Here is a 70,710-nt window from a genome sequence, read left to right as displayed (position 1 = left end):
TGGCAGCACAGAGATGCATTCATTGTTTACAAGTCGTCGAGTCTGGCCAGGCCGATGACTCCTGCCTTCATGAACCGAGTAAGAACCACCGGTGCGGAGATGCACGTTTAAAAATTGAAATGTAAATCTGCTCCCTCAGGATGAAGGTTTCCCTCGTGACAAGCAAAGCGAGAGCGTTTTCAGATGGGCTCCTCATGCCGTCAGCGGTTGTTTGTGATATGCACAGGACCGTGATCAGTCCTACAGCGGCACTGTCGACGAGACGAAGAGGAGCGGGGCACATCAACAGTGAGAGAATGGCGACTCCGTGCACACCACAGAGGAAGCCGCTGGATGCACTTTGAAATCATCTCGATTGAAAACCCAATTCTTTAAAACTGCGTTTAGCTTGTTGTCTTTGGTTGGCTACGTACGGTGCGAAAGAAGTTCAACATACATGTGCGTGTGTATGAAAGGTGAGGCTGACGTGAATATTAAAGTTCCATGGTAATCCAGTGTCCTATTTTTTACTTCTGAGTTACAAAGGTGACCTGGTGATTCTACCAAGCCATTCAAAACAATCCAATGTCTGAAAACAAGCATCAGACCTCACTCTACTTGTTTTTCTAGATGTGCAAACACTGTCGGTCTATTTTAATACAAAACACGCACTTCCAGAAACTTGATTTAACCAATTCAACGTCTTGCTGTGGAAGTTGTGGAGAGAGCGCGAGAGAGAGACAGCCTCGCGCCGTCTCAACGGTCCCACCACACGGTGGGCTGCTACGTACGGTGCGAAAGAAGTCCAACATACAACATCGACATACGAGCTGGAGGAGTTGTAGAGGAGGGGGGGGCGTGGTGGGTGGGTGGAGGGAGAAAGTCCTTCGAGCCCTGCTCACGAGTCAGCTGGGAGCGCAGAGAAGGTGCCGAAAAGGGACTTTCCAGACTCTGTGGGTGTACAGTAAAGCTTTTTTTACGACAAAAACTACTTTGAGCATCCGCGATTTCCTGCTCAAGCGAGAATCCAGGCGGTGCCTCATCTCCTGTTTACAGCCTTGAGCATGCGGTGGAAGTTCGGCATTACCATGGCAGGGCGAGTATGGATAAATCACAGCATTTTAATATAATACATTAGTGTGTATTAAGAACAATACACGGTATCAATAATATACATTACCCTCGTATACATTATTATATAGTTACAACATTCCCCTTCTCCGCTGCCTGTGGACTGGGCGTCTGCCTCGCGTTCGGTTTAGAAACTAAATAATATGCGTGCCTCCTTTGCCTGGGATGTGGTCACATTCAGCAAATATAAACACACGTCGACTTTATACTCCATCGAAACTAGAGTAGTTGCGTCTGTGTGTACGTTGAACTTCTTTCGCACGGTACGTAGCCGACCGTGCGAATCGGAGGGGCAGGACAACAACAAACTCAACACAAAGCAGTTCTGCGACAAGCTTGAACCAGCTGCAGCTGGCCCTGAAAATAGGGTCACAATAAGGGGCAGATTTCAGAACGCTGTGCAACCATAGCTTGGCACAAACATCATACGCAATACCGCCATTACCAAATTGTCAACGATGGAAGAGCGTTGAATAAATTAAGTTACACCATTAACCCACATTCTTCACCAACCTGCATGCCTTTGTATGGACGGGCAAGGTGCCTGTGTGTTAGAGAGCAAACTATTCCAATTATAGTACCACAAATTAGAGTTCAGCAGAGGAATTTGCTACGGTTATATTCATGCTAAATTAGCAAAAAATGCTTTTCAATAACTAACTTGAATAATGCATTCAGTTTTCTTTACCAGACAAATATTTCCCATTTTGGTTGGACAAATCTGTAGTTTACAGCCTTGAGCCATGCTAACAGAAAGCTGTGAAATCTTCACTCTCACTGGGCCTAGAGCTGGCAGCTCACAATCAGAAGGTATGACTGTGGCAGCGGGTAGCGAGTTAATAATCGGGCTGGAGCATCGGGGTTGATAAAATAGGTACCATGTTTTGGAGAAAACTCGCAGCCACGATAACAATACGGAAATTCCACCGCTGGCTCAGGGCTGCGAGTGGTAAGTGCATTTCAAGGGAATTAAAATGATGCGAGAAGAGATCAAACTATTTTTTTTACATTTCTATACGACTACAGCACTCCTCTGCACAAGACGTGAAACAGACCGGCCCGCACCCCATTTTTGAAAGCGGGACACAATGATGGAAACTTTTCAAATTTCATTCCCGTTGACCACTGAACAGAAAATGGATAATGGAGACAAAACACGCGTGCAAAAGTGTGCCCGTGAGGACGTGCGAGAGAATCGAGGCCGAGCAAGAGGTCCATCTCAATCAAATCACCAACCACCAAATTCCTTTTTACAAAAAAAACAAGTCGAGCAGCAGCATGTGATCATCACGCATAGGGGGGGGGGGGATCAGCCACGTCACATCGTGCCTCTGCGTGCGCCTGCTTATGCAACTCGCACAAGCCACCGCTCGCATTACTTCCTCTTGCAACTAAAAAAGGCAGAAGTGGGTTTTTATCTTCCACGAAATACAAATGAGATCGACCGATAACGTTACAAATAGCAAGAGTCTAATATAGCAAGCGTCTAACACAGCAAGAGTGATTGGAGAACCCAACGACCTGGTTCTTAATCAGAATGTTTTGAACGATGGCAACACGGGCGTGCTGATATAACGCTGGGGATACCAGCGTGCAGCTTCGGCTTATGTCACACACAGCCAAGTGTCGTTTTCCTGTCTCGTTGCCGGGCCTGCCCCTGACAACGCAGGCAAGCAATGGTCGACATTTTTCACGAAGCGGAATTGCTGAACCCGACACCCGCAGGAACATTCTGCACACAACGTGAAAATCGCCGTGCGAGTCACCCGAGGTTGGCGCATTGTGAACCGGTGACTTTCAGGCGCTAAATAAGGTCAACATTATTTTTGCCCTTATCGGACAGGCGGCGTTCACCCGACCCTCTCCTTTCGAGACGTTATCACGCACCGCCGTGCAGGGGGCCAAGCGTGGAACGACACCGCACGTGGCAGAGCAGGTTGGGGGTTGCGTGGTGCCCACGTCGCCGGCGAGCCGGAGACGTTACGCTCCTCACGCTGGCGAGCCCGCACACAAGCGCGGCGGTGCGCGATGGTCCATCGCGGCGAACTACGATATGCGCCGCGATGGAGGCATCGTCCCCCGCTGGGTCAGGCCCGAGAAAGCTGCGCAAAAAAATTTGCGCCGGATCGAACGAGGCTGCCCGTCACCAAAGCGCTTCGTGTCTGCTGGGGTCACAGCAAGGAAGCGTTTCAGATACACCCAGCAGGGCCTGCACGCACGACTGGTTCGCTCACCTCTGGAAAGCAGAACGTGGGCCTGTCGCCAGTGCTGTACGAGCCGATGCCGATGGCGTAACAAGCAAAGTTAACATCGTCAACTGTCCTGCAGCTGTGTCCTCCTTCCTCTTTCACATTTCATATCGCTCCAGTAAAAACGGGGTGAATGTTCCCGACAAACGCATGGCTTCATCTTGAATATACTTTTTATATATTAAATCACAAGTTCGCCGTCAAACAGAAAACTATTGTAGATTCGAATGTTCGTGTAATATGTAAAGTTATTGCAGCTGGATTAATCGCCGAACAAAACTCTTTATAATATTTCTACACATTACTTTCAAAGCCAGTCGTTAAATACCTATTGTGTTTGAATGTTTTGATGGAGACCTCTGAGCATGTATACAGCAATAAGCAAGATAGATACGACCATGAAATAGCACGCATCATTTATACGATAGAGATGTCTGGACGAACACGGGATTGAGGACAAGTCTGTACACAACATATGTAAGTGTACGATTTATAAAGTAACAGTTGCCTACAACTGTTACTTTAAAGCTTTACTTTCAAGCTACACATTTACTACCATGCCCTTGGATCAACATCCAAAAGGAGGGAGTTCACCCACACAGCTATAAACTGCAGTCAGAGAGCCCTGTGGTTCACCCCGAGTGTACACCGAAAGATACAACCGGCAAGCCAACACTAATCGTGCCTAAGATACTACTCCAGTCGTTGGTGTTGGACTTTACCCGACAGCCGTACAGGCGGGCGAACGCAGTGGTGCATGCGGAAGAATACATCGGGAGACGCGTGGGAAGATTCAGTGGCAAACCCATCAGTAGCATCACGCATCATGTGATCAGAGCTCCAACCGAAGGGCTTCAGATGGGTTTGGCAGTAGCCCAGTTCTGTACGCACAAGGCAAATGATAAGGCAATCATCTCTATTGTACGGTGTATCTAAAACATTCTCTAGTCCAGTACACACTTCCCCCAGCACATTAAGCAGCCCCCCCTCCTCCTAAACCTCCTAACTTTCGTTGTTCTCAGAAGCCTCAACCTCTTCTCCATTTGGTCATCCTCCTCCACCTTGCCCTCGCCTCCTCCCTCCCCTCCCCCGAACCCTCAGTACCTCCCCACTCCTTAGCCCTTGCGCGGCCCTGCCATCTAAATGATTAGATTTTTGTCGCCGTTTTTTAAACTGAGTTAAGCGCCTTCAGTGAAGTATACAATAAATAAAAATAAAACCTCTGGGACAAAGTGGCATGGTCATCTTGCAAAGCACTGTAGATTAATTTAGTAATTGTGATTATAGGGCATTTTTATTGCTTTTCTTTACCAGCTTGTAAATAACAAGCACTGCGAGATCAAAATGGGATCTGAAATTCCCCCCCACGCATCGCGGAAACTAACAAGTGGGCAACTTCTCTATTATTATTCATTTATAAACCTCCTAGGAATAAAATATTTCTACGAAAATGACGTCAACACGTACATCAGTTCCCATACTCAATAATAATAACTTACAACTCTTTGTCAACCCACTACTGAATGAATGAAGCCCTCTGCCCCGTTGGTTTTACCATACTTCCCCATGCTGGTCAGTGTGCATGAGTGAAGGGGTGGGGGGGGGCGCCTGCGAGCGGTGCAAGACATCACCGATGTTAGCCGTGGCTGAAGACTCGCTCAGCTATGTACCGTGCAAAAGAAGTTCAACATATTCACATACCTTGGGTGGCCGGGTACAATAGCGCAGTAAGAGAACCACTGCGCCACTATTCTCCCCCCAAACCCTACCATGTACTTGTGCCCCCTATATTCATTAAAAAAAACACAACTTGTTATTACAGTAATCGATTCTCACTTGACGACCGCACCATCAGAGCCGGTAAATGACCAAGCCACGTGACAGAGAAAGTGGAGAGGTGGATCAAGTGGGAAGGTTTTTGCTGCGTTGCGCTGCAGCCAAACAGGTAGCGAGGTCGCAGGGTTATAAGCCAAGGTAGGGCGGCCCAGAGTAAACACATGAAATGCTGAAAGTGATTGTCGTCTGGCTTGCTTACCTCTTATTGGAAAGCAAGATTGGCGGCATTGCACAGCACCGTGTATGTAATTCTGACATGGAATTCAGATGCACTGCATTGTCAGAACTGTGGTAAATTGATGAAATTCACTTTTTCTCTTCTTGGTTCTTTCGGTAAAGTCACGTAGAAGAGAAATAATAAAATAATAAAAAATTTAACATAATAAAATAATTCTCACGACGTTTCGGCCACAACGCAAGCAGCCGTCCTCAGGTGAAGAACAGGTCTGTCGAGAAGACAGTCTGAAATTAACTTTATAAACTAAACTATTATCCATTTAGTAGACACTGTATTTCAGCAAATATTTATTTGGTAAATTGGATAAGAGGCGACTTGTACAACTGCCAAAGCTGATTACCCACGTGGCCTTACAGTAAAGCGAGCAGTGTTCACAAATGTGGAACCTGCCATCGTTATTCATCAATGGACATGACCAATCCACTGCTGGGCAAAGTCTCCCCTCAAGCACCCGCCGTCGCTCGCGGGTCTTGTGGTGCCACAACCCATCCTGCAACTCGGCACGTGGCCCGCTCGAAGGTTGTTCGAGGGTTCGGGGAGCTACGCGGTGGGGGGAGGGTGATGCTCAACTTACAAAGTCTCACAATTGCCTCCTTCCCTCGGTTGCCAAATTCTCACCTCGTTTAACAACAACAACAACGCCGAAAGTTGCACACGTTAATAATTGGTTCATCGTTAGATCCTGTCAATCTGTAATTTAGTTTACGTCAATTATGGCTTGGACATTAAAATGTAAAAAGTAATTTTAAACAGAGGGACGATTTCGTATGCACAACAGGACTGTTGGTGTTTCATTGGTGATGATAACTAATATCAATACCCGCCATTCGCCACTAAGTCACATCACCACGGTGCCTGTGCCAGGCTAGGTGCATTTTGAAGCCACGTGAAGTGTCAAAGGCTCACTGACAGGTCTCGGGACAGACCCAAGTGCCATGGGTTGGCTGACTGAGCTGACCGGTAGATGCACACCAGCTGTACCCCCTACGGAGCCAACTTGCTCCATTTTATCCGCCCAGCGCTCCGCTCGTTGTTGTGAGCATCGCTCCTCTGCTCTCCATTCTTGTTGGAGGGCGACTGCCTCCAACTGCCCAGTAGCTTCCTTCACAAGCCTCAACCACAGAGGTCAATCTCGACACCATGTTGGTACCAGCCATTGGCAAGTCCATTCAGCACCACATTCTCCTGTACCGCATCAGTCCATCTCTTCTCGAGCCCGTGCCGCACCCATTTTGCCCCCTCTATCTGGCCAAACAGAAGCTGCTTGGGCGTGCGGTGACTGGGCTTTTCCTGCTACACGACCCAGGCAAGGTAGGCTTGCCTGATGGAGCTCACCGATGTGCCCGGATCGTTCAAGAATCTGTGAGCTCCTCACAACCAAGCAAGGTTAACTGCAGGATGGATCGTAGTAGGTAGGTCAGCCTGAATGGTTAAAATCGGTGCCGATGTTCCTCCGAAGAGTCCGTGTGTCTCACAAGCGTAGAGAAGAGAGAGCATGACGGTGGCCAAGAAGACCCGGAGCTTCGCATGCAGCGAAAGGCCAGGTAGTTGTTATTGAACAGTTGGGGGTGAAACGACGCAGAGATGGTGGGCAGTCCTCGACGTGGGTGGAGTAATCAACGCGCACAGCGCACGGGAAGTGAACCGACGCAGACTAGTGTACTTGTTGTAAGAACAGGTTTCACCCTGTCTGCAATAAAACATCAGGTGTTAAGATGCCACAACACCAAACGGACACCTTTTGCAAGCATCGATGTCTGCACGAACCACACGTAATTGTGGTGAACATGCAAACACACGCATGCTCTGGTAGTTTATGATGCACCGTCTTTGATTGGTCCACACCAGAGACAACTTTCTTGACAGCCTCGTCTCAGTGTTAGGCCAGAGGACGCCAAAAGGCGAGCAGCCCAAAGACAACGCGCTATCAGGAGATGGCGAGCTGGGGTGAGCAGCCACATCCGAGACTAGCAGAGCATGCGGTGTGTTTGCGTGTTCACCACAAGTTTGTGCGATTCATGCAGACACGATTCCTCTTATATATTGATATAGTGGCAATGGAATGGTAGTAGTATATTATTATATTATAGAGTAAATGTTTCGTTGAGCACAGCGTGACCACGGCAGGGATGGATGTCCGCGTGACTTTCTTTACGATTCCGGGATCCACCGACATCACATGATTAATCGATTCCGAGATTCGCCACGAATGCAACCGATTCACAAACTCACGCTGCGGTCAATGCGTGGAATCGTTTGGGCGGAGGAATCGACCGTTTTCGATTCAAGCTAAGTTTATTTTCTTTCTAGATTTGAAGCTTTCGTGACTGCAAGGATTCATATTCTTAGGTTTTTTAAGTAAAGTCACGTAGGTAAAAAATTAAAATCAATAAAAGCAAAATAAAATAAAAATCACGACGTTTCGGAGGCAAGACGGAAGCTTGTGTTGCCTCCGAAACGTCGTGATTTTTATTTTATTTTGCTTTTATTGATTTTATTTCTTTTCTGGATAAAATGTCTCGGGCTGCCCGCAGCACAGACGAGGAACCACAGCACAGATGGGAACCACAGCACAGATGGGAACCACAGCACAGATGGGAACCACAGCACAGACGGGAACCACAGCACAGACGGGAACCACAGCACAGACGGGAACCACAGCACAGACGGGAACCACAGCACAGATGGGAACCACAGCACAGATGGGAACCACAGCACAGACGGGAACCACAGCACAGATGGGAACCACAGCACAGACGGGAACCACAGCACAGACGGGAACCACAGCACAGACGGGAACCACAGCACAGATGGGAACCACAGCACAGATGGGAACCACAGCACAGACGGGAACCACAGCACAGATGGGAACCACAGCACAGACGGGAACCACAGCACAGATGGTAACCACAGCACAGATGGTAACCACAGCACAGATAGGAACCACAGCACAGACGGGAACCACAGCACAGACGGGGACCAACAGCACAGACGGGAACTACAGCACAGACGAGGAACCACAGCACAGACGGGAACCACAGCACAGATGGGGAACCACAGCACAGACGGGAACCACATCACAGACGGGAACCACAGCACAGACGGGAACCACAGCACAGACGGGAACCACAGCACAAACGTGGAACCACAGCACAGACGGGAACCACATCACAGACGGGAACCACAGCACAGACGGGAATCACAGCACAGACGGGGAACCACAGCACAGACGGGAACCACAACACAGACGGGAACCACATCACAGACAGGGAACCACAGCACAGATGGGGAACCACAGCACAGACGGGAACCACAGCACAAACGTGGAACCACAGCACAGACGGGAACCACAGCACAGACGGGGAACCACATCACAGACGGGAACCACAGCACAGACGGGGAACCACAGCACAGACGGGGAACCACAGCACAGACGGGAACCACATCACAGACAGGGAACCACAGCACAGATGGGAACCACATCACAGACAGGGAACCACAGCACAGATGGGAACCACATCACAGACAGGGAACCACAGCACAGACGGGAACCACAGCACAGACGGGAACCACAGCACAGACGGGAACCACATCACAGACCGGGAACCACAGCACAGACGGGAACCACAGCACAGAAGGGAACCACATCACAGACAGGGAACCACAGCACAGACGGGAACCACATCACAGACAGGGAACCACAGCACAGACGGGAACCACAGCACAGACAGCCACGGGCGGTGCAAATGACGGTGCAGACTACACAGGGCAGTACATAAAATACAAAGATCCCCCGTGTAGCCTTAGCAGACTGTAGGGGCAAGTGCTGTTAGCGAGCACCTATGAAGGCCCACACGGTACACGAGGGGGTGGGTGGCCAGCACCACGCACGGCCGCCTTTGTCTCCCCAGTGGCGATATTTTTACACACCGCACCAGGTACTCATTTTGAGGCCGAGTCGACCTAGGGGATGCCCAGGACCGGTTCAGATAATCGTCACCACCGATGTTGACCGTGAGCAGAAACCGAACTCGGGTGGCCGGGTTCGTAGCACAGCGCACGAACCCCCACAGACACACAAAGCCGAACAGACCCGACCCGCGTGTGACATCGTGAGTCTTGGCCGCGTCGCGTTACACTCCACAATGGGGGGGGGGGGGTCACGAAACGTCGGTCAACAAGTTCCGAGCCTCCCCCACGGCGACTATCGCACGCGACAGGCCCGGCCGGGTGAGGAAGGAGCACGCCGTGTCGCCCCTTACCTTGGAGGCGTGAGGGGGGGACAGTTTTTCCAAGGCTCGAAACCACCACGGCCGCTTTCACTTCGCCTGCTCGCCTGAAGCAGCCAGCCGGCCTTCTGTGTTGATGATATATACACGGTGACCCCGCCCCCCCCACCTCCAGTGACATCATTTTGCGAAATTCGTGAACATGACGTCATGTAGCCAATCGCGCAGGTGGTGTCGCGGGTGACGTCACGCGATGGCGGGGATGTTCAAGATAATTAATACAAATAAATAATAAAAATAATAGAAATGTAATATTTATTGTATTTCTATTATTATTTTATTATTTTTAAACATAAATAATAAAATTAATAGAAATAATCATAGAAATAAAATAATTATGTTATTTATATTACTAGTTTTATTATTTGTATTATTTATTTTTACCTACGTGACTTTACCGAAAAAACCTAAGAGTATGAATCCTTGCAGTCACGAAAGCTTCACATCTAGAATGTTTAAGATGCCAGTTGCATTCCTATTCTTTGGGTCTTTCGGTAAAGTCACGTAGATAGAATGGAGGGGGTCACGTAGATAGGTTCAATTAAAATAATAAAAACAACCTTAAAAACTACGGCGTTTCGATCGCAACGCGATCGGTCGTCATCAGGTTTCACCTCGTGTTCTTGTGCAGGGCAATTGGTACGGCCGTTTCAATACGGGCAAAAACTATTATTTTTGTCTATTTGTTTGTGTTTCTCCCTTGTGATGGGACGTTGTAGGATGGACGTTGAGATGTGTAAGGGGCACGGGGTGGTCAATAAGGTCTGAATTGGCCTGTAATAAGGCAGGCAATGATAAGGGGCTGATAGGTATGCAGTTAAATTTCGATTTAAAGCTTTCGTGACTGCAGGGATTAATATTCTCGGTTCTTTCGGTATAGTCACGTAGAAGGGAAATAGTAAAATAATAAAAATAAATCATTTTAATAATGTTAAAACGCTGTCTTTCCGACAGCTTTGTTCTTCACCTGAGGACGGCTGCTTGTGTTGTGGCCGAAACGTTGTGAGAATTGTATTAAGTTTTATTTTTTATTATTTTATTATTTCCCTTCTACGTGACTTTACCGAAAGATCCAATGATAGGTTTGCAGTTACCGTACCGACCAGATGGTAAGACGCTCTGGAAAGTAACGCCCACCCAAAACCCCCCACAACTACCACATTATTAGAGGCACCTTCCAAGATGCACCTCCCACTCTTGATTTCACCACGCCGGTTAAGACAGGGAGCATAGAAGTGTGCAGTATAATGCTCGATTTGTTTTAATGCACTGCCCTTTGCTGCCCACAATATTGAAGGCATCTGGGCACTGATGATGATGAGTGCCCTTTGCGGTGCCTTGCAAGGGAAATTAAACAAGCCACGCGGTGCATGTTCTCTCGGTAAGCCTTGGCTATTGTGGAGCCTTTTCGTGAGGATTCTTAAAATGTGGCTGTGGCCAATGCAACGAGAATGGAGCTTGAAGGATGCTTCGTGCGAGATGAAATTGAGAGAGTCCACATCAGGATAACGTTCCCAACATCATCAGGATAACGTCAGGATAACATCAGGATAACGTTCCCAACATCATCAGGATAACATCAGGATAACATCCCAACAACATCAGGATAACATCAGGATAACGTCAGGATAACATCAGGATAACGTTCCCAACATCATCAGGATAACATCAGAATAACATCCCAACATCAGCATAACATCAGGATAACGTTCCCAACATCATCAGGATAACGTCAGGATAACATCCCAACAACATCAGGATAACATCAGGATAACATCCCAACAACATCAGGATAACGTCAGGATAACGTTCCCAACATCATCAGGATACCATCAGGATAACGTTCCCAACATCATCAGGATAACATCAGGATAACATCAGGATAACATCAGGATAACATCCCAACATCATCAGGATAACGTTCCCAACAACATCAGGATACCATCCCAACATCATCAGGATAACGTTCCCAACATCATCAGGATAACGTCAGGATAACATCAGGATAACGTCAGGATAACGTTCCCAACATCATCAGGATAACGTCAGGATAACATCAGGATAACGTTCCCAACACCACTCGGATGGCTTCGCGAATCCATTCTCTGTGCTGCCATCTCCTGGCCACGCCACGGTTTGCATCACAAATCTCCACGAGGCAGCAGCCCTCGTCTCTAAAGTGCCGGATTACAAATGTGTTGGACGATTTGTAATATTCACGGGTACAAAACGTGGAAAAAACAGTACTGTACAGCATCTATGCAATACAAATGTATAACTCAGCTTAAAATTAATTTGGCAAATTCAATATTTAAAGTGCAACAATTTACAGCCCCTTCAATACTCGTGCTGGGTGATGGCCTCCACGTCCCGTGTCAGTCGTGGGGGTTGTTTGACCATACTTCACCACGCTGGTTGGCAAAACACATACAGTACCCAGGGAACAGGTTAGGTATCACTCAGCACTTTGTTACGTGCCTCGAGTGAAGGCGCTCAAGACGTCAGATTGGTTAACAGAAATCACTCGCGTCGCCTGGGTCATAACACAGCGCATGGACCACAATTCGATGAAACGATTCAAAGATTTTGATTTGAAATTTTCGTGACTGCAGGGATCCATATTCTTTGGTTCTTTCGGTAAAGTCACGTAGGTAGAATAACAGATCACGACGTTTCGATCGCAGCACAAGCAATCGTCATCAGGTGAGACAATTACAATTGAGACAATTACAGCAAGAAAACTGCTGAAGCAGAATTCAATTCTCACCCGATGACGATTGCTTGTGTTGCGATCGAAACGTCGTGATCTATTATTTTCTACCTACGTGACTTTACCGAAAGAACCAGAGTATGGATTTAAATATTGTTGAAGAGTAAAACATTCAGTGCTCATGAAGTAATATTTCATACCATCGTATCAATAGGCCGTTTTTTTTCAATTCCCCAGAGGCTATTCTTATTTTGATTCATCCTTTGCGAAGAACTTTTCGCCCCTGCAATTGTGAAAATGAATTACCATCTAGGAAAACGAAAACATGACAGAGGGAGTTGACAACCCACTAAGACGTGCCTTGGAAGAAGAAGCAATCATCATAATGTACTCACCTCGCACTCATTTCAGTCTTCAGACTCCTGCAGGAGGGCCCTGTACTGGGTTGTTTGACCCTAACATAGAACAAAGTGGAACGTCCTATCCTTTTCATCGATACAGCACAACATTGAGTTTTAGCAACATAACGGAACTTTTGGAGAGTCACTTACAGAGAATAACAATGTTGTTATGGATGTGATATACTGTATCTGCGAGTCTGGTCAAACATTTCGGTGTATTTACAGACAAAATGACAAATGAAATATACATGAAGCGAGCAGTATGTTAAAGATTGTTTTAATTTTGCATATCTCAAATATGAGCATTGAATTTTAGTACAGTACACAAAACAGTGAAGACCTGGTTTAGTATTCACAGAATCTGCATTTCTAACAAAAATCTAAAGTAGTTGATAAAAGTGGATATTCGGAATGTCTACCAACTACTGTGTTGGTGAAAATGCAATTCTGCAAACATTAATTCAGCTCGATGTGTGTCTACCACATCAGTGATCCTGTGTACATTTTCAAAGCTATATTTGCAAGCACTTCGGGTGAAAGGCAAGCATCTCCTTACATTTGCACTACATATTCCCACACAATTCACTCCCCGTGCAATATAAGACGACTTAACATGTACAGGGTGTTTCAAAAAGATGGGCCCGATTTGAAATCGCTATATCATCTGCAACCACGAACCACCCATGAATGAAACTCTTACCACTTGAAAGGGCGGGGCATAGAGAGGGCGGGGCATAGAGAGGGCGGGGCATAGAGAGGGCGGGGCATAGAGAGGGCGGGGCATAGAGAGGGCGGGGCATAGAGAGGGCGGGGCATAGAGAGGGCGGGGCGTAGAGTTGTAAATGATGACCGCTAGCTGCCTCTCCCAGCACACAAACAGCCCTTGCCTCAGTCATTCGCAAGACGCGGCTGCCTCAACGTTGGATAAGTCGCACGGGACCCCAAGACTTGGCGCTACACTCTTGGCCCCCAAGATCCCCAAACATCATCACACCCTGCGACTTTCTCTTGTGGGGAGACGTCAAAGACCGAGGTGTTTTTGCGCCACCATTAGCGACTAATCTGGATGACCTCAAAAACAGAATCACGGCAGCGGTGACTTCAGTGGAAGAAGACACTTTGAGAGGCGTTTGGGACGAATTCAACTATCGTCTCGATGTTGCCGTACAGCAGGTGGAGGGCACATAGAGCATTTCTAAAATGGTTAGTAAAACTTGATAAATCATTAAACCGTTTGTAACTTTTTGTGTAATTGTAACATATTGCCATCGTGAAATATACTGCTTTGAAAATGGGTTCATCTTTTTAAAACATCCTGTATATTAGTATTCAATTATAAGTCGCAGATTAAAACAAAGAAAATATAAAGTATTTTTGAAAACGGGACACGATGGGAGAAGGTAATTTCCCTCCTCTATTTCCGGTTCTGTCATAACCACCAACGCAACCAGACAAAGCTGGGTTTGATAGGCTACGTGTAAGAACAGCACAATCTGACGTTTCCATGTACTTAAATCGTAAATCACGTGACTTCTTGTGTGCCCGCCCCCACTCTGAATCCCTCTCTCCGCCCCACTGTGAGAACAGAAGCTGCTCCATGCAACAGCGTCTAAGCCCCCTTGTAGCCTCTTTCTCTTTTCCCACAGATCATAATCCTGGACTCTACTCGCTTTGCTGTTGCATGCCACGGGTACAAAGTTGTATTCAACCAATCTTACATCCTCATTATGAAAGGAGTATTTTCCAACCTCAGTCACAACACTGGGCTTCTATATTGCATTAAACATTGCTGCTCATAGTACTCTTGACAATTTTTTTCAAATAACTTGGGTTACAGCTGCAAGGACAAGTTAGGGTGTAGTGCAAGGAGTTTGCTTTAAAACATACACCGGGTGAAGGAAAGAACGCTCAAAAGACCCACTGCATAAACCTTATAATTAATTTAATTAGCATAAGAAATTTTGTTTAACCATGGAGGGATAGAATGTGATGCTGGCATTTCATCTTCACAAAGGTTGTCGCCTTCTCGGTCATCAGTCGCTGCTGGAGGAAGAGGAGGAAGAGGAGCTCTGCGGATGTGTGCGGAAAGTGAATGGAAAGACAGCGGTCAGCCAATAGCCCAGCACCACTAATGCAGCTTTTAAAGATAATTATAAATATAATCAACACGATCTCTAACAATTACAATATTTGCCATTTAGTGTTACTAGATCTCATAGGACCATTAACAAATCATTTAAAATGGTAACTTCAAAGTGCATATTCAATTTCAAAATTTTAATAATGGTAGGTCTTCAATCGAGTTTGAATTCCTTTGCAAAATTAGATTTGAAAGATTCTAACATTAGAAAATTGTATTAGAACATATCTAAATTATCCACTACTTACTACCCAATGTCATAACTAACTGCCAGATTCATGTGTATATGCACAGCCCTTTGATTATATTTTTTAAAATTAATACTTAAACAATAATACAACCCCCTTTTAAGTGGAAGACACTAACGTCCGCGCCCACCTTGCCATGCTTATGCTGCTTATGCTTCTTGTGATCCTTATTCTTCTTTGCCTTCTTGTGCTTGTGCTGCCCGTGCCCCAGGACCACTGGGAGGCCATGAGGGCCAACAGCATGCCCAGGGGGGTGGCCATGGGGGTGGCCATGGGGGTGGCCATGGGGGTGGCCATGGGGGTGGCCATGGGGCTGGCCATGGGGATAACCAGGCACGGGGCCTGGTGGGCACACCACTGGGCCATGGGGTTGCCCAGGGGGGCACGGATAGGGCCCTTGAGGGTATCCTTGCTGGCCTGGAAGGGGACCAGGGTACCCTGGCTGGCCACCAGGGTACCCTGGCTGGCCACCAGGGTATCCTGGCTGACCACCTGGATACCCTGGCTGGCCACCTGGATACCCTGCCTGGGGATAGCCAGGGGGGATGTTAGGGTTTGGAGGGCATGACCCTGGTGGGTAAGGTGGCTGACCTGCAAGAAAGAAAAAAAAACACTTAATATGTTGCATTCACAATTTTTATAAAATCTTGTTTTTTGTATTTGGTGAAAATATTGGCAAATTATGAAGACTATGTTATCAACATTCTGATTAATTTTGGCTCATCAGTTTGGTGGTATTGAGTTAATAAGCTGGAGCAGTACACTATGTTCTGGTTATGTCAAAGGCAGCATGATCTGGGGCATGGTTGCACTTGATTGTGAGGACATGGATATAGATATGTAACTTTGTAATATTGTTATATAAGAAACATTCACATGTATCATATGCATACATTGGCCAAGGTCTTGTGTTATTACGAATTTACAACAGAAAAATTATAATACCATAACTAAGATATCAAGGTCCTCCAATTATATTAAATGACACAAGTTTGACTAGTTTTTCTAATTCATTAAGATCTGCACAGGGAGTGGAAATCGGCTGGACTACGACGGTTCGCCATGCCGACACTTCTCAGAACACCGAACACGTAAACTGGCACTTTTCAGAATGGTTCCTATTCCTGCGCTGTCATGCCACCACAGAGGGCAAGTGGCAGGGCAGATGGGCTGCTGCTGCTGCCGCTGCTACAGGACGATCAGGTTTCGTACCGGCGCTGCTCTATTACATTTAGACCAATGGGCCTGCAAATAAAGGCCACGGCCAGGAAATCAATGTTTGAGGATAACTTAATTGTACTGAATGGCAGTTGCAGGTAAGCAAGCCGAGCTGGTTTACTCAGTTAACCCTGCTTTGCAAAGTGCACACATGTGTAGTGGTGATACGCGCTGGGTGTATATGTCGTGTGCCAGCGCGTATGTACGGGTGTGTGTGTGGTGACGCGCGCTGACGGGGAGGAGCAGGCGTCAGTGCGCGGGTGGGGGTAGTGCTGCTGATTGGCTGTGTGCCGGTGACGCGCCCAGAGGGAGTGATCGGGTAGCAGCGCGGTGTGATTGGTCGGAGAGTGGAAACACGCGCTGAGCGGAACCGGATCGTGGGGATAGCGCGTGGGGATTGGGTAACGGAGGAGCGGTGCCGACGTTGAGGTCCGCATCCGCTCCGTCTCCCGGGAAGAAGGGGTATATAAGGTGATGCACAGAGGAGCAAGGGGCAGAAGTGGAACCATCTAAGAATGAAGACGAAGGTGTAGAGATAGAGCCCGGAGAGGAGAGTAATGGAGAGTAGAAGAGAGTAAGGTATAGTGTGTAGCCAGCGAGAGAGAAAGGTCTACACGAGCTGAGTAATGTATAGTGTGTAGCCAGCGAGATAGAACGGTCTACACGAGCTGAGTAATGTATAGTGTGTAGCCAGCGAGATAGAACGGTCTACACGAGCTGAGTAATGTATAGTGTGTAGCCAGCGAGATAGAACGGTCTACACGAGCTGAGTAATGTGTAGTGTGTAGCCAGCGAGAGAGAACGGTCTGCACGAGCCGAGTATGCATACGGTGTAGCCAGCGAGAGAGAACGGTCTGCACGAGCCGAGTATGCATACGGTGTAGCCAGCGAGAGAGAACGGTCTGCACGAGCCGAGTATGCATACGGTGTAGCCAGCGAGAGAGAACGGTCTGCACGAGCCGAGTATGCATACGGTGTAGCCAGCGAGAGAGAGGCAAAGTCTACACGAGGCGAGAGAGGAGAGTGTAGCAGAGGCGCAGAGTCTACACGAGGCGAGAGAGGAGTGTAGCCGAGGCGCGGAGTCTACACGAGGCACAGAGAGCCGGCAGCACAGAATCCTGAGTCAAGAGAAGTGCGGTGTGAAGAAGAGAGGCCACGCGTTGTATTGTTACAAGTCAAGATTTAATAAAAGAAGTGTGTTCCCGTCAAGGAGTTTCCTGCCGTCATTTTCCAATACTTCATCTGGCGTCAGAAGTGAAACGGGCTTCCAAGTATGGAGACGAGGAAGACCCGTAGGACCCACGGGATTGACCGCGAGGAAGACCTGGACGACTCGGAGCCGCTGGTGGCGGGGGGTGAGGAAGAGGACTTGCCCACGCTGCAGGGTCCGTCGACGGCGCCGGCCGAGCGACCGGGGACAGACGCCGGGCTTCGTGAGGCGCACTCCCGACTGGCGGAGCTGCTGCTCGCCGCCGCGTCCATCTTGGCGGAGATCAGCTCGTCGGGAGGAGCGGGGACGGTGGGGGACATTTTACAAGGTCGCCCCGCAGATTCCCGCCAAAACGAATGGGGGATTCCCGCCATTGCGCCTGGGCCTACTTTTGGCGGGAACGGCGAGCGCCACGTGGTGGTGGGTTCCCAAGCGCGCGCATCGACGTCATCAGCGCGCGAGGGGGTCCGCCATCTTACGTCTGCTGCTGGAGCCGCCATCTTAGACACCGACGGACAGGCGGAGAGGAACCACGAGGCGGATGACTTCATTTTTCAGCAGCGCCTGCCCACGTTGTCAGCCTTCAAGGCGGAAGGCGGAGACTGGGGCCAATTTCAGCGAAGGTTTTTGGCGCATCAAGAGATGTCAGCGTGGTCCGATGCTACGGCGCTGCGGGCATTGCCCGCCATGCTGGACGACGATGCGCTCGCGGCCTTCAGGGCTGCACGGAAGTCGGACCGCTCCACGCTGAAGGATGCGCTGGGTTTGTTGGCCAGGGTCTACGGGCCTCCCTCTACATGCCGCCATCAGTTCTACGCAAGACGGAAAGCGGCCACGGAGACCGCGCTGGCCTATCGCACGGCGTTGCTGGCTCTTGCTGATGCTGCGTTCCCTCGGATGGACGAGGAGGGCCAAGACGCGATGGTTTTGGAGCAGCTGCTCAAGTTGGCGCAGGACCTGGGGGTCCCTATCAACACAGCTGACGACATTGATATTTCTTCTTTGAGAGTCGCCACGAGTATTCAAGCGCACGAGGCCCTACAACGGAAGCAAGGCGTTGGTTGCAACGCTGCTGTCGTCGCAGCCCCGGGGTTGGTGGTCGCCGAACCCCAAGTCGTCAGCCCACGAGAGGAGGCGTTCGCCACGGGACGACCAGGGGACTGGAGGCCGGGGGCCCGGTCGCCTCTGCGATCGGGCCGAAAGTCGGAGCAACCAAGATCTACTCCGACCCTCGTCACGTGCTATAACTGCGGCCTCCGGGGCCACGTGGCGTCCGGGTGCCGCGCTCCGCGGCAGCGCGCCATGGGAGCTCGGCTGGACGACGACCGAGAGCCCAAGTCATCTCTACAATCCCCGGCAAGTCGCGGCACCTCACACGCTCGGCCTGTTTATTCGGCACACATGGGACGCCGCGTTGCGGCGGAGGAGGGCCGGTTAAGGTTCGGGGATTCGGTTCGGCGAGGGGGGTTCGGCCGGGACCAGGGAGACATTGAATGGGCGGAATTGGGGCATAGAATTGTGGCTGCTTCGGCGGGTTCGTCCGTTGTTACGGGATCTATTGATGGGGTTGAGATTAGGGTGTTAGTGGACACGGGGGCATCGGCAACTATTATATCGGACCTCATTTATAATATTCTTCCAGTCCAATGTCGTCCGCTGCTTCCAGTGGATGTGCCATTTTACGCCGCTAATGGGGGATCGTTGGGCATTATCGGTCAGGTTAGGGCGTCCATTTGCATTGGAGATATCAAATTATCGGGACCCGTTTTCGTTTCGTCTTCTTTGGCAGTTCCGTGTCTTTTGGGCACTGACTTTTTGGCTAAAATGCCCATTAAAATTCTTATCGATCAACGATGCATTGAACTGCCATCGGGTCGCCGGATTTCATTTTTGACGGGCCCTACTGACATTCGGACGGCGTGCGCTACGATACAAGCGGTGGCGACGCAGACAGTGCAAGTGCCCCCGGGTTCACAGATGTTGATTCCCCTCCGGTTGCGAAAACCATGGGTGAGGGAGGCTTCGGGACAGAGTATGCTTTTGGGTCCTTCTAACAAGGCTGTCGGGGGTCTTGATTTATCGGTGGCTCACACTTTGGTGCGGGCTGACAGGGATCCGTTTGTGATGGTTTTGAACGCGGGGTCGCGACCAGCTGTCATCCCGCAGGGCACCGTGCTGGCTCACGCGGCGCAGGTTCCTGGGGATGATGGGTTGGTTGCGCAGGTGGGCTCGAGCCCCGCGCGGAACGTTGAGCCAAGGGAAGACCTTGAGTGGGTCCATTCGTTATGTGCCGCCTCGGACGATTTGTCGGCGGCGCAGTTGGGTGCGCTGCGCGAGTTGCTCATTGAATTCTCTGATGTATTCAGTAAACATAAGTATGACATTGGGTGCACGGATTTGTTGCACCATCACATTGAAACGGGCGATGCGGCGCCGGTCAGGCTAAATCCCTTCCGACTGAGTCCCGTGGAGAAGGAACATGTTCAGTCGGCTGTTAACGATATGCTAGAAGCCGATATTATTTCACCCTCCTCTAGCCCGTGGGGAGCGCCTATTGTGCTGGTTAAGAAGCAGGACGGGTCCCTGCGATTCTGCGTTGATTTCCGTCGCCTGAATAAGATCTCTGTGGCTGACGCGTATCCGCTCCCCAGGATGGATGAGTCCCTCGATGCATTGTCTGGTGCGCGATATTTTTCGACTCTTGATTTGTTATCGGGGTTTTGGCAGTTGCCGCTCGACGAAGAGTCGAAACCTAAGACAGCATTTCGGACTCCAGGGGGGCTGTTCCAGTTTAACCGGTTACCCATGGGACTTCACTCCTCTCCAGCGACGTTTCAGCGACTTATGGAGCTGGTTTTGTCGGGCTTGCAGTGGGATACATGCTTGATTTATATGGACGATGTCATTGTTTTCAGTAAAACGTTTGAGGAACACCTCCGGCGATTGAGAGGGGTGTTCTTGCGAATGCGATCGGCTAAGTTGAAATTTAAACCGGCCAAATGTCACCTCCTTCGTAGGTCCGTTAGATACTTGGGTCACATTGTCGATTCTTCGGGGATCTCCACCGATCCCGCGAAGACGGATTGTGTCGGTTCGTGGCCGACACCTACGTCCGTTTCCGACGTGCGTAGTTTCATCGGGTTTGCTTCTTATTATCGGCGGTTCGTTGAGCACTTCGCCACTATTGCAAAACCCTTGCACGCTCTAACGGCGAAGGGAGTGAAGTTCAAATGGGGACCGGAGGAGGAGGCCGCGTTTCGCTCCCTCCGGGACGCCTTGGTGGGTGCCCCACCCTTGTGTTATCCCGATTTTGCCAGTCCCTTTTTGCTGGACACGGATGCTAGCAACACGGGCATTGGGGGGGTGCTATCCCAAGTCGTTGGGGGTGTCGAAAGAGTTGTCGCCTACGGTAGTAGGGTGTTGTCTCCGGCGGAGCAGCGCTACTGTGTCACCCGTCGCGAGCTGCTTGCCATTGTTTTTTTTGTGCAGCAGTTTAGGCCATATCTGTATGGTCGTCACTTTACAGTCCGAACGGACCACGCGGCGCTACAGTATTCATTGAGGGTCGCCCAGCCCTCGGGCCAGTTGTCGCGTTGGTTGGAAGTCCTCCAGGACTATCAGTTTACGACTACGTACCGTAAGGGGTTGCGACACACGAATGCCGATTGCTTGTCGCGGTTGTTGCCTTGTGATGAATGCGCGTGTTTGTCGGGATCGGCGCGCTGTAAACCGACGCTTGCGGGGGAGATGGGGGCACTGGCTGCGACAGCGGGCGCACCGAGTGGGGATGATTCCACTGCCTCTCAGGGTCGGGACTCGCTGCTCTCGCTGTCGCTCAGCGAATGGGGCCGCCTCCAGATGGCGGACAGCTCGCTGCTAGCATTGCGCCGCAAGGTTGGGGGTCCCGAGGGGGACCAGGAGCGTACCGGCTCCTATGTACTTGAGCGGGGCGTGTTATTGAAATGGGACAGTTTGTCCCGGCGGAACGCACTCGTGGTGCCTTCCGCTGTGAGGGGGAGGGTTGTCTTGGCGGCACACGAACGCCTCTTGCACTTGGGAGTTAACAAGACGCTTGCCCTGCTTCAGCGTGACTATTACTGGCCGGGAATGGGAAGTGATGTGGTGCATATTCTGAAGGGGTGCGTTGAGTGCGCCAGGCGTAAACCACCGGCCGTGGCAGCTAATCCACCGCTGCAATCTATTCAGGTCTCGCGTACCAACGAGCTCGTTGCACTCGATATTTTGGGGCCCTTCCCAGTCACGCCGAGAGGGAATAAATATTTGTTAGTGGGGGTCGAATACTTTACCCGATGGCCTATGGCGTGGCCTCTCGCTAACCAGTCGGCAGCGGCTGTGACGGATGCCTTCGTCCAGGGCTATGTCCTGGACAAGGGGGCTCCCGAACGCCTGCTGACCGACCAAGGTAAAAATTTTTCGAGTAAATTGTTGCAAGAGGTGTGCGATCTGTTGGGTACCAAGAAGGTGCGTACCTCCCCGTACCACCCGCAGACTGACGGGATGGTGGAGAGACTCCACAAAACCTTGACTTCCATGCTGTGCCAGCAGGTGTGCGAGGCACATGTAGATTGGGACCTGCAGGTCCCGGGAGTCCTTGCCGCGTATAGAATGGCCCCCCATGCAGCTACGGGGTTTTCCCCATTCTATTTGATGTACGGTCGGGAAGCTGACCCGCCAATAGAAACGCAACTTGGCCTGTCCGCTCCACGAACTAATTCTAATTTGGCAGAACATATTAAGTTTAATATTCATAAGCTGACAGAGGCGAGGGAGGCCGCACGGCTTAATTCGCGGGCTCGCCAAATTGCTAATGAACGGTTGCGGGCACGGAAGGTGTCCATGCACGAATGGAAACCAGGTGACAGGGCCTGGCTGCATTGCCCTCAGGCACCCTTGGCTACGTCGCCTAAATTGTTGAGACCGTGGAGGGGACCCGTGGAGGTCGTGCGCGTTGCACGGCCCCAGTGCGTTCAGATAAAGTGGGGAAAGCGCCGGTGGTACGTTCACCCCTCCCGACTGAAACCGTTCTCGCCTCCATATGGCCTCCCCTTGTGTCGTGATGGCCGGGCGTGTGACGTGACCGGCGACCCAGAGGGGGAAATGTCTCTGCCTGATCCACACGTATTGTCGCCTGATCTGCTCCCAGGTGTCTCGGAACTGACAGCTGCCGATCACCGGCGGCCGGATCTCCGCGGCGGGGCCGGCCCTTTCAGGCCCGTTCCGCGCCGTCTGGAGCGGCCGGAACCGCCGGACGGTCGTCAGTGTCCCGCCCCATACGATGGACCAGCCAGACGGACTCGCGCCAGGTCGTGCTACTTTGCATGACCTGCCTCGTGAGGAGTCGGGGCAGTTGGAGCGCCTCGTCACTGCGTGTAGTCGCAGGGACGTGGGGCGCGTTCGTTTCGAATTTGCTCGTATCGCGTTATTGTTGACTTTTCGCGTTCATTGTCAATCTGTACATAGTTATTCTTGTTGTGTTGTTGTTGTGTTATGTTACGGGGCACACTCGGGGGGTTATGGGGTTTTTTTTTTTGTTGGTTGTCGTTTTATCGTCGTGGTTGGTTGTTGTTAGCAGCCGGGCCGGCTGCGAGCTATGTGGGAGGGGGTGATGTAGTGGTGATACGCGCTGGGTGTATATGTCGTGTGCCAGCGCGTATGTACGGGTGTGTGTGTGGTGACGCGCGCTGACGGGGAGGAGCAGGCGTCAGTGCGCGGGTGGGGGTAGTGCTGCTGATTGGCTGTGTGCCGGTGACGCGCCCAGAGGGAGTGATCGGGTAGCAGCGCGGTGTGATTGGTCGGAGAGTGGAAACACGCGCTGAGCGGAACCGGATCGTGGGGATAGCGCGTGGGGATTGGGTAACGGAGGAGCGGTGCCGACGTTGAGGTCCGCATCCGCTCCGTCTCCCGGGAAGAAGGGGTATATAAGGTGATGCACAGAGGAGCAAGGGGCAGAAGTGGAACCATCTAAGAATGAAGACGAAGGTGTAGAGATAGAGCCCGGAGAGGAGAGTAATGGAGAGTAGAAGAGAGTAAGGTATAGTGTGTAGCCAGCGAGAGAGAAAGGTCTACACGAGCTGAGTAATGTATAGTGTGTAGCCAGCGAGATAGAACGGTCTACACGAGCTGAGTAATGTATAGTGTGTAGCCAGCGAGATAGAACGGTCTACACGAGCTGAGTAATGTATAGTGTGTAGCCAGCGAGATAGAACGGTCTACACGAGCTGAGTAATGTGTAGTGTGTAGCCAGCGAGAGAGAACGGTCTGCACGAGCCGAGTATGCATACGGTGTAGCCAGCGAGAGAGAACGGTCTGCACGAGCCGAGTATGCATACGGTGTAGCCAGCGAGAGAGAACGGTCTGCACGAGCCGAGTATGCATACGGTGTAGCCAGCGAGAGAGAACGGTCTGCACGAGCCGAGTATGCATACGGTGTAGCCAGCGAGAGAGAGGCAAAGTCTACACGAGGCGAGAGAGGAGAGTGTAGCAGAGGCGCAGAGTCTACACGAGGCGAGAGAGGAGTGTAGCCGAGGCGCGGAGTCTACACGAGGCACAGAGAGCCGGCAGCACAGAATCCTGAGTCAAGAGAAGTGCGGTGTGAAGAAGAGAGGCCACGCGTTGTATTGTTACAAGTCAAGATTTAATAAAAGAAGTGTGTTCCCGTCAAGGAGTTTCCTGCCGTCATTTTCCAATACTTCACATGTGATAATTCGCTAAGGCAACAAGTAAAATCCATATATACAGACACTGAGACAATTTCAACCGAGAGGATGGTTATAGACTCAGCAATCATTTGAAAGATGTCATCAACCACTTTGGGTCATGACTTGACTTGTGTTTTCTTGTCAATCAACCTCCACCGTCAGCAGTGTGGTACGTGGAGCGCGGTGCAGGGTTTTTTGCTGCTGCATTGGCATTGTTGCTGCATTGGCATTGTTGCTGCATTGGCAACCGTGGATCACCCATGCTCCTGGTTCTGTTGATAGCTGCATTGGCCTTGTTGCGGAGCACGAGTGCACCGCCCATAAGTCCGGTGCTGTTGATGCACTTGGGCTATGCCCATCCCCAAACCTTAAACAGCTTGCCTCTAAAAGCTGACTCCTTTGCCTGATGATGACCGATACGCTTGATACAGTAAATTTGGCTGTGACGGTCCCACCTGAAGACGGAGACTTGCATTGCCTCCGAAACGTCGTGATTTAATTTAGTTATTTTCATTTATTATTATTTTATTTTCTTATTATTTTTTACCTACGTGACTTCATCGAAAAAACCTAAGAGTATGATGACGGCCGCTTGTGTTGTGATCGAAACGTTGTGATAGTTTTTATTGTCTCTATTATTTTATTTTATTATTATTTTACTATCTACGTGACTTTACCGAAAGAACCATAGAATAATTATGATATCAGTTTATAGAAAGTTTTTAAAAAGTAGTTTGAGTTCAAAATGAGCAAAACAACAATAACTGTATATACACTGAAGCTTACTCACTGGGACACACACAAATGTAACTACAGTATGAGCAAATTATTTAAAATAATGTAGTCATAACTTGTGATACTGGTGGCCTAAAATAAATTGGGCAACATACTCATTTGTCAAAATACTTAGAAATATAGTATTTATTGGTGTAATTTCAAGTGTATAAACAGTACAGAAGATATTTCAATATGTACACAAAGCAATAAAATCACACCAATCTGCCTCTTCAATCTCTCATTCCCTTCCTTACCTGACGGTGGATTCCACATTCTTAACAATGGGTAGACTTTTCAACTCCAAAAAAGTGGCCCCTGGATAAAACACAAAATGCAGAAAAGCAAGTTTCAGAATATACAGCCCCGACTTTACGACACGTGGTGTAATTTACACGTGGTGTTTCATGGCAGAAGCCTCGGGGCATTGCGACTCAACCGACAGGTCGGTGGAACGGCAGCTTAAGTGAAGTTTCAGTCACGTAGGTAAAACATCAAAATGAATGAAAATAAAATAAAAAATCACGCATGGGTACGCGTACACAGGTGTATACCTGTGTACGTGTACCCATGCGTGTGTGTGTGTGTGTACGTGATTTTTTTTATTTTATTTTATTTTCATTCATTTTGATGTTTTACCTACGTGACTTTACCGAAAAAACCTAAGAAGATGATTCCTTGCAGTCACGAAAGCTTCAAATCTAGAATTAAAAAAAACAGTCACCAATCGCCAAGTTGTCTTTAATATATAATGCACCTGCATTCATAGCAAGTGTAGACCTACGCATGCTTGGATGTTATTGCGTAAACTTGCTCCATATTCCTGATAGCGTCCATTATTTGCACACATTGGAGCTGCTGCTCCCCAAACCTCCCGAACTCGCCATGCTTACCTTACATGTCCTCTTGTGTAATTTGTTTCAACGTTTTTATGTATTATTACGTGTGTTTGCATCCTTCTTTACAGTGTGCTGTGCATTTGAAAGTTTAATGAGATGTTGGGTTTGGGTGTCACTGGTGTAGATTGTGACCTAATGTTTGCCAAGTGGGTGGGGGGGGGTCACTGTATGCTTACTGCATACATAGAACTGCATGGCACAATGTGGTACTGGTTTAAGGTGCAACACACTGTGGCTGCGATGGCTATCTGAAAGGCACACTGCATGGAGCAGAGTGAAGCATATTCTGTTTGGGTGTGACCCGGCTGGGAAGATGTTGAAAAAGTGCACACCTGCCACGCTTTAAAAAAACACCTGCGGTTACCGTGCGAACATTGTATACTGTACCTGTGCAAGTGGGTGTATTCATTCTATGTGCGAGTCTTGTATAAGCCCCAGATATAAAACAATTAAAAGTGTTCTCTTAAGACAAACGATACTGTAACGTGTCTCGATTCCAATAGGACTATGGACAATCAGCTGTAATTTACGCCTTATCTTCCATTTTTTTTATGTTTAAAGCTTTTCTTGCTGTGTTTTTCACACCTGATGATGATTGCTTGTGTTGCAGTCGAAACGTCGTGAGAATTTTATTGTTTTATATTATTATTTTATTGTTTCCCTTCTACGTGACTTTACCGAAAGAACCAAGAATATATATTATCTTCCATGGTTACAACTCTGTACTGATTTTCAGAACTCAACAGCGGGCATGCTGTTTTAATTGACCACGACCAAATTAATGTAAATTCCCATCTTTGGCTAGGAACCTCGTGTGACAGTAATCACCGACTGAGCCACTTCACATGGAGACCACTCGGAGCTTCTCACACTCTCTTACACGACCTGGCTAAGGTGAATCACCGGGCTGTACAGGACATGTTGGGCACAGTACTGCATTCGCCAGACAGGAACGCTGTGAAACAATACAGTATTATGAGAGGAGCCCAAGTGAGTCATCACAAGGCGCAACGCCCCTTTTAGTGAACGCCTCCAACAAGTCTCAATAAGGCGACCTATAGACTCCCACTCAAAGCTGCACTTTGCCTTTTAGAGTCCAATGGGACTGGGCAAAGCTTAACACCAAAGTGTATTGACCTACGTGCGTGGGCATCGTAGCGCAGTGCAGCAACATTCATCGTTGTACCGTCATTCTACGCTCCTTCTGCATCGACACCACAATGGCTATCGTGGTGAAAGAACTCCTAACGACCCACATGGCATGGGAGTCGGCTGACGTGTTGGGGTGAAGAATGAACGCCGCAGTCGAGACCCAAACACTGCAACCTCCTGGCTTTGACATTCCTCCTCAAGGACGCCGGTGGTGGAACCATCAACCGCGTCATCGGGGCATCACACAGGCCGCTGTGCACATCTCCCTCGTGGACGTGGAATTCAAGACAAGCCACGGTGGGGCGGTCGTGGCCATGCGGCCCAAACTGTGGCCCTGGGAGTGAAGCCGCTGTGGTCTGCCGCTACTTGCACGGAGGAGGAGGAGGCACAGCGGACACGACACGAACTCTCCTTACTCTTTGGCTTTTTCGGTAAAGTCACGTAGGTAAAAAAGAAAACTAAATTAAATCACGACGTTTCGGGCGCAACACAAGCGCCCTTCTTCAGGTGGGGACAACGTAGCGAAAGCACAAAGGCTTAAGTGTGTGTACCTACGTGACTTTACCAAAAAAAACAAAGAGTATGGATCCTTGCAGTCACGAAAACTTCAAATCTAGAACGAACTCTCCTCTCTGCTGAAGCCCTCTCGTCGTGTCCAGCAGCAGCAGACTTCGACATGGCATCGAGCTCCTGGGCAAATTGCTGCCATCGTGTGCAACAATAGAAGTGCTTTGCCAGTGGCGCACAGGCACAAATAACAACACCGGTCAATAACAGTGACCTGGAAATAGGAAATAAAAAATACCCGTATATAATAGGCGACGTTTTGGTCAACGGCCCTTCCAATAAATCGCTTTGTTATATTTTATTTTTTATAGCAGTGTTATATACTTCGGCATTTATTACAGGGCCAGTAAACATGATTCATTATCTACTAAACAATGGTTTTAAACACACACCTGCGGCCGAAATAGGAATGTATCATTAAAAAGCCACCAAACCGAACTAAAACCACGTGAGCACTCAACCGAGAGCGGGCAGGGGTGGTAGCCTCACTTGATGGGTAACGACGCCGTGGATCACACACGCGAACAATCTTAACAGAAACGACACGATGACAGACATCTGGAGGGTCAGAGGCGACGACCGTATCGGGCAAGTCGACGGTCCCATTGTCCAGTGGCGGCCACAGCGGCAACGGCCTCGGCCGTGACCTTTGTCCTCGGCCGTGACCTTTGACCTCGGCCGTGCCCTTTGCCCTCGGCCGTGCCCTTTGCCCTCGGCCGTGCCCTTTGCCCTCGGCTCATCTAAACCCCCGCAACGCAGCCAACACCGGTGGTGGAGTCCGACTCAAAGTGAGCATTGAGGCGCTGCTACTGCTGCTCGTCGCGTTGCCACAGGCGTGCAGTGGTGGGGATTCCACATTCGTATGGCGGGGGCGAGTCTGTCCATCGAAGAACAATTGCCGTCGACTTACTCCAAACACGTGCCGCTCTACATATTTTACCGACCCCGTATAGAGCGATGATGGGCCGAGTCAATAAACGGGATAAATCTGCCGGCAACGTCATGACAACGCCCGGAGTGACACAAAGCCCCTTGGCTTGTTGCCGTGTTTGACTGGCCACACTGACCACACCGTTCTTGTAGCCGTGATGTCGGCGTGACTGTAATAATGTAATAATGTAGCGATGTAATGATGTGACGATGCCGCTGCCGGGCAGTGCAACCCCCACTGCGACCCGCTCGCTCGACAGCTGAGCAACCTGTAAGTTGTGAGTGAGAGGCTGTGGTGAGTAGAGGCTGCGGTGAGTAGAGGCTGTGGTGAGTGGTGGGAGTGAGTGATGAGTGGTGAGTAGAGGCTGTGGTGAGGAGTGAGAGTCTGTGGTGAGTAGAGTCCGTGGTGAGTAGAGTCTGTGGTGAGGAGTGAGAGTCTGTGGTGAGTAGAGTTCGTGGTGAGTTTGTGGTGAGTGGTGAGTAGAGTCTGTGGTGAGTTGAGTTCGTGGTGAGTGGTGAGTAGAGTCTGTGGTGAGTGGTGAGTAGAGTCTGTGGTGAGTTGAGTTCGTGGTGAGTTTGTGGTGAGTGGTGAGTAGAGTCTGTGGTGAGTAGAGTTCGTGGTGAGTTTGTGGTGAGTGGTGAGTAGAGTTTGTGGTGAGTGGTGAGTAGAGGTTGTGGTGAGTAGAGTTTGTGGTGAGTGGTGAGTAGAGTCTGTGGTGAGTGGTGAGTAGAGTCTGTGGTGAGTAGAGTTTGTGGTGAGTGGTGAGTAGAGTCTGTGGTGAGTAGAGTTCGTGGTGAGTTTGTGGTGAGTGGTGAGTAGAGTTTGTGGTGAGTGGTGAGTAGAGGTTGTGGTGAGTAGAGTTTGTGGTGAGTGGTGAGTAGAGTCTGTGGTGAGTAGAGTTTGTGGTGAGTGGTGAGTAGAATCTGTGGTGAGTAGAGTCTGTGGTGAGTGGTGAGTAGAGTCTGTGGTGAGTGGTGAGTAGAGTTTGTGGTGAGTTGTGAGTGGTGAGTAGAGTTTGTGGTGAGTTGTGAGTGGTGAGTAGAGTCTGTGGTGAGGAGTGGAAGTTTGCGGTGAGGAGCTCCTCACCTGTCTCCGAGTCAACAGCGACCGAGTGGCCACGCGCCCCGCCACCAATCACGGGGCGCGGTCCGCGTGACGTCACCGCGCCACGCACCGATGTCGCAACCGCGTGACGTCACGGCGCCACGCACCGATGTCGCAATCGCGTGACGCCACCGCGCCACGCGATCCGATGACAATGTCTCACGTCGTCATGACATTACAATTTTTTTTTACCAAAACATTAAAATGAATTTGAAACAAAGTTTACGCTCCCGACGAGACGAAAGTAATTGTCGACGACGATGTTTTTCTTTATAGTAACGACAAAAAAAAAACTCACGTCGGTCAACATCCGTGACGTCACGACGCACTGCGCGATGACGTCAGAACGTTGACGCCGCAGCGTCAGTGGGGAAGGTAAAACCCGAAAAGCGACGAAGCTCTTTTCCGCCGGCGTCCGAGAATCTGAACTCGGCGCTCGCCGGACGCAACCCGCGGGCTGCGATGCCTTGTCGAGGAATCGACTGAAGCCGCGGCCGCCCGCCCCCGGGGCCCCCGGACGTGACCGCGAGCCCAGCCAGTGGCGCTCGGCCTCCGCTGGGAGCCACCACCACCAACAACTACAGCGGCGGCGGCGGTGTTGTTGTTGTTTAGCGGACACGTGTCGATGCTGAGGAGGTAGCGCGGTCGGCCCCGCAATGGACGCGACGAAGCTGGAGCAGGACGCCGTGAAGTTCGCGCGCCTCGGCGTGGTCAGAGACGAGGGCGGCGAGTACGGGGAGGCCGTCTTCTTCTACAAGGTGGCGGCGGCGGCGGCGCCACGCGGCCACGTTCACCCACTAACACCACCACTAACACCACTACTACTACACACAGCACTACCACAACTACTACTACCACTAACACCACGACTACCACTCCACACAGCACCACGACCACTACTACCACTACTACAACCACCACCACTACACACAGCACCACCACAACTACTACCACCACCACTACCACCACTACTACCACTCCACACAGCACCACTACCACCACCACTACACACAGCACCACCACCACCACTACACACAGCACCACCACTACACACAGCCCCATCACCACCACCACGACACATAGCCCCATCACCACCACTACACACAGCCCCATCACCACCACCACTACACACAGCCTCATTACCACCACCACTACTACACACAGCACCACCACCACTACACACAGCACCACCACCACTACCACCACCACTACTACACACAGCACATCACCACCACTACACACAGCCCCATTACCACCACCACACACAGCCCCATTACCACCACTACTACACACAGCACCACCACCACTACACACAGCACCATCACCACCACCATCACCACTACTACACAGCACCACCACTACACACACCACTACACACACCACTACCACCACCACTACACAGCACCACTACCACCACTACTACACACAGCACCACCACCACCACTACACACAGCCCCATCACCACCACCACTACACACAGCCTCATTACCACCACCACTACACACAGCACTACTACCACCACCACTACACACACCACTACCACCACCACTACACACAGCACCACCACTACACACTAGAATGAATTGTTCTCCAACTTAGCGATAAGATGAAACTGTCTTCGTCATCATCCCAGACCGGCGTGGGTGCACCTGCTCGGTGCATCCAGTCGGCGGTGTTTACGAGATGTTAACGACCTCGCCTGGTATGCAGGTGGTCGTGGGTTCAATCCCGATCCCTGACGCCTGCTGCTGTATACTTGGAGTATTTGGCTGCTACAGATGTCCACGTGATACGCCGCTTCTCGTTGTGCCAGGTCCCTTCTGATAAAGAGCTTCATAGCTCTGTGGGCCTTACCTGGTACGGGCAAAACAAAGTTTAGTTTCAGGTTCACCAGTTGCTCCATTAAAGACTCGCTTATTTGTTGACACATAAAACCACAATCATCGCAAGAACACATGGACGAGTAGGCCTTAGAGGCTTCGTCCAAGTCATCGGCCCGCTCTGGGAACAGCACGGTACACCTTTGGTATCTGTCAGCTCGTTCATCGTTTTCCGAGCTTGGCATAAATAATCAAGCACTCGAACTGTGTACATGACACACGTGGTGCTCCTCGTGTGTTGTACATGACACGTGTGTGCGCGTGCACACGTGTGGCTGCTCGTATGTTGTACATGACACGTGTGTGCGCGAGCATACGTGGTGCTGCTCGTGTGTTGTACATGACACGTGTGTGTGTGTGTTGTTGTTGTGTGGCAGGAGGCTGCCCAGGCCCTGCTGTACGCCCTGCAGGCTGGCTCGCGGGCAGAGCGCTTGGCCGAGAAGGCGCACGAGTACCTCGACCGCGTTGAAGTGCTGCAGGCCACGGGTGAGTAGCTCCTCGCTGATGTGACCCCAGGGGCACTCGTGAACCACAGCAGGCCTGTGGTCAAGAGGCTCATCGATCGACGCTCCTGCTTATTATGGCAATGAAGCATGTTGCCATTGTATTTTCTGTGTCAACACGGCAACGGTACTGTACATATCACGTTGAAACATTGCCGTACGTTGTCGAGAGGCGGGATAGTGTTAAAATGTGAAAGGCAAGATGAGGAATGGTTTGTTCACTTTTTAAAAATCACGAAAATGCAATACGCAACCGACGCCGCTGATGGCCCCCCCCGCACCTCGCCACGGATTCCTTCCGCCGGATCTTACAGCCGGATCTTACAGCCATTGCCACAACATACCTCGCACACTCTGTGTAATGTTATTTTGCACGTCTTATACACCTAAAAAATAAACACCCTTCATCGCCCATAGGCTGGGCATAAGCACTGACCACCGATGGCAGTGACATGGTTTACACATTCCTGCGGAGTGAGCTGGTAGGAACGTTGGGTTGCTCAGTCAATGGCCAGGGTCAACGGCGGCGTGGTGTATTCCGCAAATATGGCCGACTGTGAGGGCGGGCACAAGCCGGCGTGAGTAGGTTAAGCGTTGAGTTTTATAAGGGCACCACGGGGTGACCAGCCCCTCCCCACCCAACCCCACCCCTCCCACTCCCCACCCCTCCCACCCCCCACCCAGCCCCACCCTCCCCACCCAGCCCCTCCCCACCCTCTCCTCCCCACCCAGCCCCTCCCTGCACGACGAACGGACACAATAATCCCCTGTGGGCTGGTATAACAAGGAGGTTCCTACCAGTATAACGTTGTCACCCGTTGCTCGTCGTGTGACAGTCCAGGCCAGTTCAGGACAGAGGGGGCAGCTGAAGTCGGCCCAGCAGGTGGCGACGGAGCGAGCGTACTTCCTGTGCAAAAAGGCGTTCGAAGCGGAGGAGAAGAACAATGAGGAGGAAGCGGCAGACCTCTACAAGAAGACCAAGGAACTGTGCATCAACACGGTGAGAGAAGCGCCTTGCACCTGAGCCCACTGCGAACATTCCACTCCGGCAGCGTCACTATTATTCGTACTGTACAGGCCACGATCCACTGGGGCAATTTTAGGGCAACCTTTGCCGGCTATGGACATTGTCAACGGTTGCCGCAGCGTTTCCTGTCGTAACAAAAACACAATAATGTCGTTGCCCAAAGCAGCTCCACCCTCGTTGGCAAATTGGATGGCAACTTCCAATCACTCCTTCCAATCACTCCACTGCGGGAGGGGGCATCACACTCCTTGGTGCCCTCCTGCTTTACGCGGATAATCCGATTCACGGGGATTCTGTGTCCTGTTCTGGGTGACTGGATTCAGAGCTGAGGGTGTTTGTTCTCTCGAGGGGCTTTTGCCATCCGTCGCAATGACATCCACTCCCCACCTAGCTGCTACTTGTGCCTCTTAAATCCTTAGAAATCATACGTAACCCCTTTATACCCAGACTGGTTTTCCTGTTTGCCCCAATGTATTCACCTTGCGGAGCCACTGTGCCTCTGGCCGTCTATGAACAACTAATCCAAAGACAATGGCCAACCTTGCTAATCTCCTAAATTTTGTGAAATGGGACTTGTTCCCTTCCACACACTTGCTACAGAACCTAAACAATGGGATAGGCCCCCATGCATTATGTAACGCACATGAATTCTTAAAAATGTGTTATATCGGCCGGAACAACAAAGTTCCTACACTGTGCGGATCGCGAGCCTACATTGTCGAGATGGGGCACAGACTTTGGAGGCGGGTGGAGAGAGAACAATGCAGGGACCTCGAAATCGCGAAGTCAGAGGGCAAGTCTGAGTTGCTCTCTCTTGTGCCCCACCTTCCTCTCCGGCGTGGTGATGATGATGATGTCCTTCTCGGTCATCGGAGCCCTGCAAAGCCCCTCGCTCTCTCTTCGCCCTGCCTCTCCCTTCTAGCAGAGGCTCAATCAGCTATGGGCGCCGATACTTTTTCAATGTTCCGTTTTTTACGCGTAAAATCCTTACGACACCTTTACCGACTGAATGAAGGGATATCGCTCCTGGAACTTAATTTGCGCTAGGCCTTGATATTTATTATCATAATCCTCACCCTCCCTGCATCAGATCCCATTGCCAGAGTGTTGTCGCTCCCTCTTCTTGGAGAGCCAACTTCCCCATGTACTGAGAACCGAAGCCACGTAGGAACGTTCTTGGGGAGAAAAATAAAATCAACACGGAGCCCTCGGGGATCTGCTTGTGGCTGGCTAAAGTTCAGGGCTGAAACCCATCGTGTCTGTGTGTGCGTGGAGAGCGGTAGCGTGACTGTTATGCTGTTGCACTACGAACCTGGCGAACTGAGTTCGATTCCTGCTCATAACCAACATCAGTGTTGAGACTGGTGAGATGGTGTGGTGAGATGCTGTGAGGGTGAGGTGGGGTGTTGAGACTGTGGTGAGATGGTGCGGTGAGATGTGTGTGGTGAGGTGGGGTGTTGAGGCTGTGTGGTGAGATGGTGTGGTGAGATGTGTGAGGGTGTGGCGGGGTGTTGAGATTGTGTGGTGAGATGCTGTGATGGTGAGGTGGGCCATGATGGGCATAGTGTGCCTCTGAGATATTGAATCAACAGATGAATTCAGTTTGTAGACCATCATTGCTAAGCCAACACTTCTTTGATTTTAGAGAACTGTCACTCGATTCCATTACCCACCCAGTTGCCAGAGTCACTTTTGTTGGTGACTGTTGCTGGCAAAAAATTCCATAAAAGTGTCCTCGTGGATCATGGTCTTTAAAGCCATTTAAACCAAGCAATATTTGATCGGTTGTTTAATGCAATGCTAAATTGTCACTAGTCAATACTGTTCAATGGCTATTTTCTCTTGTGCTGGAAGTCATACGTATAGAGTATAGCATTTGAAACCCAGTGAAGTGTTTGTAATTGTGAAATGCGACTTTTCTTTTTTTAGAAAAATGCCACCGCAGATAAAGATCTACAGAGTAAACTGAACAAGCTAGCCGAACAGGCTGAAGAGAGGTATGCCGGTGCCACTCGGTCGCAAAGGAATGCTTGTTGCCATTCAGTCTCTGCTTTTGTGATAAAAGTTCTCTATGTAGCTCTGCATGCTTCGTGACTCATTAATGCACGCAGGAGGGCCGATCCCGATTGTGCACGAGTTCACACTCCTGCATATCAGCTGTGCTTGTTTGGCACAAGAGTTTTAAGTTATTGTTTTACTTGCCGCTGCTGAAAATAAGCAAGCCTGAATGCCAAGAACTCCATGAGTCACCCCTTTCCACGTGATATGCATGCAGGTGGCTATTGATCGTGGGTGTTGGAAGATTTCCAGTCCTAGTAATTTCGTGGTGGCGCACACGCCTCTAATCGAGTACTCTGCGGAGGCATCCAGGGTTGGAGGATCACGCGAACGTTGTAAAACTCCCGTGGGTGTCAAGGGTTCCGTCGCTTGGCTCGCCAGGAGAAGGCAATACACCCGAATCTCCGATTAGCACGGTTGGCTACGTACGGTGCGAAATAAGTTCAACACACCTTCATGTGTGATCCACCAACCCTCACTTGCACAGTGCTGGATAATAGGAGTACGCCACCACCGCCCGGCTATTTAAAGGTTTTGGTTGAACTTATCAGGGAATGTGCGAGTCACAGTCGCGCTGACCTCCGCACCACCACCGGCCCGGCCGCTGTTTGCGCTCAGGGCGGAGAAGCTCAAGGGCGCTTCGAACGTGGCGGCCGTGCACTCGGAGAGCGACGGGGCGCAGCGGTACCCCTCGCAGCCCGTCCGCCGGGTGCCCCCCCTGGGCTTTGACTTCAACAATGAGGGGGGCGGCCGGGGGCCCGCGGGTCCCGGGAGGCCCGGAGGCGGCCGGGGGCCTGGGGGTCCCTCAAAGCCACATGGCCCGCCGCCGTCGGCGACCGAGTCGTACAGGGACGAGGAGATCACGGTGCTCAGGTGAATTCTGGGTACTCTTACGTCGCAGATTCGTTTTTTCGCGCTGCACGGTGGAGGAGCGGCGTGCAGCCGGGGCATCCGTGTGTTTTCTCTTGCAGGACAACTTCGCTCATCAACGGCTTGAAGTACGTGCCTTTCTTGGAATTGGATCTCAAGGAACGTTTTGCGTTCCCGATACCGTTCAGGTCGGTGTTCCTTTGATTTCTGTCCACACGCAACCAAGCAACGGTGAAGCCATTTTCTGTTTGTCTCAAGCTAATAATCGCCCTTGTTTTTTTGGATATCAGCGTGTTTCCTTCTTAATCAGTATGTGGCACGTGAGCTATTAAGTGGAATACGTCACTTGTGTTTTCTCTAACTAGTTGCAAATGCTTTGCGTCTTGTCTGCTGTTGCCCAGTGATGAGCACGGGAAGCTGGCACTGGCTCCCAAGCAGAAGGACAGGTTTGCTCGATGGGTGCGGCCATCAGATATCTGCACCAACCCCACTGTTATCTACGCCATCTCAAGCTTCAGCATCAAGCAGGTACTGCTTGACTCTGGTCCTCGTTATCAGGCCACCAAACAGTCCCCATTTTAATATTTTATGGCTTCCTGTACTGATAATGGTGGGCGGGGCTACCTGTAGTGGGTGGGCCTAAGACAGGTGGGTGGGGCTACCTGTAGTGGGTGGGCCTAAGCGAGGTGGGTGGGGCCACCTGTGTAGTGGGTGGGCCTACCTGTGTAGTGGGTGGGCCTAAGCGAGGTGGGTGGGGCTACCTGTGTAGTGGGTGGGCCTAGGCGAGGTGGACAGGGCTGCCTGTAGTGGGTGGGCCTAAGTTATGTGGGCGGGGCTACCTATAGTGGGTGGGCCTAAGAGATGTGGGCGGGGCTACCTGTAGTGGGTGGGCCTAAGAATGTGCGGGGCTGCCCATGTAGTGGGTGGGCCTAAGACAGGTGGGCGGGGCTACCTGTAGTGGGTGGGCCTGTGACAGGTGGGTGGGGCTAAGAGAGTTGGGCGGGGCTACCTGTGTAGTGGGTGGGCCTAAGACAGGTGGGCGGGGCTACTTGTAGTGGGTGGGCCTAAGACAGGTGGGTGGGGCTACCTGTGTTGTGGGCAGTCTCTAGAAGCAGTGGGCGGGACCAGCATCAGTCTGGGCGCCCCATCCGCTGGGCGGGGCTCGTGATTGGGTGGGTGTGGATTTGTAAAAATGGATGGGGCTGATGGGAGAAGTGGCTGCCATGTGGTACGATTGAGCCTCCAAGAAAACTGGCAGCGTTATTGTTTTGCAGTCGTCACATCACCTGTTCGATGGCTGGTTAATCTGTCAAGTCTAATCAGTGTCTTCAACGGCTATATAGTTATGAAGTAGCATGTTTCCTAAATGACTTGCAGATGGCTTGTGGAATGTGTTCTCTGCTTATATCTCTGCTGTGCTCATTATGATTGATGATATGCTAGCAGGTGCTGCTTTACTCATGTTAAATCTATTTTGCAATAAATGTCAGTTTTCAACAATTTTCTGAAATTACGGCACTCCTCGAAGGCTGTGGGGACATGAGCTGCATGAAAAATACGTTCACTTTTATGTGTAGAGACAGATAAATGAAGGAGGCATTATCCGCTGACATTATATTCTTCATGCCAGTGCTGGTTAGATGTTGCACGTGATGGGCCCTCATACGGCTACTAGTATCAAAGCACAACTTATTAGTTTCCGCATTCATTTGTTATTTTTAAAAAAACTATAATATGCTAACGATGGCTCTAGATACTGCACACACACAGGTCTGGTGAACATGAATGTACGATCCGTGGCACGAGCTCATTGTGTGCACTGTGTGGTCGACATCGTGATGGTATTACACGTCTGCGTGCGCGCGCGCTCCGACAGACGGTGGTGTCAGACTGCTCCTTCGTGGCGTCTCTGGCCATCAGCGCAGCCTACGAGCGCCGCTACAAGAAGCAGCTGATAACCAGGTGAAAGTGGCACTCGGTTAATGATCACAATGTTTTTTTGGGGTGGTTTCCGTATCGCACCATTCGTGCGAATGGCATCGCAAACCGCCGTGGATTCTGTAACGCGCACAGCTGTTCCGCACCGAGGCGTGGGGAGACCACAAACGGGAAGGCGACCAGAACCTGTGCCAACAAATGCCCGAATTCTGTGGTCCTGTATTGGGATGATTGGCCAACTCCATGAATGAGCGTTTACACATGTCGGTGGGAACTGGAGTGCCCTCGGGGGTAGGAATGAGCACACTCGCTGTGCTGCCGTGTCCTGGCAAGCCAGCAGGTGGCGACCTTGACGCCCTTGGGTCGCTCGGCACTCCGTCGTTCAGATTGGACTTGCACACCGCACTGAACCGCGGCTCGCAAGGGATGCAGGGATATCAAGGACCTTGTCCTAAGTCCTCCTGTAAGACTGCAGCCTTTACAAACAGCCGATTTGTCATTTCCTCCCATGTAGGTGTGTTATTACCTTCGTATAAATGTGCACGTGCTAGGGCTGGATGCTGCTGATCTCAGTGATGAGTGAAACCCTTTTGGGCCAAAATTCTTCAAAACCATACTTGAAAAGTTGTTCATTCTGGATTATTGATGATGAATAAGATGTACGTTTATATTCCCCAAATCAGAATATAGAGCTCTTAAAGTCGTTATTATTGCACTTGTTTTCCTAAGAAAGCTTCACTGAGTACCAAGACTGCTAAGATTTTGCAGTAGGGGGCGACGATTCATTTCTATCCGTTTCCCGAATAAATTTGCGAGTAATTTTTCTCATTTCGCTGCGCAAACCCGGCTCCATGCTGTGGGATGCGGGTGACGTCATCCTGCGTTGTGTGAGGAGTCGGCGCTAAGTGTGATGACGTCATCACGTCGTCCCCCAGCTCTGGGGTGATGTCACCGTGTGGAAGCCATAGGTGCTGCTCAAGGGTCGATGACGTCATGCCTAGAAATCGCTTCTCGATGTAAATCAATGGGGAACCGTATTCCGTAAAATTCTACCAATAAAATGCGGGTCACTCTTCCACATCAAATTGGCTCCCAATGGTCTGTATTGGATGTTACTTCTCGAAAAAATATTGTGAATTGGGAATGGCGACATTTTTCTGTGTATGTCCTCGGCAAGAGAATAATTTTTGGCTTCATGCGTGTTTGGGAGACACAGAATGTGAGGGATACTTGTTCATCATATATATATACATACACACACCTGCAGTATTAATCAGGGTAAGCTCCCGTATTAGAACCGCAATGCTCTGCAACAAAAGGCGTTAGCGCTGGGCCGTGTCACCGCCCTGGAATTTTAGCTGTCCACTTTCACACTCTTGTGAATTGTGCCACAAACAAGTTTGACGAACGTAAAATGTGGCTTGTATTTGCGTCAATGTGCGCGTGCCGATTGTTTTGCCGATTATCTTGGAACAGCATCATCTTCCCCCAAAACAAGCGAGGAGAGCCCGAGTACAATCCCTGCGGCAAGTACATGGTCAAGCTGCACATTAACGGCGTCGCCAGGAAGGTACGAGCTCCGGTTCCGTCACGTTTCTTTCAAAAAATCCCTGCGCAACAGACTCGCACGTCGGATGTTTTGAAACCTCCGTGAAGCACCTGGACATCTGTGACAAAGAGCTTTGTAGCTCATCGGATTCCTCCAGGATAAATGAAGATTCAGATTGTGTGTGTGTGTTGGTGTAGGTCATCATTGACGACTACTTGCCGGTGGATCACCGCGGGGAGCTCCTGTGCTCCTACTCCACCAACCACAACGAGCTGTGGGTCTCGCTCATTGAGAAGGCCTATATGAAGGTGATGGGAGGCTACGACTTCCCTGGTTCCAATTCTGTGAGTATGCATGTTGAACTTCTTTCGCACCGTACGTAGCCAAACGTGCTAATCGGAGGTGCGGTGTCCGAGTCTTCGTTGCCTAAATCTTTATAATTGGCATTAAAACCATCTGTTTCCTTCAAATGTTCTTCTTTATCACATTTGTGTAATTATATATAGATGTAGAACAAACGTCTGTGCTGGGGGGTGGGATGCGTGAGCGGGATGGGGAGAGGGGAGGCCCGATTGCTGACACGGGCACTGAAGTGGTCCCCACGGTGACCTCGGAGCAGATGGAGGGATGATGTCTTGGAGGTGGCTGCGTGTTTATTGTGCAGCAGCAGCAGTAGCAGCAGCTGCGCCATCTGGTGGAGGGGAGCGTGCGTTGGTGGTGCGGTGGGTGGCGGCATCGGCGGCTTTGGCCACGGTGACAACTGGGACTCGGGCGGGGGATCGCTTCACCTGCAGATGCCGCGCAACGCGTTACAATGCGCAGCGTTTCATGCGCAGTCGGATTAAAATACGTTGGCGTTGTGTGCGCCTGTACAGAACATCGACCTGCATGCGCTGACCGGCTGGATTCCGGAGCGCATCTCCATGCACTCGGAGCACCAGCTCTTCAACAAGGAGGCCACCTTCAACATGCTCCATCAGCGGTGCGGCCTGCGGTCTCGGCACAGCGCGCCGTTTGCTCACCGCTGCCTCTGCTTGCTTTCGGAGCGGAGCGCTGCCAAACGTGGATATGCCCATCGCAGTTGTGTGCTTGAGCGCTCCACTTCAATTGAAAACTAAGAGTCTGATAATTCTGCATCGATGACAAAAAACACTTCTTGCAGTAATTCCGTTTTGTAAATTGTATTCAAAAGCAACTCGAGTTATGCATGCAGCGCCGTGCCGGTTTGTTGAAGGTGCCTATTGAGCAATTGACACCACTTAGCCACACTGGGCTGTCTGGCTGTAGATGAACGTGGCTTGTGAACTGCGAATGTCGTGTAGGTTTCACCACGGGGACGTCCTCATCACCATTGCCACAGGAGTGATGACGGATGAAGAGGGGGAGCAGAGAGGCTTGGTCCCCACGCATGCATATGCAGTGCTGGACATTCGCGAGGCACAGGTACATGCGTGTCTGTCTGTGTGTGTGCTGATTGTGCCACTGGCTCCCAATGCAATCCCCAAACAACTTCAAGATCCTACTCGGTGACTTGCGCTCTTTCCTGCCTTGCTAACAACACATGCCCCAAAAGTCTGCGAAGGCTATACGGGGGATGTTTGTGTTTGAGTGAGTAGGGCGTGAAGTTCCTGCAGCTGAAGAACCCGTGGAGTCACCTGCGCTGGAAGGGCCGCTACAGTGAGCGCGACGAGAAGAACTGGACTCCGGGCCTACAAAAGGCCTTGAACTACGACCTAAAGAAAGCGCAGAAGACAGACGATGGTACGGTCATGGGGATTTCAGGTCGCTGTGATGGAATCCTTCCGTAACCTACAATAAGCCAAATTCATGGATAAGATGGTGTTGTATATTCCTGACACGCTTAGATGACAATGCTGATGTATGAACACTGGTGGAGTGTTAGCACGGGTGAAGGCCATTCACGGTCTGGTGGCTTGTACACATTGGACATGTGCGGGTCACCGATTGTCTTAGCGATGGATACAGTCCGTAACAAGCCAGGGAGCGCGTAGCGCGAGTCCGCGAGCGCTCTCTTCACGAAGGTTGCCGCTCCGCGTTTGGCACGGTGCTGCCGCGCCACAGTAGTGTGTCCGGCGATGTCGCATCTTGCATCTTGTTTGTCACGCTTGGGGAGATGTTCCTGGACGGCCTGGCACGTCCATGTCGTGCTGGCGCTGGAACCTGGCCAGGCAATTCACTGTTGTCGCGGCGTGAGAGGCCCCCTCTTTGTTGAGATGGCACACATGGAGAATGCCGGGTCGACAGATTTAGCTTCTGTTGAGGCTTGGAGAGACGCCTATGGCTTCTTCCTTGATCACTGCTCTGGCCTAGAGGCTGTTTCCCAGAATCCGGTCCGCCTTGGTGGCATTCTATCGGCTGCGCCGGTCACCCAAGGTTACCGTGGCCTTCCACTGTGAGCACGGTGAGCGTGCGTGATGGTGCTCCGTTTGCGTGTGCCACGGCAGGTGTGTTTTGGATTGACTGGGAGGCTGCCTGCGCATTTTACGATGTGATCTACCTCAGCTGGAACCCTTCCATCTTCCCGGAGACGACCTGTCTGCACAGGTAGGCACACACCAAGTTGTACATTTAAAACGCTCGTATGTGTGGTGTCATTGTGTGTTTGCTTGGCGTGTGTCACATTGACAGCCTGGACCCTCTTGCAGACGAAATGTTCCATCTCGAGGGAGCATCCAGTAGAAATATTTTAACAAATAAAAACAATGATAAATAGCTTTCAAAACAACAATACATGAAAGATGTAGCTCGTGTATGTGGTTGAACAAAATAACGGGGGGATAAATCCTGTCGGCATGAGCAGAGCCCGTGGTCGCTTATTTTATAATTGAATTTGTAGAAGCATCAGTCATTCAATTGGCAGAGCAGTCGCTCCTGCTGGATATCTTTGTGCTCGCCAAAGTTCAACTGCGGAAGAACTGGAGAGAAGAAATGCTGAAGATGCAGCACAGCCCAGCCCACCGTCCGCTTTGCATCTAAAGTTGCCCCTCGCCCCCCGTGTGCCTCCAGCCAGTGGAGCTCGGAAAAGGGCCCCGTGCGAGACGCGTACAGCCTGGGCAACAACCCCCAGTACCGCCTGGAGGTGCAGTGTCCCCAGGGAGGGGCTGCGGCAGTGTGGGTGCTGCTCACCCGGCACATCACCGACAAGGTGAGGCGGGTGGGGGGGGGCAGCTCCCGTCGCGGCGGTCCCCAGCTTGCCGCGCTTGCCACGGAGGCTCGGGAGGCTCGCGAAGGCTTTTATCGTCGGGTCAGGCCGCGTTCGCACGCCCGCGGGGTTCTCAGTGCAGCCCGTCTCTCGCGCTGTCCTCCGCTGTCCTTTTGCAGGACGACTTTGCGGAGAACAAGGTGTTTTTCACGCTCCTGGTTTACAAGACCAACGGCAAAAAGATCTACTACCCCAGTGAGTAGACCCCATCCTGGAACAACCCACACTGGACCTCGGCATACCTGCTGCCTTCTGTCTTATCGCAAGCCTTATCTTGGAAAGGTCTTAGAAGGCTTATCCCCTCCCAACTCCCCACGACGCGGTTGTCGTGTTTCTGTCCACTCTACCGAGACGCACAGTAAGCATCGGCCCTGTTTCCCAAAGTAATACATTGGCCCGTGTGTTAGTCATCGTAATTGCCCACGTGTTTGTGCTTCGTGCGTACATAGGTATCCTCACAACCCGCTGCCGTTTTGACTCTTGACAGGTGACCCAGCGCCGTACATCGACGGCATCCGCATTAACAGCCCCCACTACCTGACCAAGCTGACCGTCAAGGACCCGGGCAAGACGGTGTACACGCTCGTGGTGTCGCAGTACGAGAAGCACAACACCATCCAGTACACGCTGCGGGTGAGGGCACCGCACCCGCGTCGTATCGCACCCCACTCGCGTCTCATGGCAAGAAGGACCTGGGTTTGATTCCCGACTCTCTGTGTGGAGGTTGTGTTCTCCGCCTGTTCTGCACGGGTTTCCTCCAGGCTCTCTTTGTTTCCACACCATAGCTAACACAAAAACGTACAATGCCAATCTTGGTTCTAATTTGTAAAACTAAATATTTAAAAGTTACCCACCAATTACTTGCATGGCAATTTTGTCCTTGCTCCTGGCAGACCAAGGTCCACCGCCGAGCCAGGCGCTCTGACCTTGAGCCAGGCGCTCTGACCCTGAGCCAGGCGCTCTGACCTTGAGCCAGGCGCTCTGACCCTGAGCCAGGTGCTCTGACCTTGAGCCAGGCGCTCTGACCCTGAGCCAGGCGCTCTGACCTTGAGCCAGGCGCTCTGACCCTGAGCCAGGTGCTCTGACCTTGAGCCAGGCGCTCTGACCTTGAGCCAGGTGCTCTGACCTTGAGCCAGGCGCTCTGACCCTGAGCCAGGCGCTCTGACCTTGAGCCAGGCGCTCTGACCCTGAGCCAGGTGCTCTGACCTTGAGCCAGGCGCTCTGACCCTGAGCCAGGCGCTCTGACCCTGAGCCAGGTGCTCTGACCTTGAGCCAGGTGCTCTGACCTTGAGCCAGGCGCTCTGACCTTGTGCCGCACAGGGACAGCTGCCGATAGGGGGCAGGTTGTGCACTGTGAGACGTTTTGTTACGTGATGGAGCGCAATTTCAATTCGAGTTCATTCATTCTGTCACTGGAAGTTTCGCAACGTTAAAATCTGCCATTTGTAAATTAGTGGTCATTCCATGGATCTGATTAACTAAAATGCATTGGTGGTAATTTACCCGAATTATGTTTAATGGGTGGCTTATTTCATGAAGTGTGTGTTTTACATTCAAAAGTAAAACATGTTTGAAATGCAAATTTAATTAATGTGTGACCCAATGTTGAGGCTGCACTGTCTTTGATATATTTGGCTCAGCTGTGCAATAGAATTTGTCTCGGCTGCTTTAATACGCGGTGGGCTAAATAGATTCCTCGCTCACGATGATCTGATTATCAGAATTGTGCTCGCGTGGATTTTAAATTCTGACCGAACCAGATGTGGTCAGCTAATTTAATGTAAATTTACTTTAAAGTGTTTGGAAATTAAATTGATAGATTGGCCACGTCTATTACGGGCAGCTCGTAAATGCCTGTCCGTCTCTGTGCGCTATTAAAAGTAGACTTTGAGCCCTTGCTCTCGACCGTAAATCCCGCGAGTGTTCATCCCCTGATGTTCATTGGCTGCATTTGCAATCTCTTCATTGCAGGTGTATGGCTCTGGCAAGTTCAACCTTTTGGAGATTCCTTTTCCATTCACTAAACATCAACGGGTATGTATCTACGCACACTGTCTCTTTCATTTGTCTGACCGTGCACATTGAATGTTTGGCCACCTGTTCAGCAGCGAGTCGCACGATGGGGCAGCAGTCATGCCCACCTCCTCGAGATGACGTTTTCAGCCCAGATCCCTTGCCCCCCTCGCTGGAGGAAGCCAACTAAAGTGCACACACAGCATTATTGCTTCTTTCTTTATTCCATATATTTTACCCAGGAAAGCCTTGATGAGCCTTATGATTCTTCAGGAGGGTCCTGCCAGGTTTGCCCAGGAGGGTTGGGCGATGATTGCTATGTAGATTCAAATTAAAATAATTTGCGGTGTAATTTTTCACAATTGGCAAAATTGAACCATGAAGCAGCCACACAGATGGCGTACTCGAGTCGGTGACGTTTTGCACCTCCGATTTGCACGGTTGGCTACGTACGATGTGAAAGAAGTTCAACATACACACGTAGATACATACACGAGACCTTTAACGTCCACTGTGAAGCGAGCGGCACGTGTTTTTACGGTCAATACACCGACGGTAACGGGGGCAGTCGCCGGTTTCGAACCGCGAACCCATCTACCACCGCCGCCGAGACCACGTCACCACCCTGGTGGTGATCGTCACTCCCACAGCAGCCGCCCCCTCCCGGACGCGTTCAGTGGAAGCGGTGCCGATGTGAAGAAGCGGATCGTGATTTTGTGTTTGTAGATAACCGGGAAATGGGAGGGAAGTTCGGCGGGCGGCTGCTCCAACTATCGGGACACGTACAAGAGTAACCCCATGTACCAGCTGCGCGTGGACAAGAAGGGCCCACTGCTCGTGGAGATTCGAGGACCCAAGTTTGTAGTCCCTTGTTCCCACTCCACGCTATGCATGCCGACAGGACAGGTCACATTCACACCATTCAGCAGCGTGTCCAGGTGCCGTCGTGTTATCGCAACGGTCATGCTACTGAAGTGCGCGGGGAGTCGCATCGATTGATTTTCGGGTGTAGACGGTTTATCGTTAACCCAAAACTTGGACCGGTTACGAGTCAATCCCTGAAAGTTCACTTCCAGTTAACCGTTTGCTACAAACCAGTTTAAACCTGTAAAGATATAGCATATTGGTTCAATAATTGTTTTCGATAACACTATAGTTAACCTCTTAAAATTAAAATGTCCTCTTAACTGCAGAGAAATGTATCCAGTTGCAAAATTGTCAACTCTATTCCTGCCGCCTGTCTGTGCGAGTCTCTGTGAACATCGCTGCCCGAACCCCGGTCAGTGTTGCCGTCTCTCCCACCTCGTGCTCAGTGCACAAGTAGCTGGCATCATCGGTAATAACAGCAACATAGAGTGAGCGATTGTGGCCTGTTTCACTTTTAACACCCCATCTACGGAGTGGGACGTTCATATTTTGAAACGGTTGAAACCGGTTCCTGAATCCCTTTTTCTTGGTTTTGTTTCCAAAGCGAGGCATTTTATCGGGGTTCGGTGTTTGCTTTTCGGTTCACGAGAATAAGCGGTTAACGCTGCTTTCCAGTTCTGGTTTTTTGGTTCGGTTTGACTCTCTGCTGCAGGGTGCGTCGCCTGAAGGCCTGCTTGGGAGGCCACTGGCATCGCAAGCACTGTCCCACCTGCGCTCTGGCGCTGATGTGTGTGTGGTGTCTGCACGTAGTGGGTGCACACGGTGCTTGTGCGCGTGGCGTGTGTGTGTGTGTACGATGTGTGTACAAGTACGTGTGTGCCTACCCCCCAGGTTGCTCCTCTCCTGTTGTGTCAGTGGGGTCAGCCGCAGACTTGACACACTGCAAGACATTCCGGTGTTGCATGCAAACTCTGCAGCGGTAAACAGTGACAGAATAAGTACATTTAGAAAGAGATGTCCCGTTACATATCCCGTGTCTCGTGCAATCTGCGCAATGCTGTTTCTTCCCACAAGTGACGCGCGGCGTTGCCGTTGCAGGCAGTACAGCGTGGGGTTTGAGCTCGTGGTGGTCAGCACCGAGGGGGACTCGGGAGCTGCGTTCTCAAGGAAAGGCTCTGGAGATTACAGGCAAGGAACTCCCCCACGATGCTGTAGCGATGCACTCATTCCACCGATTAAAATGTATTCTTAGGATCACGTGCATCAAATCGTGCACGTGAGAATCTCTTATTTTACCTCTCATTCAAATGAATTTACGAGTCGCTGTGTGACGGAACCTTCGTCGCTCTCTCCCCAGGAGCGGATTTTGTTACCTGGAATTGGAGTCGCTGCCAGCTGGGATCTACAACCTCATCCCGACCACCTTCCTGCCTGGCCAGGAGGGCCCGTTCTTCCTGGACATACACACGGCCGCAGCCATCAAAGTCTCGAAACTGCAGGGATAACGCGGCCGTCGTCTTCACGCCACCCATTGCAGCAATCATTCGGCACATCGGGAAAACCTGAGCGGCGGGAATTACACGCTCTTGTTGCCCAACGATCGTTGGCGGCGGTGTTTCGAAGACACTCGTCAAAACATCCTGACATTTACTTACAGCCTGGGTGAGACACACATCGGTTTAATGCTCACCTATGCTGACCACCAGTCCTCTGGCTGGCTTTTAATCCCCTACAGAAATGACTGGTGTGGCAGTGATTAAATATCTTGTACCAAAACACCAGGAGACATTTTGAGACGAGTGACAACATAGTCTTGCGTTGCTCAATCTTATTGTGAACTAAACGTAGTCGAATGATAGGTTGCCTTGAACCTTGACATTGTGTTCTCAGCCACTCTGCATGCTCTGTGCACCTTGCCGGATGTGTCGCTCGCATGAACGGCGACGGTGGGCGGTGCAAATCGGTTGGTGGCAGTGGCTGCTGCAGTGAGAAGCTGAGTTGTGCGTAGCAGATGAGTGATTCGGCACAAACGAATTGGCCTCCGTTTTACATGGCATCGCGGTTCTCGGAAATCGTGTACTTAATCTACATTTTTCTACTCTGCATTTATTACCCAAATCATTAACAAGGATTAAAAGTGAATTTAGTTTACATTTTAACTTAATCATGTGAACATATTTGTTCTAGCCCAACGCATGTTTCATACCGCAAAAGTTACAATCTCTTTTTGTAAAGCTAGCATTAAGTGAAAGTAATTTAAAGCACTTTTATTCTGTTAAAATACTGTTGCCTTTGAATACCGGTTTATGCAATTGTCTGCATAGTACAGAATTTCCCCAAGCGCTGGGTTGTAAGCCCCAGACGGGGGTCGCGTTAGGAGCTTGCGGTTAAATATGTAAGTAGCGATCCGCGCCCTTGTGCAACGCCGCACGCAGGGCCTGGCCCCTGGCTTGTACCCTCCTACGCTCGAGTTCGGGGTCGCCAGATGACATAAACAACAAGGGTTAAAGGTGTGGCCCTGCAGTTGCTTCCCCAAGCGACTGCTGGCAGAAGGGCCTCGCGCTCGAGGAGGTAGTGTATTTGGTCTACTCTTCCACGTTGCCCTGACGTGCTGGACGAGGTGGCCGTGCCCACGACATAGTGATGCCAAAATATAGGTCTGAGGTATCGCCATGTCAAAAATATTTGGGAAACCCGAGATGAGTGTAATGTGTAATGTTTACTAAACGGGGAAAGGTTCTGTTTAGATATTACCGTATGCAATTTCAACTGAAGAGGTATATTTTGCCATGATGGAAATGATTTATTATTCGATGGGGTCGGTTGGTGAACCAAAAACATAAAGTAGAAACATTAATTGTGTTCCATTGTGTAGATCTTATCCACGATATAAATGTTACAATTGATATTTTGTCTGGACGCGACTTTAAATCTGATGCCGTGCGGCATGAGATGCTTTGTGGAAAGTCCTCGACCACAGAGTGGTTGAGGGTTGACGTGTATTGTCGGCTTGCGGGGATACGTGGTGAACAACCGAAGCCAGTTGATTTTTGCTCCTTTATTAATAGTTATTCATTATTTTCCTATTTAATAAACATTGCTTTCGAATATTAACATTGTCGTTCCTTTATTTGGTCAAATGAAAAAAATTATTAACTTGGAAATGTGGATGTTTATTTATTCCGACGTCCCATCGCAACCCGTGAGAACTCGTAACCGGTTTTTTCTTCCTCTCTCTATGGTCACTACAGAATCCCCCAACTCCCTCTGGCGTACAAAGCATGGCTTCGTGCAAACCAGGGTTGTGTCACCGGTAACTGCATATGGCTCTGTGATGTCACAGTAGCAGCCTGGTCTCGGCTCGCTGATGGAAGGTTGCAAAGATTGTCATCCTTGCTTGCAGTTGGAAACGGCATCGTCTCCCCTCCTGATGCCGAGAGGAAATGGGCGAGGTTCAGGACTGTCCCATGCAGCTGCAATGGGGAACGCGGTCCAAACCTCCCCAGCAGGGCCGTCCGTAGGGGGTGTGGGGTAGATCCCACTGCGGGCCCCGCCAACGCCTTCAAACTAAACCAGCACCATGACGTCCAAGTGCCCCCCCCCCCCCCCCAAAGCGCAGGGCCCGGGGCGGTCGCCCCGATTATCCGTATCTCCTGGGACTGCTCTGCTCCCCAGAGACCGTGGCTGACGCAGCTGCTCTGGATATGTGAAGGCAGCAAGCCCGTCATGTTCGAGAATTAGGTTTTCGCTCAGAGGTTCGGAAAGCCGCGCGGCGCTGCAAGGATTGCGAGCGGGTGGTCGCACGTTGCTGAGCAGATGTGCATCACGCTGCTGCCGTGGCGCACACGAGGATGTGGGGGATGTGGAGCTGAGCGGAGCTGCCGAAGACCCCTGGGCAGTTGGGGGCAGCCGTCAACAACGAAGGGCGGGGGGCTGAGCACGCGAGCAAGTCGACAACGAGGGTGGTGGTGGTGGCAACAGGTGAATCTGCGAGCGCACTCCACGCGGCCACAAAGTGCACCTAAATTTCGATTTAAAGCTTTCGTGACTGCAGGGATTCATCTTCTTGGTTCTTTCGGTAAAGTCACGCAGAAGGGAAGCAACAAAATAATAAAAATAAAACGTAATAAAACAATTCTCACGACGTTTCGGCCACAACGCAAGCAGCCTGAGGACGGCTGCTTGCGTTGTGGCCGAAACGTCGTGAGAATTGTTTTATTATGTTTTATTTTTATTATTTTGTTGCTTCCCTTCTGCGTGACTTTACCGAAAGAACCAAGAAAGTGCACCTAGCCTGGCACGGAGCCACGCCGTGACGTCACCGGCAATCGGCGGCTCCTGCCGGTGACGTCATCCCGCGCGCTGAGCTCGGAGCCCCCCACCACCCACTCCCCCCCAACCACTACCACCCCCACTCGCCCCCACCCACCCCCACCCACTCGCCCCCACTCCCCCCCACCCACTCGCCCCCACTCCCCCCCACCCCCCACTCGCCCACCACCCCCCACTCATCCATGGAGCCGCTCGGCAGCGACGCGCCGGCTCCTCCGCCGCTCCGGAGGCGAAGCGGCAAAGTTCGCGGCGCTGCGCGAGCGATGGCGGCCAAGGAGGGGAAGCCGCAGCAGCAGCAGGCGGGGGGCCCCAGAGCGAAGCGAGGCCGCCTGGCCGGCCACGGCCGCCTCGCCCTCGTCGCGACGCTGGGTGAGTTGGCACCCCCCCCACCCACCACGCTCACCCCACCGCACCCGCCCGCAACCCTCGCTCCGCGGGGCATCTCCTAGGCCAGACCGAGGCTTACGTTGCGGCCCCGCGGCTGAGTCGTGAGGAGGAGGAGCGCCCCTTATGAGCTTCCTAAACTTCTGGCAATCCGGCGAACTTTTTGTCTAAAGAGCCCTGCCGATGAGGCCCCAGAAGGTGAAACCCCGGGCTCAGGGTTTTGTTGGCTTGTGAACAAACACCGCCCCCCCCAAAATGCTGCTCACCGCTGTTGGGATGGCACCGCCGGGGGAGGCGATCCCGACTCCCCAGCGCGCCCCTTGTGGAGGAGGCCGCTCCCGGCTTGGCGTGGCGTGAGGCGCGGGTGGGAAACACCGCCACCATGGTGGTGGCGGTGGTCGAGGCTAGCGACGGAGCCGCAGCCCAAGGAGTGAGCGCGCCAGAGAGGTCACCGCCACCCCACCGCCACCTCCACGCGGTAACGGCGCAGCCCCGCAATGGCCTCGGCTCCCGCCGCTGTTGGACGAAAGATGTCCCGCTAGCAGGGAGCTCAAAAGGAGTCGAGTCGGGCGCGGGCGATGTCTGCTAAATCAGCCCGCTCTGTGTGTGTTCTCTTTCCACAGCTGGAGCCTTTGGACTCGTGCACTGGTACGTATTGCACTCTTTTCATCGCCCTGTTGTTTCTGCAAAGTTATCTACCAGGCGCCATGCTGTGTGGCCCGCGACAGTCCCGGTATTGCAGAAAGTCTCTCACGGTTTGCCCCAAAACGTTGCACCAAATTGGGGCTTTTATTTCCCTTCAACGACCCGTGGCTCACGACCTGGGGCAAAAGGCCGGGCGACTCGGGGAGCGGAGCCACCCGGAGAGATTGACTTACCCCGAAATACATTAAAAAAAAACTAATATTTACTTGCACTGCAGGAGGAATTCGATGAGCTAAGAAGCTCGTTTTTAGCAGATGTTGAAGTCGGGGCAACCCATGAAGCCCGCGGACAGGGGAGTGGCTGGCAGGGGAGAGGGAATGACTGCCGCTTTTTGCCCCGTGTGTTCTGAATGAGCCTCCCAGAAATGTGGTGTAGCTTAACCAGCGTGAACGACGTGGCCGCCCTTCGCTTCTGGTGCTAACGGTCGCCTCTGCTGTGTGGTGGTGTCAGGTACCATCTGAGCAGCTTGTTTGAGAATGACCGTCATTTCTCCCACCTGTCGACCCTCGAGCGGGAGCTCACCTTCCGGACCGAGATGGTGAGGAATTCGCTGCAGGGTCTGGCTGTCTCGCTCACCTAGCTACCCTGAGGATCACCCCCCTGATGTTATTTCGTAAATTTGCCATGTAATTATCTGCACACGGATTGTGTTTCTGCTCTTGAAATCAATGGCGTTCATCTCGTGGACATACTGACCCCAGCCATGCAAATGTGGAATTTAAACTACTGTCTCAGGGCCACCAAAAAACATCACACATTTAGTCAACTCCACTCTTGTTAGCGGGCACCAATAATACTGGCACAGCAGCGCATGATGTGACCGCCACCACCACCCAAATGCCCGGTCATACATTCCTCCCACGTGCTGATGAATATGAGTGTAGTCCAGGCATAGTTGAGATGCAACTTACCAACGATGCCCGGGCAGACTCGCGGAGCGTCGTGCTGACCGCCACGCCAACGCTGTGTAGCTTAAATACCCAGTAGATCATAAACTCTCCATCACACACTCTGTGGTCGCATTGTGGTGGACCACACTTTTAGACTTCAAATGGAATGTCAATAAAGATGAATACAGCAACAGTAAATGTAATCATGTCTGACCTTTGGCAATCGGCGGCATTATGATTTTGAAGAGCTCCCCATACTGGATCGGCCATGGGGGTTGTTTGACCATACTTCACCATGCTGCTCAGTGTGGGTCGGTGAAGGTGTTTCCAATCATTGGTTCAGATATCACTGAGAACTGATGCTGGCTGCTGGGACTTGAACTCAAGTCACTTGGTTAGGAGCACATTGTGCTAACAACTGTGCTACCTCTTCCTCAAGACAGCTATAATTTAATAACTAATTAGTGTTGATAGCTTAGTGTACGGTTGGCTGTAGCGTAGGGCATGATGTGTACGCTGCTACTCCTGTTGCTGCTGTTCTCTGCATGCGTGTGCAGGGCCTGTACTACTCCTATTACAAGACCATTGCAGAGGCGCCCACATTTTGGTCTGGCCTGGACATGATCATGCGCGACCGACTGACCGAATACCCGCAAGTGATCAACACCCTCAAGCGGTTCAACCTCTACCCAGAGGCGAGAACATCCCCTCCTTGCTCTCTGTTTTCTGGAGAAAGTGTGATGGCTTTCTGAATGACTTGAAGCTATACATTATTAATACCTTTTTAAAGCTTTACTTGCAGTATCGTGGTCGTTTTAGCCCTGATTTCTGTTGTATTTCTTTTGCTCCTATTGCTGTAATTTATTCTTATTTATTGATTTGCTTTTGTCACTTGGGTGACGTGGTTCACTCTTGCAAATAAGACTCATCCTGGTCTCTTGAGTTCTCACCTGGTTAAATAAAGTCAACTTAAAAACTCTTACAGATGTTCCAAATAAAGCATTCACTTTGAATAACAAGGAAAATTGTGCTTTCACCAGGTAATTCTTGGGGGCATGTACCGGACGTACCTGGCTGTGACGAACAGCCTGGGAATCCAGACTGTGCAGTGCTGGACCGTGAATCGTGGCAACATGCTAAGTGCCATCTCCAGCTGCGAGGGTATGCGGCTTCCACTCGGCACAACGATTGCTTTGTGCACGATTCATCATCACGGCACCGTGGCCAAAACCGCTGATGCCTCCGCCCACAGCACCCCGCTACCAACGCACGCTCCCCGCAGCAAGATGGCACAGTTGCAGCAGAATAAACACGCAGCCACCTCCAAAATGGGCCCTGACAGCTTCCCTCCAACTGCTCTTAGGACTTCCCCTGGGTCACCGTGAAGACCACTCCAGTGGCCGTGTTGGCAATCGCCCCCCTCCCACCCATCCCTCTCATGCATCCCACCCCCAGCGCAGACGTTTTTGCCAATTCATATCCACAACGCAGACACGTGGTTCCACCCTGATAAACAATGTCAGGCGGTGTAGTATACCACCCTATTTGCTTTACAGATGCATGCACACTATTTATACTGGTAGGAACCTCCTGGTTACACCAGCCCACAGGGGATTATTGTGTCCGTCCGTCGTGCAGGGAGGGGCTGAGTGGGGAGGGAGGGGCTGGGTGGGGAGGGGAGGGCTGGGTGGGGAGGGTTGAGAGGGGCTGGGTGGGGAGGGGCTGGATGGGGAGGGTGGGGGAGGGGCTGTGTGGGGAGGGTGGGCAGCAGCTGGGTGGGGCTGGGTGGGGAGGGGCTGGTCACCCCGTGGTGCCCTTATAAAACTCAAAGTTTAACCTACTCACGCCGGCTTGTGCCCGCCCTCAGTCGGGCATATTTGCGGAATACACCACGCTGCCGTTGACTCTAGCCATTGACCGAGCAACCTAACGTTCCTACCAGCTCCCTCCGCAGGAATGTGTTTGATACTCATATGCTTAACAATAACACTTAACGATTTTTTTATGTGTTGTGTATTGTAAATGTTGGCCTTGAACTAGGACCTCTATCTAACAGAAATGGTCCCTGCCTATAAACTACGTTCTGTGTTTAGGTTATTTTCCTTACATCGCACCTCTTATGAGCAAAGTTGGCTACGTACGGTGCGAAAGAATCTCAACGTATTTACATACAGGCGTTGGGCGGTTCACCAGCTATGCTTTAAGCGAGCCTGACTGCTGATGAGATACTGAATGTCGAAACCGATATTGCTGAAATGATAATCACGTTAAGAACGCCGTGATAATCATGTTCAGAAGGCCGATGGGATGCTCGTAATTGTTGTAGGTGGAGAGACGGATCTGTGAATCTGGAGGAGGCCGTGGCAGCGTGTGTTGACTGATGATTTATCTTGGTACAGCCCTCACAAGGGTCGTGTGGTCATGTCGCGAGCGGCATTCCCTCTCTCGCAGATTCTTGTTTATTAATCATCATCTTTTTATTCCCGGCACATTAATGAAAGCCGATGGTTAAATTCTTGCAACTGTAGCGTTTAACCAATAAATCCTATGTTTTATTTCATAACAGACATGGCACACGCTCGTGTATGAAATTACACTCGCATGTGCTTGCTGGAAAACCGTGGCTGTTCCTCTCTGTGTCTGTCCAGGAATGGGAGACATCTCGTACTTCTACGTCAACATGGTTTTCTTCCTGAATGGCCTGATGATGTCCGTGTTCTTCCTCTATGGGACATACCTCAGGTAAAGCCACCCATGCGTCGCCACACCTCTTTCTGCTCTGTGGGGATCCCGCGAGTTCGTTGAAAGCAGAATTCCGGACATGCTCAACTTATTAAGTTGCAGTGATGAATCGTTACATTTAACATTCAAACAAAACACATTTGACAACAGCTCACGAATGTAAAACACAAGGGTCATTTTGCTGTATGCTTGACTGTGTAAAGTAAAATCTCTCAATTTTGGCCAGACCACAGGTTCTGTGGCAACGCTTATGTGTTGGATAAATGTCTCCCAAGGAGGTAGTTACCACTGACAACTGGAAACGCTTTTATCCAACTCCAGCTGGCGCTTAAGTTCGTTTCTAAATGCGTTACTGATTTATTGGCCTTGGCAACACATCCTTGAATCAGTAGTGCCGGATGCCAATGCGTGAATATTAGAACTTCCTCGCAATGCCCGTGCAAGTTTAGCCCGTGTAAAGTTACACGAAGTAAATTAAGCACTTTAGATGTTGTCGCGTGGACATAGCAATTTTACAAGTGCATAGCGAACATTGCGTGTTGTTGTTTTGCTGCAGTGGGAGCGTCGCTGGAGGCCTCGTGGCCGTCCTGTCCTTCTTCTTCAACCACAGCGAGGTGAGGTTCACCTGCTCGAGCACCAGAAAGCGAAACGGGGAAACCTTCAGAGTCTCGATGGCACTGCGCCACGGCGCTTTTTGCTGATTGGTCTTTGTGCTGCCCCAGGCAACGCGAGTCATGTGGACCCCACCACTCCGGGAGAGCTTTTCCTACCCATTCCTGGTGCTGCAGATGCTGCTGGTTACCAGAGTTCTCCGGTCAGTGGCCATCCTCATTCTTCTTTGCGGTTTCGTGGCTCACTTTGGGGTAAACAAGTTTTCTGGGAAAATTAAACATCGTGGTACAGCCCGCTGTGGATCAGTTTAACGGGCGCTATGATAAACTTACGCTGCAAGTTCCGTGTGCGCCTCTGCCTGTCCGTCCGTCGTGTGTTGCGTGCAGGAAGCCACAGGTGGAAAAGTTGACCCTGGGCGTGCTCGCTGGCGCCACCGTTTGCTTCGTGCTGTGCTGGCAGTTTGCACAGTTCGTCCTGCTCACGCAGGTGCCGCTCGCTCGCTCGCCGCCCACACCGATGTCGAGTCTCGTTCTTCAAACGGCGAACCGGCAGTCGGTTGCGCGCGTGGCCTCGGAAGCGGCGTCGTTATCGCGTCGCTGACCATGCGCGTTCGTCGTTTCAGGTCGCGTGCCTTTTCGCGGTCTACATCTTGGGCTACATCGATGCCGAGAAAATGAAGAAGTTTGTTCTCCTGAACGTGGTGAGCGCGCGAATTGGAACGATCGCCCGTTTTGTTCGAAGCGCGCGGCGCCGCGGGGTCTGTCTGATGTGGGGGGGGGCCCTCAGGAAAGTGACGCCGCGCTCCGCGTCTCTCGACAGCTGTGCCTCGTCGTGTCCTGCACCCTCATGTTCGGGAACGAGATGCTGCTCAGCTCCTTCTACGCCGCCTCCCTCGTCGCCATCTGGGTCCGCCACCGGCATCCGCTGCGCAACACCAACCCCTCTGCATCCTCCAAATTACGATCCATTCACGCGTTTTGGGCCATTGTGCTCTCTCTGTGTTGAGACATTTACATTGATATTTATTTTTGTTTTCTAGATTTCTAGTTGTGCCTTAAAAATACCGTTAAGCACGTTTTGGAACCACGTGTTTTGTTTTGCTGGTAGGTGGTCGTCAGTCTGCATTCGTGGCTGAATAGGATTTCCCGGGTTGACCTGTTGAGATGGGTGAGTTGGTGTTTTACACTCCCTCAGTAAAGCCGGCATCGTGCAGATTGTAGCCACCGACAAACGCAAATAATCCACACACATTCATTATCCATTCCTCTTTAATATCCTTCCAAGTCAATTTGCCCGTTGCATTCTCATGATTTATCGTATAGAGCAGATATCCTCTTTCATTAAAAACATTAGTTTTCACTGCCAAACCGTACAACGAGTAATCAAGGCGCAGGCCTGCAATGACTTGCTAGTGCCACTGCTGGCAGAAAGGGTCTCTTAGAGGGAGCTCTAAAGGGCCCCCCTCTAAAGGGCATTTGGCATACTCTTCAACGCTGTGCGAGACATCTTTTAAGATGTGGGAATACGCACACTTTGCACTCCCGCAAGCAACTCGCCAAACAAATCTATATTTAAACGAACGTGTGTGTATATATCTAGGCCAAGACTAGATATATATATCTAGTCTTGGCCAAGCGAGCTAATGCGTGCTTGTGCCCACGTGCTCGCAAACACCGCAGGTGGCACAAGCGGGCATGTGGCTCGCAGTCACCTTCGTCATAAAGACGGCCTGGAGCCGCCTGCTGGGAGTGGCCGACGACGTGAGCTCTAACGCTACAGAGACGTTGACTCTACACTCAACTCTCACGTTACAGAGACGTTGACTCTGCACTCAACTCTCACGTTACAGAGACGTTGACTCTGCACTCAACTCTCACGTTACAGAGACGTTGACTCTGCACTCAACTCTCACGCTACAGAGACGTTGACTCTGCACTCAACTCTCACGCTACAGAGACGTTCAATCTGCACTCAACTCTCACGTTACAGAGACATGCGTGAAGGTGCCAACGCTGATTTCTGTTTGGTGACATCTCCATAGGCCCACATTTTCAACATCTTGAAGTCCAAGCTGACGGGCTACAAGGATTTCGACACACAGATGTACACCTGCGCTCCCGAATTCGACTTCATGGAATATCAGGTGACTCCCCTCCGAAGCGCCGTGCTTCCTGAGACACCCACAGGCAGACTACAGCGATCGAGCAGTCGCAGCTTTTGCCGAAACGTACACCACGCCGCAGCCTTGTCAATCCACTGCTAGATGTGGGGCCTGATTTGCAGGAGGTTGTTACTCGACAGTACTTCACCCTGCTCGTCACAGCGGGTTGGCGAAGGAGGAGGATTTCTCCCGAACTCTGGCTGTCGCCTGATGATGCTAGTTGTAATGACTGGCGAAACGTCGTACTCTAATTGTAAATGTTGTAGTGGGTTTCCTCTCCAACACACCGGTGTGCTGAACCAGTAACTAATTGGCGTGTTTTGTTTACGTAACAGCTTACTAATTGGCTGTGTCGGGCGGTGGCGGCTTTAACGACGCATTTATATTTACGCGATCTAACCCCAAAACCTCTTGTGGATAACGTTGGTCGTGAAATCCTTCGTGTTAAACTGAAGGCGGAGAGAGTGGATGCCGATCCCAGCGCCTGGTTGTCCGCAGTGCTGCTGCGAGCGAATGCGCCTGTGAATGCACGCTCCAGGGTTTCATTTAAAACGCGGCGGTCACGGCCAGACTTCAGAGAAGAACCAATTAAAAACGAGGGCCGCCCACAATCTCTGAATGCGACGACGGCAGCACAGAGCAAATTTGACGAAGCTCTCGCGTGTTTTATTTTCACGCCGGAGTCCGACGCCTCCCGGGTACGAGGGGGGGTCGTCGTGGCAACAGCAGCCGAGCGAAGCTGCGTTCACGAGCCTGAATGGAAGGGGGGAACGAAGGCCCCGCCGTCGTGAGCTCGCGCCACGGAGATCGCCTCCTCACTCTCGCTGCGCGCCCTCTATTTGTCTACTTCAGACGGTGCACAAGTACACGGCCACGCTGCTGCTGCCCGTCGTCCTCGTCGTGTTCGCCATCATCGTCTACAAGGTCAGGGGCGGGGGGGGCGCCCGCACCGCACAGCGCGACGTTAAGCGCACCGTACGCTGTCGCCGTCCCCGGCTGCGGTTTCGTGCGGCCGATTAGCACGGTTGGCTACGTGCGGTGCGAACGAAACATACATACAAACATACATACAAATATACATACAGACATACATACAAACATACATACAAAAATACATACATACAAACATACATACATTCAAACACATACAAACGTACATACTTACAAACATGCATACAAACGGACTGCCAGCGAGCCGCGTACTCTGTCTGTTGCAGGCAATCAAGGACAAACTTGCGCTGTTGAGGAGCGCTCATTCTCCGTAAGTCAAATCATCATAATAATAGTTACGTATCAAATATAAGAATAGGTTTTACCCTTTCTGGAAATACAACAGGTGTTAAGATGTTTAAACACCAGACACCTTTTGCAAGGAATCATGTCACTGCATGAACCACACGTGCTTGTGGAGAACATGCAAACCAAAAGCGTGCTCTGGTAGTCTACGATGCGTCGTCTTTGAAACTGAGTGGTCCACACCAGAGGCAACTTTCTTTACAGCCTAGTCTCAAACAGAGGACGCCAAAAGGCGAACACAGGTACGTGTGGTTGATACAGACACGATTCCTTGCAAAAGGTTTCTGTTTGGTGTTTTAACACCTTAACACCTGTGTTATCGCCAGAAAGGGTAAAACCTATTCATATAATAATTACATTAATTATGTTGTACAGAAGCATCCCGGAATACGCACGCGGTGATTTGTGCCTTGTGTCAAGAGAGTTTACGAAATCCTCTCCTTGTGCCGTTTGAAAGCAGAGTCCCCGACAGAGGGCTTGCTTCTTCTTCCCAGGTGAGGGCGTGACGACCGTGATGGTTACATCTCGTACACGAATACACGAACCCTGCGCTGTTTCCTTCCGGAGGGAATTCAGTGGTGGTGCTCGGCACGGAATCGATTTTTCTGTTTCTCCTTCAGAAGTGATACTCGGCCCACTGTAAAATCATTCTCTTGTGACTTTCAAACCGTGCTGTTAAACTTTCATTGTCTCGTCCTGCTGGGTAATAGTACGCTACGGTAAATGCAGAGAGACTGTGGTGTGATCATCCTGTGCATATCTTACATGAGAGCGAGCTCCTTCCCGTGCGGAGTTTGTATTCTCTCGCCCTGTTCTGTTGAGGTTTCCTGCTGGTTCTCTGGTCTGTAAACACCCACACTGTAACTGGCATTGGCCAAACATCCCGATGCAGGACCCTCCTGAAAAAGTTTTCGGACTCTGGGCAAATGAAATAAGGAATTTGCATGTGTTACACAAGTACAGTTGTGGAGTGGATGTCTCATGCAATATTCATGGTAATGATCACCCCCTACTGCGAAAACTTGGCAGGACCCTCCCTCGTGAGACACGGTGAGGCTTTGCTGGGTAAACGAGCGTAGTAATACAACCGAATTGCAATGTTTTAACGTATTGTTTATTATTATGTAGATGAATAAGGAAAGGCTGAGCCCTCATCACGCCACGGTACTCAAGGGAGCTGCTGCAGAACCTGAGTGAGTGTGAGTGAGTGTGAGTGAGTGAGTGTGAGTGAGTGAGTGAGAGTGAGACGTGAGTGACCGAGTGTGAGCCACTGAGAGTGAGTAAGAGTGAGTGTGAGCTGTAGTGTAGCAGTTAGTGCTACGCTGCGCTAGGAACCCGGCGACCTGAGTTCGATTGCCACTTACAGCCAACACCGCCAGTGACGATTACCTGAACCGGTCCTTGGCCTCCCCAAGGTCGACTCAGCCTCAAATGAGTACCTGGCGCCGTGTGTAAACTTTGCGACTGGGGAGACAAAGGCGGCCGGGCGTTGTGCTGGTCACCCACCCCCTCGTGTGCCGTGCCGGCCTTCATAGGTGCTCGCTAACAGCACTTGCCCCTACAGTCTGTTAAAGGCTATACGGGGGTTCTTTGTCTTTTGAATGTGAGAGTGAGTGAGTGAGTGTGAGCCGCAGCCGGCACGAGTGTCTGTGTGCGTCATCGGCAATCGTGCGTCCGTTGCACCAGCCTATGCTAATTGTGGGATTAGCAGTCATTTGTGTCAAACCGTTGTGTGTTTGTTACTAACATTGTGCAAGTTAACATTCTTCGTGATTGGTTGATGGTAAACATTTGAAAAATAAGTAATTTTACAAATGATGAGGAAAAATGAAAATCTCCACTGGAAAAACCGCCTGGTTTTATGTAATGAACACAATTTTAAAACAAATTTTGCACGGTTCAAATCGGCCGTTTACCGCACGGTGCTGTGAATCGTGTCGCAGTTCGCCGTGTGACCGCAGTGCCCACGCGTCTTCTTGTTCCACAGGCCGGCCGATTCAAAGTCGCATCATGCCGAGGTGAGTCGTCGTCTCTTCACAGCAAACCGAACGTCGCGTCGTGTGAATGGTAAACGAGCAGGTGGGTGAGCAAGAGGCAGCTGGAACCATCAGGATGTTTGTGCGTCACTGCGAGCTGCGTGGTCAGACCGCCGGGGCCTAGGAGCGCCGCTTGCCCTACCGTGCGTGCGTGCGTGCGGGTAGCCGCTGACAGCGTGCGTGCGCGTAGCCGCTGACACCGTGCGTGCGCGTAGCTGCTGACAGCGTGCGTGCATGCGCGTAGCTGCTGACAGCGTGCGTGCTGCGTGGTTTTGTGCAGCTGGTGTTCCACGCGCTCATGCTGATCGTCTTCACCGTCATGGCCGTGCTCATCATGAGGCTGAAGCTCTTCCTCACGCCCCACCTGTGCCTCATGGCCTCCCTGCTCTGCTCGAAGAAGGTAACTGACGGCCGAGTCACCAGCACGCGTCGCGAACCATGTCTGCGCGTGCACGCGACAAATTTTCCCGTACGTGCAATCGGTTCGGACGCGCATCTCGGCTCGCCGCCGCGTTTGTAGTGCCGTCCCGCGTGCCGTCCCATAACCGGGACGGCGCGTGCGGTGTTCCCCGTTGCGGCAGACGCTGGGGGAGCCCCGTCGCAAGTGGCTGGTGCACGCGCTGGCGCTCGTCACGGTGGCCCTCATGAGCGTACAGGGAACGAGCAACATCCACGCGCAGTGGGCCAACGTGGGCGAGTTCAGTAACGTGGAGCAGGAGGACCTCGTCACGTGGATCAAGTCCCACACGCCGGAAGGTGAGCGCAGTCAAACAACCTCCGGCGCGCTTCTCCACCTGTCGGCCGCGATGCCTCGTACGCGTCGGTGGGTCTCCCTTCTCGATCTGGTCAGCGGGGGCAGGTTCTCGTTGCCAGCGGCGGCACGAGGCGTTGATGGAAATTGTACATTGCCGTGGGAAGGGCCAGTTAACGCGACCGCCCTTGCCGCGCCGCAAAGCGGTGACCATTTTAACCATCCCGTGGGGTCAGTGGTTTCAACGCGCGACGTGGCCACGATCGTGAAATTACAGGGATCCACTTGTGTCTCGCGCTCGGGACCACATCATGCCACCCCGATTAAACGAACAAAGCCACTTGAGATGACGTTGCTACGAGCTCTGTGCGCTGCCACGCGGTTCGCGCGATGGGTCTGTGCGAGCGACCGCCCAACAATCGTGACTGGAGCCGCTTGCCGTGCTGCTGCTGCTGTGCTGCGCCCGGCGTGTGGTACTTCCACAGACGCCGTGTTCGCCGGCGCCATGCCCACAATGGCCAGCATCAAACTCTCCACAGGCCGGGCGATCGTAAACCACCCTCATTACGAAGACGCCGGTCTCAGGTGGAGTAACGTCCATGGCACCACGATTGTTTTGGTTTTTCTTGGTAATTTTCCGGGATGTAATTTTTGTTGTTGTATTTAAGTTGATCGCGATAGACAATTAAAAAAGTGATTTCGTGCTCAAAATGCCATTAACAGCCCTGCAGACCCAGTGGTGGGAATTCCTCACTCCCATCCATAGGAAAACCACTCGCGACTTCCCTCACGAGGTGGTACCCATTTTATTCACCCCGGGGGGTATGATGAACTAACAATCGGGTGTTTTAAAGTTGATTGCAGTCGGTTCGTTAACGGACGGTGCTGTCAAATCAACACCGTCATGCCCGCTGCTATCGAAGGAACAGGAGAACCTCTCGTCCACCGTGATGCGGGGGATTGATATGGCGGATCCTGTGATTTGAATTCTCGTGGCAAAATATCGCGGATAGCCCTGGTGATAATCGGGCAAACTTTCCACATCACTCATCTTACCTGCGAAAAATTCACAGAAAATAGGATGCGGTTCTGCAGAAACTTTACAGATGATGAGGAAAACATGCGTTTCTGCGGAGCCAACAGCTGTCGTGGACAATAGGGCCCTGGAAAGTGCATTCGCCGCAAGACTCGCGACATTGTTGATGGTCTGTGGTGACCGCGCGTGCCTGGGCAGAGCGCGCACGAAGAAAGTCTACTCGGTGTACAGCCGCAAGGGCGCGGCGGAGGTGAAGGGGATCCTGCAGGAGATGGACGTGGACTACCTGGTGCTGGAGGACTCGTGGTGCACACGCCGGACCAAGTAGGTGCCTCACCTGGGCCTCGTCGTCATCATCATCGTCGTTGTTGCTATTGTTGTTGTTGCTCAGAAAATACTTCACCTAGAAAATCCCTTGAGATCGGACGTCTCGTTTGCTAGGGCGTCCCAACGGTGTTTGGTGACGCTTAGCAAACACGTGACGACACCTCGTACACAAAGACAAAGCTCCCCCGTGTAGACTTAACAGACTGTAGTGGCAAGTGCTGTTAGCGAGTAGCACCTACGAAGGCCGGCACGGCACACGAAGCACCACGCCAGGCCGCATTTGTCTCCCCAGTGGCGAAGTTTACACACCGTGCCAGGTACTCATTTTAGGCTGAGTTAACCGGTCCTGGGCCTCCCGTATTATCGTCACTGGTGTTGGCCGTGAGCGGGAATTGAACTCGTGTCGCCGGGTTTGTAACGCAGCGTAGCGCTAACCGCTACACGACCGCTCCTCGCAACCTCGTAGACACACACACACATTCTCAATCCATAACCCTACATAGTTGGCATTTGTACAGTGCGTATCGCGCGTTATCAGCTGCCCATTGCGGCGGCACACGTTGATCCCGTAGGCGGCTCTTTGGCGTCTGTCTCTGCCGAGCCCGGCCAGCGCTGGGGCGCGTGGGGGGGGGGGGCGGCGTCGTTGCTTTTGTCACGGAGCAGCCCGCACTCTAGAAACTCGTCTCTCACGCCAATTCTCACGCCGTCATGTTTACGCTGACTATCTAATCCAGCAACTCGAGTTATAATTCGAGCCCAGAGGCCTGGGTGCGTTGGCATCAACAATATTCCGCCGTTATTTGGTGTAAAGTGTGCGACGTGGCAGTTTTGGCAACGGGTTCAAATAAATAAATAAGTCTATGAATAGGGCGCTGCGTGTCCTGCCGGTTCGCGTAGAGTTTGTCCTGTCGCTGTGCCGGCTGGGGGTGCTGCGCCAGGAGCAGAGACTCCGTTCTGAGGTTGGGAGCGAGGAATAAAAATTACACTGGAATAAAACTGTGGTCTGTCGCTGGAACTTTACAAGCATGATCATCGTCACACGTGTACCTTATTTACTTAGGGTCAGTCGTAAACTATGATTTTATGCTTGACAAATATAACAAGATGACCGTGAATTGCGAGTATAAATGCGACGAGTGGGGCGAGCGAGATCGGGGCATTTGCGCTGCCGTTGACACGCACACGCGTGTTGTCTGTTTTTGTGTCGATTCGCAGGCCAGGCTGCAGCCTCCCTGAAATCTGGGACTTAATCGACCCCGAAAACAGAGGGAAAATCCCCCTGTGCTCTCACCTGTACAACCACCCATACCCACACTTCTCTCCGGTCTTCAGCAATGATGTTTATACTTTGCTGATGGTTGGCACCAAGATTCGGGCGGAGAAGGGGTCCACCTAATGGCACAAAACCAACCGCAGCCGCGTGTCGGTCCGCCGATGGAGAAGACCGCTGGCCCCCCCGAGACCTCTCGCTTTTTGGCAGAGGGCCGAGCGCTGCGCTGCCAAGAAACAAAACACTGTTCTTCGATGGAGGGGGCACAATCCAAGTTAAAACCTGCACATCAGTTTGAAACTTGGCGTGGACGAAACCGCGTGTGCACTCTTCTACAGTACAAACCACGCTACCCGCACCGCGCGCGGCCCACACCACGCGGCAGTCACAACACACGTTACACGTGAATCCACACGCGTGTAACATGGCACCCCCTGCACACGCGCACAACGATGTAAACGGACTCCTCGCAGCCGTACACGCAGAATAATCCACTGCTGGATGAAGGCCCCCCTCCCCCCCTTCCAGCGTGTCCATCATGGCGGCGAGCAAGTGACCATACTTCACTCTGCTGGTCAGCGTGGGTTGGTGAAGGCGGAGTCCGGGTGCTGACGCTGCTCGGTGGCGAATCGAGCGGCGGCCACCGCAGAGCAGCGCCGTGCGTTCCCCATCTCAACCCCCCCGTCCCCCCCCTCGTCCCCATGTGATTATGAAGGATGCAAAACAAAAAGTTGGTACCATTTTCCCAGCGCCACCGTCGCTACTGTGCACAGAGAACCGAGTGATGTCGCGAGCTCTGTCTTTACAACTTCGTTGCACTTCCCCCGCACCTCCAATTAGCACGGTTGGTTGCTACGTACGGCGCGAAAGAAGTTCAACGTGCGTACATCAACGGCGGGCGTCAACGTGCATCGTCGTTACGCGCGAGCTGCCTGGACGCCTCTCAGAGAAGTTTCCTGGCGGGAGCGTAGCGGCCTGGTCTCGCGACCATGTCCACGAGGGGGTCGCGACCCGTCCCACGCCAGCCCCCTGCCACAGAGCTGACCCGCGGCTTTGCCCCGCTGACGTCGGTGAGCGCTGCCACCACTGTGATGCACGGGGGGGGGGGGGGGCTGTGTTTGACGCCACGTTTGGCAGCGTGGCGCCGAAATAGTTTCCACTGCGCTGTGCCCCCTCTCCAGTGCACGGTTGACTTTGACAGATGCCCATTGTCATTGCTCTGTCTGTTTCCAGACTGATAAAAGGGGGGAAAGTTTTTAAGTACAAATCACTTTTCTGGGCTTTGGCCCTGTTCCCATCTCCCTCCCGCCCACCCACCCCAGCAGGCAGCAGCAGCAGCAATAATGTTCCGTGCGCTCTGGGGACGATGAGGCTCTCTCGTGGTTGTCCAGGCAGCCACGCGAGAGTCGATCGGGCCAAGCAGCGTGGGCTGTCGAATGGGGACGTGCAGTGTTGTTCGTCGCCAAGGAACTTGAGCAAATATAAAGAGGTGGAGGAGGTGGGTGGGTGGGATGTGTGCGCTGTATAAATGTTGAACTTTGTTCAAGTGAAGCCGGCTGCCAAGACACGGCGGCGCGTGTTGTGGGTGTCCCAGGGAACGCCGGACAGCGCCGCCTCGGCCTCTGCCCAGCCTGGACGACGCCCGGGACGCGGCCGCCGGCCTCCTCCGCCCCGTGCTCGTGACTGCGGACGCTCCTTGGGGAAATGACACTTTTATTCCACCACGCAGACGGCGGTGGTGGTGGCGAGTCCCTGATCCGGCAACTCGTGCGCTTGGTCCGAGGGGAGGAGGCGTGGACGTTGTTGTTGGCAGCAAAGAGGTTCTGCTAATGTTTGGTGGAAAGTTTGCGAAATGGCAGTGTTCGCAACGGGCCCAAGATTTTTTATGCATTTCCATTGTCCGTGTTTTCTAGAGATTATGAATATAATTATTACGGTTGTTTACCTAGGAAATCCTGAGTCTCATGAGCCTTTTTCAGGAGTGTCTTGCCAATTATTTTGCAGTCGTGGGGGGGTGCGGGGTGCGTGAGGATTTCTGCTGCTGCTGCTGTTGCTGTGTGATCCCAATGGGGTGATTAAGTCACCAAGTGTCGAGAGTGTTTAATGAACGAGGCGAGTTGTGAAGCCGGGGGAGCCGCCCACTGCGCCTGGCCCCCGCATGCTGCACGCCGCCCGCGAGCCAAAGGGGGCTTTGGGAGCGAGCTCCGAGTAACGGGGACACCGCGGCAGCAGCAGCAGGTGCAGCAGCAGCAGGTGCAGCAGCAGCAGGAGCAGCAGCAGGAGCGGCCACCACAACGATCGCGTGCGAGGCGACCGACGCTAGAATTGCTGTGATTTTGTTTGTCATGCAGTGTTACGTTGCGTCTCGATGTAGCCGTCTCGATGTAGCTGTCGCGATTCCAATTTTTATTTTAAATACAAGGTTTTGAGCGGGGCTGAACGATTAATCGATTTCATATCGCATTATCGTAATTTTTAAACAATGCGATTAGCAAATTGCAAAGGCTGCGATTTTTTGCGATTTGAAAAGTCCTATTATTTCTACCTCACGGGACCTTTGCCAGTACCAAAATACAAGACTCGGTTGTTCCCCTCTGGTCTCACACCGTTTGAGACGAGGCTCAAAAGAAAGCTGTCTCTGGTGTGGACCAATCGGTTTCAAGAACAATGCATATATTATCGGTGTTTTTTGTTTGCATTCTGACCACAAGCATTGTGGTTAATGCAGACATGATTCTTTATAAAAAGGTTTCGGTTTGGTGTTTTATCAACTTAACACCTGTTTTGTTGCCAGAAAAAAAGGGGAAAACCCTATTCTCCCATTACTTATTGGAATTGTTTTATTGATTTTTATAACTTTATTTATTTAACTTAACAACTGTTCTGTTTGATTGTTCTATTTCAATTAAAACATTTTAATAAATACATGTTGGAAGCAATTCATATATTTTGTTCTCATTCTTGCATTGGAATATCTTGAGCAGTTCATATTTTGATGGTATCACGTGGTAATGCTCCATCACATGTAAATCTATTACACAGTGAATATTGAACTGAAGCTTGACTTTAAACAAAATTAAACGCAAATCAAATCGCAACATCTGTCAGAAAAATCGCAATTAGATATTTTCCCCAAATCGTTCAGCCCTAGCGTAGAGTTAGCCACGTTTGATTTCAACTGCCGATGACACGAGTGTGGATCAGTAAACGCGGTTTCTTTTTAAACACTTGAGACCCTTGGCTGCGATGGTTCCTGCTGAGTGTCGTCGGTGGGTGGTGCTGCCCGTGAGAGAGCACTGCGGTCACATCGAGTATTCACTTCGCTAAACGCGCGTTCACAATCGGTGTTTTGGCGATTCCTGTGTTGCATGGGATGGGTTCACGTGACCCGCCTTGCAGCCACGGAGTGACCTTTGCATTTCCATCATCAACAATAACAACGTCGTCTTCTTCAATCGTGACCACCACGTGCATCATTGGCACCGCAGTGTCATGGGAAAATACAACGCGGGCCGACGATTCGGGCAATGGCCCTTGGATAGAATGTTATCTGCCACAGCCTGCACCAGGCCTTTACTGCACGTTGCTGTACCGCTGCAGGAGGAGCCGACTCCACTCCTGGAGCTCTGCTCTCTTTAGCGAACGGAACGTCGCTCGGAGCGAAGTGGGCCAACTCGTGTGGAGGTCGTGTCGAGTCGGTGCGAGTTTCCCCGCATGGCAAGCGGCTCGCAGCGCCACCGGCAGGCGGGGCTGTTGGCCACGGCTTGCCCAGCATCGAGGTTTGTTTGTCATGTAAACAATATGCCAATTCGCTACAAGTTCAGCACACCGGTGTGTTGGAGAGTAAACCCACAACATCGACAAAGGGTGGCTTGGTACGGCAGCTAAGTGCGACTGCGTTACAAGAAGACCCAACGCAGAAGACCCCTGGTTTCCATCTTCCACGAAGCTCATGGTCCACCGTAAATCGCATCTGTACACACCATGGCAGGAGATGCGGATATCTGATGCAGAGATGGGAAAAAAAACCCTCGAGCAGCAGTGTGTCGACTGCGGTCATCCAGAACAGCCCGTAACGACAAATAACGACGCAATGCCCGACCCACAAATACGAAGGAGACATCGCAGCGATGACTCCGCCGCTCCCGACGGAGGTGATCCGACTCGACAACCTGAATGTGACATTGCAGTCGTTACTCTGCATCTACATCGGCCAAAATCTCGCGATGGGAGAAGACCGTGTGGCTTAGTCGGGCATCTGCGGTGCGACCGCGTGAGAGGGCGGTACGGCGTTGACGGGAGGTCTGAGGTTTCAAATGATAGAGACAAAATATTGTGAGTATCATGAGGCCCTGCATGAAGTATTGTGGGGCAGGACAATCCAGGGGATCGTGAGACGAAGGGAGTTGTCGGGAGGGAGTTTTCGGTGGTCAGAGCGGAGCCAGGAGTGCGATGGCCGAGACGACGGAGCGCTCGGCACGGAGGTCTCGGAGAGGCGGCCGTGGGCTGAAGAGGGTCGACCAATTGGCACACGAGAGAAAGAAAATGCCGTTGCGGTGCTGGACAGCTGTGAAAATATCTTTCTAGCTCATCGGATTCCTCCAGTACAAAATATAAAGATTCCGATTCTGAAATAGCAGCAGACGCATGCACTGTGTACTAGCGATCTGTGTATTAGAGATCTGCACACCACAGAGATCTGCACACCACAGAGATCTGCACACCACAGAGATCTGCACACTCAGAGATCTGTGTCGACAAAACGTGTCAAAATAAACGTCGAGTGCACGTGTGGCAGGGAATACGAGTGGGTGGGTGGGTGAGTGGATGGGTGGGTGAGTGAGTGAGCGGGTGAGTGGAGCGAGTGAGCGGGTGAGTGGAGCGAGTGAGCGAGTGGAGTGAGTTAGCGGGTGAGTGAGCGGGTGAGTGGGCGGGTGGGTGCGTGAGTGGGTGGGTGAGTGAGCGGGTGAGTGAGTGAGCGGGTGAGTGAGTGGAGCGAGTGAGCGAGTGGAGCAGGTGAGTGAGGCGAGTGAGTGAGCGGGTGAATGAGTGGAGTGAGTGAATGAGCGAATGAGTGAGTGAGCGAGCGAGAGGGGCAGCCGTGGCGGGCAGCACCGGGCGTGGCTTCCGGCCATTCAGCGGCGCGGGCCGCAGGAAAGCGCCGCAGGGAGCGCCGTGCAGCAGCCTCACACGGAAGGGGGCAGCAGCAGCAGCCTCACAAGGAAGGGGGCAGCAGCAGCCTCACAAGGAAGGGGGCAGCAGCAGTCTCACAAGGAAGGGGGCAGCAGCAGTCTCACAAGGAAGGGGGCAGCAGCAGCAGCCTCACAAGGAAGGGGGCAGCAGCAGCCTCACAAGGAAGGGGGCAGCAGCAGCCTCACAAGGAAGGGGGCAGCAGCAGCCTCACAAGGAAGGGGGCAGCAGCAGCCTCACAAGGAAGGGGGCAGCAGCAGCCTCACAAGGAAGGGGGCAGCAGCAGCCTCACAAGGAAGGGGGCAGCAGCAGCAGCCTCACAAGGTAGGGGGCAGCTCCCCACGACTCGAGCCGAGACCGCGAGTCTCAGCAACACAGGTGCGTGGGGGTGAGATCGCGTGATTAGAAATGCGTCGTTAAAGGCGCCACCACCCGACACGGCCAATTTGTAAGGTTTGTCACGTGCAGCACCACCAGCAGTTGTGTTTAAGAGTAAACCCACTACGGGGCCGTCCATAAATGACGTCACGCGATTTTGGACGATCGATTTTTTACCCGCCCCCCCCCCCTCGTCACACGGCGTCACAAAAAGTCAGACCCCCCCCCCCTCAAATATGACGTCACAAAAAGTCAGCCCCCCCCTCAAATATGACGTCACAAAGCTCTGCCCCCCCCCCCAAAACCATATTTCCATTTGGAAAATAAAACATGCTTCAAATCGCTTTAAACTATTGTCATTGTAGTGCGTATTTAATGTGGCGCTGCACTCTGATGTTATAGGAGAAAACATTTATTAAAAGTCTATTTAATTAAGTAGAACGTGCTGTCTATATTTATTTAAAGTTGCGCATTTTGGTGTGACGTCACATTTCTGAACCCCCCCCCTCGTCACACATCGTCACAAATGTATGACCCCCCCCCCTAGGTGCGTGACGTCATTTATGGACGGCCCCTGTGACGTTACTCGAATTGTTGTGAGTTTACTCCGCAACTCACAACCGGTGTGGCTGAAGCAGCGGCTGATGGTCACGTGTTGTTTACTTGAGGCACACAAACAATTGGCTGTGTCGGGTGGTGGTGGTGGGTTTTACGACACTTTTATATCCACGCGATCTAAGCACAAAAAAATAATTTATTATGGATAGCATTGTTCGCGACAGCCTACTGCTACATTATTCATGCCGAGATCCATGCAATGGTATCACGACAGCTCGGAATCGATTCGCCCTGTGATGTAGAGGCGTGCGTTATACAC

At 51.6% G+C, this 70,710-nt stretch overlaps 3 protein-coding genes across 6 annotated transcripts in view; 2 read left to right on the top strand and 1 right to left on the bottom strand.

Annotated features, from left to right (window-relative positions):
* GRN (granulin precursor) overlaps positions 1–9,815 on the bottom strand; it is a 21,004-nt gene extending 11,189 nt beyond the window's left edge. Inside the window, exon 1 of the mRNA XM_078874987.1 lies at positions 9,696–9,815. The gene's annotated coding sequence lies outside the window, so the exon portion shown is untranslated. The remainder of the gene's footprint in view (positions 1–9,695) is intronic.
* A 20,220-nt stretch (positions 9,816–30,035) lies between these two features.
* On the top strand, positions 30,036–48,833 carry CAPN7 (calpain 7). 3 transcript variants are annotated; one of them, XM_078874719.1, is made up of 21 exons: positions 30,036–30,553; positions 32,053–32,161; positions 33,015–33,178; positions 35,135–35,202; positions 35,882–36,136; positions 36,235–36,321; positions 36,535–36,661; positions 38,010–38,095; positions 39,548–39,641; positions 39,818–39,964; positions 40,496–40,602; positions 40,943–41,063; positions 41,237–41,381; positions 42,086–42,185; positions 42,648–42,786; positions 42,963–43,038; positions 43,331–43,476; positions 44,815–44,877; positions 45,583–45,713; positions 46,822–46,911; positions 47,081–48,833. In XM_078874719.1, the coding sequence occupies exons 1-21, from the start codon at positions 30,452–30,454 to the stop codon at positions 47,226–47,228; spliced, it is 2,505 nt and encodes an 834-aa protein (XP_078730845.1). In that variant the 5' UTR covers positions 30,036–30,451; the 3' UTR covers positions 47,229–48,833. The 3 variants fall into 3 exon arrangements, with proteins under 3 accessions (XP_078730845.1, XP_078730917.1, XP_078730981.1); XM_078874791.1 differs by lacking the exons at positions 30,036–30,553; positions 35,135–35,202 and having other exon boundaries at positions 32,056–32,161; XM_078874855.1 differs by lacking the exons at positions 30,036–30,553; positions 35,135–35,202 and having other exon boundaries at positions 32,082–32,161; positions 33,020–33,178.
* A 1,383-nt stretch (positions 48,834–50,216) lies between these two features.
* DPY19L1 (dpy-19 like C-mannosyltransferase 1) lies at positions 50,217–67,216 on the top strand. Of its 2 annotated transcripts, none has more exons than XM_078874587.1 (24): positions 50,217–50,424; positions 51,063–51,087; positions 51,595–51,682; positions 52,592–52,729; positions 53,075–53,195; positions 54,683–54,776; positions 55,333–55,390; positions 55,499–55,590; positions 55,775–55,874; positions 56,011–56,088; positions 56,208–56,294; positions 56,496–56,555; positions 57,068–57,148; positions 57,430–57,531; positions 58,402–58,473; positions 58,767–58,810; positions 59,306–59,339; positions 59,974–60,038; positions 60,833–60,863; positions 61,162–61,281; positions 61,463–61,637; positions 62,118–62,217; positions 62,867–62,992; positions 64,211–67,216. In XM_078874587.1, exons 1-24 carry the CDS (start codon positions 50,238–50,240, stop codon positions 64,389–64,391), a joined length of 2,259 nt encoding a protein of 752 aa, XP_078730713.1. In that variant the 5' UTR covers positions 50,217–50,237; the 3' UTR covers positions 64,392–67,216. The 2 variants fall into 2 exon arrangements, with proteins under 2 accessions (XP_078730713.1, XP_078730626.1); XM_078874500.1 differs by having other exon boundaries at positions 59,303–59,339.
* The last annotated feature ends 3,494 nt before the right edge of the window (positions 67,217–70,710 follow it).

Source organism: Lampetra fluviatilis, chromosome 1 (assembly GCF_964198595.1).
Source record: "Lampetra fluviatilis chromosome 1, kcLamFluv1.1, whole genome shotgun sequence".
In the NCBI taxonomy this organism is placed as follows: domain Eukaryota; kingdom Metazoa; phylum Chordata; class Hyperoartia; order Petromyzontiformes; family Petromyzontidae; genus Lampetra; species Lampetra fluviatilis.
The sequence above is the reverse complement of the archived record's forward strand: the minus strand, read 5'-3'. Positions and strand labels throughout refer to the sequence as shown.

Bases quoted from the DNA above. Each gene is read 5' to 3' on its own strand.
- CAPN7 (XM_078874719.1), top strand. From the start codon at position 30,452: ATGGACGCGACGAAGCTGGAGCAGGACGCCGTGAAGTTCGCGCGCCTC. The intron at 32,162-33,014 runs GTGAGTAGCTCC...GTCGTGTGACAG, and splicing joins TGAAGTGCTGCAGGCCACGG to TCCAGGCCAGTTCAGGACAG. The intron at 42,787-42,962 runs GTGAGGCGGGTG...GTCCTTTTGCAG, and splicing joins CCCGGCACATCACCGACAAG to GACGACTTTGCGGAGAACAA.
- DPY19L1 (XM_078874500.1), top strand. From the start codon at position 50,238: ATGGAGCCGCTCGGCAGCGACGCGCCGGCTCCTCCGCCGCTCCGGAGG. The intron at 58,811-59,302 runs GTAAGTCAAATC...GCCGTTTGAAAG, and splicing joins TTGAGGAGCGCTCATTCTCC to CAGAGTCCCCGACAGAGGGC. The intron at 61,282-61,462 runs GTAACTGACGGC...CCGTTGCGGCAG, and splicing joins CCCTGCTCTGCTCGAAGAAG to ACGCTGGGGGAGCCCCGTCG.